Genomic DNA, 72,089 nt, shown 5'->3' on the forward strand with positions numbered 1-72,089 from the left:
ACGTTCACTGACAGATTTCCAGAATATTATTCCTTACTTAAACTAACAACAGTCAACTTTGCTTTTTCCAACCAAGATCATTGAACGTTTCTTTTTTTAGCTGTTTGGTAAATTAACTTTGTATTTCCTGAGATGAGACTGTAATTGTTGATGCTCCCTTTGAAAGACTCCTCTATAATGACATCCCTTAATACTTTTGGGAAAGCATGTCCCAAACTGGAGATATGAATGAGTAAGAATTGTACTCTCATGAATTATTGATTACATTGGATATCAAAGGAGACTTAGATATGTATATTTATGAATGGGTACTGGACTGGGAGGGCCAGAGAGAGAGCGATGGCTTACTTTCTCTCACGAGGCTTCTCTCAGTCCATAAGACTTTTACATATGAACAACCAAGAAGAAGGCTAGACATTCAGGTCTTCCTTGGCATGCAAGCAAAATAAAATTGTTTCCCAAATGCTTTTCTTCTGGATTTGATTCAGGATTTATTTATTCATTCAACAAACATTTATTTAGTACTTACTGTACAATAAACAGTGAACAAAACAATGTTCAGTGATAAAAGTAAACAATAAGTACCTAAAAAAATAAATAAGGCGACAATGTTTGAGCAGAGATCTGATTGAAGGGTATGAGCTAAGCACAGAAAGTAGTGTGTGAGCAGGCAGAGGGGAAAATATATTTAGCATTTTGAGAAACATTAAGAAGTCAGGATGCTTAAACAGAGTGAACAGAAATATTAGAGACATAGCCCAAGCCCCAGGCGCCAGGCCCCATGCATACCAGGCCATGCTAAAGACTTTTACTCAAATAAACCATTAGAATGTACAGCAGACTGAATTGTGTCCCCTGCCCCCAAATTTGCATATCAATGATCTAACACCCAATATGACTGTATTTGGAGATAGGGGTTTTAGGAAGTAATTAAAGTTAAATAAGATCATAAGGGTGGGAACTTAATCCGATAGGATTGGTGACCTTCTAAGAAAAATCTCTTTCTCTCTCTCTCTGCCATGTGAGGACACAGTGAGGAGGCCATCTGCAAGCCAGGAAAAGAGCTCTCACCAGGAACCTATTTGGACAGCACCTTGTTCTTGGACTTCCAGTCTCCAGAACTGTGAGAAATAAATATCTGTTGTGTAAGCCACCTAGTCAGTGGTATTCTCTTATGGCAGCCTGAGCTGACTAACACAGAAAGAATGCATCCCAAGAAATCTAGATATGATTACTTTCTCCAAATGTTCTGAGTGCATTTTTAGGCAACAAATAGCCATGTTTTTTAAATATATCAAAATATTGAAGTAAGATGACTTTACCACACCTCAACTGACCTCCAGATTTCCAGTATAATTTTGCTTTTATTATATTGGGGATGACTTTTTACTCTGAGTATAATAAAAACAGTGTGTCCCATTTTTTTTTTTTTTTTTTTTTTTTTTTTTTAAGGCCCAGCCGCCTCGCGGCATGTGGGATCCTCCCGGACCGGGGCACGAACCCGCGTCCCCCGCATCGGCAGGCGGACTCTCAACCACTGCGCCACCAGGGAAGCCCGTGTCCCATTTTTAAAGAGAATGGATACAGTACATTGAGTTTAATTTTAATGTTCTCTTTTTAAATGCTAATAATTATGGCTTTATTATTGCAGTAGTTTCTTCGTTGGAGTTTCTCACTTGCGTTGCTTTAAATTGTAAGTGGTCTAGAATCGCAGAGCTTGCCTGATTATCTACCCTGTCCATTGCCAAAGCTATGTTTCTTTGTAGGACCTGTCCTTTGGAATACTTCCCAGATGCAAGCACGTGGTTGTCTGACCTAAAGCCACCTGTACATCATTTGCTTTTATTCTCTTTGACAACAACGTTATCCTCATTGTGACTTCAGAATCTTGTTTCCCAGTTTTCCAGACTGCTATTGTAGGACACTGCTTGGAAATGGTCCCCGCATTAGCATGATGCTCTTGCTGGGATGTTTGGAGTTACATTTGCCAAAGCTGTACATGTAAAATTTTCAAAAGGTTGATAAGATAAATACATTGATTTTGATTTCACTTATTTGCATTTAAAACCAGCTGAATTAAAGAGTGTATAAACAGATGTCTGAAACCACTGTTTAAGCAAAAATATATGTAGTTCTCTTAACTATCTGTCATTGGAAATTTGTCATTCCCTTTAATTTTCTGAATATATGCACACATTTTACTATACTGAAAAAAATTCACTCACTTTCTTATAAGTAACCCCTCTACTCTATTATTCTCTTCTTGCTCTCATTTCTAACTTTTGGATCAACTTGTGGGAATCTGCTGCCTGTACTTCTTTGCAACCTATGTCCACCTGGACCTCTAGCAATCGGATTCCTATCTGAGTTACTCCAGTGAACTACACCCAAAATGATACTTGATGTGACAGACACATTAACTCTTCTTCCTCTTTCTCTTTCCTTTCTTTCTCTTTTGTTTTTAGAGTTACCCACCCTTCTGTGTAGTCTGGACAAATACTGTCAAATTCTTAACTACAGTCTCATTAGCATCCTTGAATGCTTCCATCGCTTAGCAGAAGCTAAGACCCTGTTTCCATTCTTTGCTCCAAGTTACTATGCAATTTATCTGCTTGTTCTCTAAGGATACAAAACATTTATGGGAAAAATGAGGAAACAAGAATATTGTGCTATGGGCTTCCCTGGTGGCGCAGTGGTTGGGAGCCCACCTGCCGGTGCAGGGGACACGGGTTCATGCCCCGGTCCGGGAGGATCCCACATGCCACGGAGCGGCTGGGCCTGTGAGCCATGGCCGCTGAGCCTGCGCGTCCGGAGCCTGTGCTCCGTGGCGGGAGAGGCCACAGCAGTGAGAGGCCTGCGTACCACAAAAAAAACGTATCTCCAACAAGACTGACAATATAAAAGGAGAAGAGACAAAAATTGCCATTATCAGAAATGAAATAGAGGATATCACTAGAGATCCTACAGCCTTTAAAGATAGCTTGAGACAACTTAGCACTCATAAATCTGACAACTTAGAAGAAATGGATCTATTCATCAAAAACCACAAACTACCAAAACTCAAATAAAATTAAATGGACAACCTGAAGGACTCTATAACCATAAAATAAATTAAATTCATAATTTAAAATCTCCCAAAACATAAATTTCCAATCACATAAGATTTCACTTGAAAATTATACCAAATATGTAAAGAAAAATTAATCAAATTTTACATAATATTTTACAGAAAAGAAGATAAAGGAATATTGTCCAATTCATTTTATAAAACTAGTATTATCCTGATACCAAATGTAAATGAAGTCAGCCCCCCAACAAATAGACTACAGACCAATAACTACCATGAATCTAGATGCAAAATATCTCAACAATATATTAGCAAGCAAAATCCAAAATATTCAAAAAAAATAAATACCATGACCAAGTGAAATTATTTCAGGTTTTCAAGGTTAGTTGAACATATGAAAAACAAACAATAAATCCACCATATCAAATAGCTAAAGAAGAAAAATCTTATAATTATGTTAATTAACAGAGGAAAACACTTTAAAACTCCAATATCGATTTATGATAAAAATTCTCAGAAAAAGGAACTGAAGAGAAAAAGTCCTAAAAATGAAAAAGAATACCTACAAAAAGCTTACAATTGCATGCTAATTAGGAACATGTAAATATATGAAAGTATAATATTCGCTGGTAAAGGTACATATATAGCCAAATTCAGAATTATCTAATGTATGTAATGGTGGTGTGTAAATCACTTTTAACTCTAGTATAAAGGCTAAAAGACAAAAGGATTAAAAATAACTATAAATATAATATTTTATTAATGGTTACACAATATAAAAATATAAGTTGTGATATCAAAAACATAAAATGTTGGGTGGGAAAGCTTTTTGCTTTTGTATGCAATTGAAGCTAAGTTGTTATCAGCTTAAAATATACTGTTATGATTATAAGATATTTCCTATAAGCCTTATAACCACAAAGCAAAAATCTATAGTAGATACACAAAAGATAAAGAGAAAGGATTCAAAGCATACCACTCCAAAAGTCATCAATCCACAAAGGAAAACAGTAAAAGAGAAAGAAGGGAGCAAAGGAATTACAAAACAGTCAAAAAACAATTAACAAAATGGCAATAGTAAGTTCTTACCTGTCAATAATTATTTCAAATGTAAGTGGATTCTGCCAGTTGCTGAGTACATCTATGTCAAGTATCCACACTGTGACTGTGAAAATAACTAGAGAATGAGTTCAGGGACCCAGTGGACCCACCATAAGGCAAACATAAGCTAAAACTCCATTGATCACCTGACCTCCATGAACCTCTGCACTGATAGTCTCTTGGTAAAGTCTCTTGGAATAAGTGTTAGTTCAAAGATAGTGTCTAGCAATCCCAAGTCTGACAATTTATTTTTGCCCATGAATAGTAATCCTAGTAAAAGGCTGTAGGTCCCTTTTTGAAAATGCCCAGAGGAAGATTATTAGTACAATCTGTATAATAAATTATCAATTTTAAGGAAATAAGATCCTTCTGTAAGCAGGTCCAGCCTTTCCTTTACTCAAGGGGTCTAGGTCTGTAAACTGGATCCAATCTAGGAAATCATTGAGAGTTCATGACCCTTTATTTTGGTGTCAAGTTGAACTTCTGTTCACTTGACCCAGAAGTCTTCTGCTTATAAAGATCAAGTAAGAATTTAGTAGACTGTACATTTAATTCTCTTCTAGGAACACCATGATCAACTGGCCAGTGTCTTAGGTCTCTGTGAGTCCCACTGTTTTAATTACTGCTTTGACCTTCTGTCTATTAAGGCAACCATGCCTGCCTTGTCTTCGGCAATTAAGTGTGGTCACTGGCTCCTGCCATCCTGGTATACATTTATTCCCCTACTGCATTTAACAATCCCAGTTCAGTGGCAACAGTTTCCACTTTAGTTTCTGGCCTACAGAAAAGAACAACCACAAAGATGTTCAAGAAAGCTGGGACACCCTTTACAAATTTATTTTTTGGAGTCATAGTGAAAGGTGTGTCTTCTGGACCCAACCAACGTTAGTGAGCAGGTCTTACATGATAAATCCATCCTACCATTTTAATCTCTCTAAGCCTTTGGACCCCTTTTCTATGGTATACCAAGACTGTTTTGGCATTTCAGCTTCTTTTAGTGTAGACCACATCTTGGTGCATGTTTCACCCATGTTAGAGCACTTTCTAACCTCTTGAGTTGCAACATTGAATCCAGATTCTCTGCTTAGTGGTCCAATATGAATTAATTTGGCCTAATCCAACTTTTTTTTTCTCCACCGCTACTATTCTGCACCCTTAACATTAATTTCTAAATATGTCCACCCTTAACATATTTCCCAGATTTCTGTTCATATACTTTGGAAAAATTGATTGTATGGCTCTTTGGATGTATAGATCATGTCTCTGTAATTCACCACTGACCTTACCCTTCTGGGTTTGTTGGGACATGAGTCCAGTTTTAGGTCTTGATAAAAAGAGGTGTCATTATGGCTTCTTCAGGCAAAGTTGGTTTAAACTCCTCAGGAAGAGGCTGAAGTCCTCAGAAAGGTGTGCCAGACTACAGCCAAAAACGACAGTGGAGTTCAGGGGGTTGATGTCCCCAGTTTCAATGGGATATGACCACATGTTCTTATTCTAATTTTCAAGATCCCATCTTTTTCCCAACTAATGCCTTCACTTTAACAGAATCTCCTTGAGAGGTTAGGAGTTCAATTTGTGTTGTGATTCAACCAATTATATAGTGAGCCTGGGTTTGATTTTCAGAAATTTCAGCCCTATAGCTGTGGGACTTAATGGATTCTTTCAGGGTAGACAGAAAATTTCAGGTCATTTATGCAAAGCTTAAGCTGGGAATGTGAAGTCCTAAGCATCTTTATATCTCCTACTTTCTCCAGAAGTTAGGAGCAACCAGCCAATATCATTATACTCATTAGTTTTACAGAAATGCCCTAAAGTATAAAATACATGGGCACCCAGAAACTTATCTTTTATAAGTGCTTGATTAGAAGTAGGAAATGGTGTCATTTTGCACATCTCCACTGCCACGTGGACTACTAGTGCTCTCTTTATCACTGGAAATAGTCATCAGCGCCTTGAAATTTAATCAGATTAGAGAATCAACTCCAAAAAAACAGAACCAATGCAGAAAACTTGTCCTTAATATTCTGTTCCTCAAAACAGACTAACAGAGAACAGATCTGTGGTTGCCAAGGGCGAGGGCAGGTAGGGGAGGGAAGGATTGGGAGTTTGGGATTAGCAGTTGTAAACTATTATATATAGAATGGAAAAACAACAAAGTCCTCCTGTATAGCACAGGGAACTATATCCAATATCTTGGAATAAACCATAATGGAAAAGAATATGAAAAAAATATATACATATATATATATATATGTATAACTGAGTCACTTTGCTGTACAGCAGAAATTAACACAACATTGTAAATCAACTGTACTTCAATTAAAAAAAATTGGGCTTCCCTGGTGGCGCAGTGGTTGAGAGTCCGCCTGCTGATGCAGGGGACACGGGTTCGTGCCCCGGTCCGGGAGGATCCCACGTGCCGCAGAGCGGCTGGGCCCGTGAGCCACGGCCGCTGAGCCTGCGCGTCCGGAGCCTGTGCTCCGCAACGGGAGAGGCCACAACAGTGAGAGGCCTGTGTACCGCCAAAAAAAAAAAAAAAAAATTTTTTGTGCCTCAAAACAGCTCTCAGTACCAAAGTGAATAAGTCAGTACTCTCCAGAGAAACACAAACATTTTGATATATGTTTGGTTTATTTACTTCAAGAAGTTGGCTTCATGATTGTGGATGCTGCCAAATCCAAAACTAATAGGCCAATCTGGCAGGCAGTAAACTCTCAGGGAGGGGCTGATGTTCCTGATTTGAAGCAGAATTTCTTCTTTTTACGGAAACCTCAATTTTTCTCCTATGGCTTGATTGAATGAGACCTACTCACATTATCATGGATAATCTCCTGTACCTGAAGTCATTTGATTATAGATACTAACCAGATCTCCAAAATACCTCCACAGTAATACCTGTATTAATATTTGATTGAATAATTGGATATTATAGTCTAATCAATTAGACATATGAAACTAACCATCATTCCACATGACCCAGCAATTTCTCTCCCACGCACACACTCAACATAAGTGGAATGTATATTCACACACAATCTTGTACATAAATGTTCATAGCAGCGTCATTCATAACAGCAAAAGAAAAAAAAAGTGGAAGCATATTCAATGTCCAACAACTGGTGAATGAATAAATAAATGTGATATAACCATATAATGACCATATAAATCAGTAAAGTACTGACACATGTAACAACATGGATGAACCTTGCAAATATTATAACCTAATGAAGTCAGACACCAAAGGTTATATATTGTATAATTTCATTTATATGTCCAGAATAGACAAATCTATAGAGACAAAAAAACTAGATTAGTGGTTGCTAGGGACTAGGTGAGGTAGAAAAGGCAAGTGACTGTGAATGAGTACAGGATTTCATTTTGGGATGTTAAAAATATTTTGGACTTAGTGGTGAATACTGACAATTGACGTCCAGTGAATTGTACACTTTAAAAAATACGTTTAGGGCTTCCCTGGTGCCGCAGTGGTTGGGGGTCCGCCTGCCGATGCAGGGGGCGTGGGTTCGTGCCCCGGCCCGGGAAGATCCCACGTGCCGCGGAGCGGCTGGGCCCATGAGCCATGGCCGCTGAGCCTGCGCGTCCGGAGCCTGTGCTCCGCGTCGGGAGAGGCCACAGCAGTGAGAGGCCCGTGTACCGCAAAATAAATAAATAAATAAATAAAATAAAAATAAAAAATACATTTAAACAATAAAAAATATAATGTACATGAGGCAAATTGTTAGTGCTCAACAAATGGTTTTCCATGAAAAAATAAAATAAAGAGATAGAATTGAAAAATAGACGTATGCTTCCTTCAAATGTTTTCTTTGCATGTGTATTTGACAATTCTGATATAGGCTCGAAACGTTTCACGATGGATTGAAATTCACAGCTTTTTTGCATAGTTATGTCAATAGTACACCATATACATTTCTCAGTTATAAAATATTTAAAATGTAGAAAGAATTTAAAGATTTTTGTTAATTACTCTTACCCATGTTATTCTGTGGAATTAACATTTTTCCTAATTTTTATATTATCTTTTCTAAGCCTATTTTAAAATATTATTATTATAAGAAGTTCATCTTTCTTAAGTTCTTGCAAAATATGTCTTCTTTTTTATAGAAATAACTATTTTAATTACTTTATTTAATCAGTCTCTACCCTAGTTAATGAAATTACATAATTGTGAGTTCAAATAGACATAAAGAGGAATGTATCAAATAGTAGGAAGAAAAACAGAGATATGTTAGTCACTCTGTTTTGCTAAGACATGAAAAGCACATTTGACTTAGTGAACTGGTTAAAACAGATCAATTAGAGAGAATTCTATCATAGACACTTTACTTATTGAATTAGCTGGAAGTTGAAGATGACTAATAAAGACAGATGAAGATTGAAGATACCCACTAGTGCTAGTTTGGGCTCCAACACCAGCCTCAATTTTTAATTTTAGCCCCTCACCACCCCCTTGTCCTTTACTAACTGTATGATTTGCATAAATTACTTAACCTTTTTGTGCTTTTGTTTTCTTATATATAAAATGGTATGAAATAAAATTATACATAACCCAGATTTTTATGAAAATTAAATGCATAGATTACAAGTAAAATGCATATTGCTAGAGATAAATAAAAGTTACTTTAAGGAAAAAAAAGACAGAGACTCTCTTTAGGAGAGTTCTAGAATGTTTGTTCAAATGGAAAATTCAAGGAGTACTGAGACTACGTCTTGTTTTGTAGATATTTGATTGTTGGTTAGAAAACTGTCCTTTATTAGGACATAGTGGGTTAGTCTAAAGCACTGGCCAAGAAAAGGAAGAGAATCTTATCTCTAATTTTCAGGGCTAAGTCATACAGACAGCCTGTGATTCTCGTTCCCTGCACTTGATTCACTGTGGTGAACATATACTGATACAGGGTAATTACAGAATACAAACTACCAATTTATGTTGTATAGAAATACTGTTCTTTGTGGTAGGCATCTACTCCACCTGGATCTACCCTGATAAATGTGAGTAATGTGCCTCCAGACTAGACTAGGATTAACCCTGCCATGTGTAGGATCCCCCATGACCATGGCCATCCTGTCATTACAGCAGATTGAGGTAGACCACTGACCCATTTGGGCTAATTAGTTTCTTTCTCCCAAGCATTTGAAACTAGGATTGAAAGATGATACGTAGTTAGTTTCTTTAGATATTCAAACTGAGAAGATACATAAACTGACAAGCTGTGAAGCAACCGCATTCTACTACTTATATGGAAAGGCAGGAAAAAAGCATTTGGCTGAGAAAAGAATTAATAAATTCTCAGATAAAGACAGAAATACATGATACAGTCTTAAAAGATGAAGAGAGAAACACCTTTGTTTCTTGTTTTCCAGGTCCCAAATCGAGTTTTTTGAGAGTCTGACTATACTTATTGCCCTTTCTTTCTTATAAAAAACTCCTCCTTTTTTGCTAGAGTTAATTTGAGTGAATTCTTGTTCTCAACCAAAAGAGCACTGACCATGAAGAAAATGGGTCAGGTAATAACTGTCAGTGGTCAGGCTTCCTCCATCAGATAAAATGGAGGAGAAGCAATTGTGTGAGAAATTCCAACGAAAAGCACTGAATTATTTTGGCCAGAAGTAAAGAGAGGAAGAAGAGAGAAACTATGTTTTTTTTCCTAAGTTTAATTAGTCAGGCTATTGCCTACATATTAAATTTAATTTTCCCAGAGGATGCCAGTTCAAAAAAACATCTGGAATCAGAAGTCCTTAGATGTATTATGAAGTAGATTTGTATTTTAAAAAGATCTCATTGGGGTTAAGCTAAAATTGCCCTGACAATAAAAGAGTCTGCAAAAAGTAAGAATTTATTAAGCCCAATGCTCAGAGTACCTAAGTAAAAATTAATTGGTGGTGATAGACACACACCTCCTACCTCAGAGCCCTCTCTGTTCCCCAGAGCCAAAGATGCATTTACTTTAACTGGGATTTCTAGCCAGATATTTCTGAGTGCCAAAACTTCCTAAACTATAAGAGCCTTCTCAGGAGGGGAGGGCCTTCTTATCAAATTCCTTGAGCACATTGAGGGGACTTTTAAGTTCATAATCTGATTTCGCCTACTCATATTTTACACTTTCCAAAGACACTGATTCATTCATTCCACAAACATTTATTGAGCAACTTCTATGTGGCCGGTTTGGTGCTAGGTTTCTTAAGAGACAGGTACGAAAGGCAGTCTTTTATCTTAAGGAATTCAAGTCAAGGAAAGGGAAAAGTAGAGAAACAATTGCAATAAAACACCAAGACATATGTGCTCATGAATACTTTGAAGTGAAGAAGGGAACTCACTTCATTTTGTATGGAGATGAGAGAGTGAAAGTTTCTTGAGAGAGATAAATCATGAATAATGAGTCTTTGGGGGCAAGAGGACCTTCCTATCAGAGAAAACAGCATATGAGCAAAGTCACAGAGAAATTGTAAGCAGCTTTTGTCAGGAAACAGCTCTTAGCAGGAAAGAGCTCTCTGCAGGAGGCCCCTTTTGTCTTGTCACTAAGCTTTGACATGCACCCCCATGCTCTACACATCTCCGGCCCTAGCACACCTTTCAAATCTTTTGATCACACAATACCTTGTCTAAGCTGTTGGTTCCTTCCATAGATCAAAGAAGTAGAAATGAAGAATAAGTAATTAATAGATGACCATATCTCTTCCCTAGCTTCCCCTTCAGTAATCTCACGAACAAACTGTGTGAACAAGATAGCATGAAAGAAACATCACAAGGAGTTGACAAGTGGGGGATGATGAAGACTCTGACCCCCATCTCAGTGATTAACTGCGATTACTTCCCTTTTTCCCTTTAAAATCTTTCATGGACGAGCAGAATCTTCAGAAGCGGTTTTTGGGGACACTAAGTTCACCATCTCCCCAGGTTGCTGGCATTCTGATTAAAAGCAACTTTCCTTTCTACCAGCACTTGCCTCTTTCCAGTACTGATTTTCAAGTTTGGTGACAAAATGGCAGAATATGGGGCAAGGGTTCTGGTGGGGGGGGAGGGAGTGATAAAAGTAATCTGCAGATGAGGAGAGATGAGGTCTAGAAGGGGTGTTAAAGACTATGCTTAGGGATTGAGATTTTGTCTTAAAGGCCTTCAAAACATATTGAAGGCTATAAACAAAGAAATGAAATGTTTAAATTTCATATTTGTCATGTATATTTTTATATTAAATAATGATGAGATATAGTAGCTACCATTTTCTGACCATCTCTAATAGGTTAATAAATCTTGTGGGGAATAACTAATATCCAGCAAAAGTTGAGCAAGAAGGTATAGAAAGTTTATCAAATTTTTCTGGGTTGACCAGGCAACAATTTTAGAACCAGAACTGAAATCTATATCTGAGTTCATGTCCGTTCCACTATACCATCTTCTTCCTGAATCAGAATCCAGGTTTAGAAGTTAAACTTCACTGCCTCTCTAATGTGTTATTCTTGATGCTTTCACTGGCACAGGTCTTTGGGCTGGGATAGAAGTCAAGGCCATTGCCTATCATCACAATGACTGACTTGAGAGGGAGAATGATTCGTTAGAATTCATACTAATTTGAACCAGCTAGTATGTCATCTACTACCACATATGTACATCACACCCCCCAAAACGTTTTTGTGCCTCTATTATATAACTTATTTTGTTTCACGTTAAACTATATTTTCTTTGAGGGTAAGAAATATGGCTTATTTTCTTTCATAATAATAATGATCTCCAAATTATTTACACTGTACCAGGCTGTGTTCCAGCCAGCTCATTTTCTTTTTCTTTTAACAAATACTCAATTCAACCCTGTGAAGTTAATATTCTTCCTATCTTAAAGATAAGGAAACTAAGGTACCAAATGGTTCAGAATTGTCTGAGGTCATTCATCAAGTAAGTGCTGGATTCAGGATTTGATTGCAGCATCTCTACTATGCTATCATGTGTGTTTTACCAGGCTTGGCACACAGTGTTCAGAAATCTTTGTTGAAGAATGAATGAACACATTTATTAATCATCATATTTTGAAAATGAATAGCTCTTAAGCAGTCATTCTCCAAAACAAGGTTGTTCACAAGATTCTTGTAATATCTAGACACAGAAAGATTTAAATTAAACGCTGATAAAAATGAGCATAATGTATGCAAACAATAGCGTACCACACACGGAGACTGAGCGTATATTTTGTCAAATTATCAGACCAAGTGACTATCCTCTATAATTGCCAACTTGAGACTTTCTTATGCACATCCTGGTTATGAGGTAACCTAATCATCAATCCTGAAACACCAGCCTGGTCTATACTCTCACTGAGGATTTTTCTTGTACCATCTGGTTGCAGGCATGTGTTGGGGGCAGGTAAAACTCTACTGTGAACTTAGGAGTACTATTTCATGAGCCTTCTCATCCATCATTCACTTACTCTGAAACTTCTTTCTCTTGGTTTTTGCTTTGCTTCATTTCTAACCTACCTTACCCACCTCCCTATCTCCACTTTTTTTCTGGACTGCTAAGCTCTCTGGTTTGGATTCAGCATCTCCATTTTAAGTTAGCACGGCCTCTGTATCACACCATTGAATGCTGTCTTCCAGTTGCATCCATGTTCTCCACAAGTACTGGGAATTCCACTACCAAACTGACCTTAGATCTCAGGGGCCCCTGGGCGGGGCCTGTTTTTCATCTTACTTCCATTGTTATAGCAGAGGGACCATATTTGTAAAACTTCATTTTTAATTATATCTTCCTATTTAGCTCACTCACTTCATCAATATACTATGAGGATTCATTTCAAAAAAGTTTAATGCACAGAATCAAGGCATCTGGGTCTACAAGTGATTTGCCCTTTGACACAAATAAGCATGGATTTCTTTGTCTTTCATCCCTACCCGTCCACTGGTACTGTTTGGTACAAGTGATGTAACATATGGAAGGTCACATTGAAAGCATCTTTTAGGAGTAAGATAAAATAAAATCAGAATTTTTAAGTATAACATTCAGGGATCAGAATTGAAGCAGGCTCCTTTTCTTTTATATGCAGAAAATGTTTCTTTTGTTAATAATGTAATAAATGTTGAAGTCTATGTAGGTCAAATACAGAATTAAATAAGATAATAAAATAAGTATAGGTTAAAAAAAGAGAGGAATTTCTCCCATATTAAATTTCAATTATTAAGTGTTTTGTTTTTCTTATACAGCCTCTGAAACCAAATATATTTTTGGATTGGAACTAGGCTTAACCTCATAGTAACATTGAGAATTGAAAGCACTTATCAATTTTTCTCTTTTAATTGATAGAAATAATGAATGTAATTTTATATTACTATATGCATACTTACAGATTTCTCTTTTGTCTAATGCAATTTACCTTTTCTATTTTTATGAAATATAGAGCATTATTTAGAGGGGAGTTATTACCAAGACTGAGAATTGTAATAGCTGCAGTTCAATTTTTACGGCTTAGAGCTTAGTGGCTCAAAGCTTGGTAAATAAGCACCTCTCTGAGCCTTTTAAATAGTATTGGAGCAGAGTTAAGTTTATGAGTGAGCTGTAAAATTATAATTAGGTTATGAAAAGGAAACCTCATTTAGTGGCAGTCAACAAACTAATATAGTGGCCCTAAATCCCAACATGACTGTTTAGTTATTACAACATACCACTATGAAGCCTATTACAGGCCTAATTAAGGCATCAATCACCTATCAGAACTTCAATAACCCTACAATAACTCTTTTTATGGCATTTTTAGCAATTTGCTCTAATGCACTGGGGGGCCATATACAAATGAATTAGGTATTAGGGGTCCTGATAAGACGAGGCTTTTTGGCAAGCATTCTCAGTCCCTGTACTTTCACAAGCTTGCTGGGAAACAGACCAAGTATTTTCTAAGAAGGACAGAGTGAAGCCTGAGCTGTTATCCATTTAACAACCCAATTGCCAGGTTTTTAGACCCATGTAGGCATTCAGACAGAGTAATACAGGCCATTGGGCATTTCTAGGGTTATAGATTCTGTCTTGTTCAGACTGCGCTATCCAGACAGCCGTCTAAGTGGAACAAATCACCTACATGATAGTCACTCTGTATGCAGCTGTGTGGGCAGACTTTCAGAAAAGCACATGAATGCTTTTGACCTACTGTGTTAATGGACCTGACTTTCTCAACTGAATATCTCTCTAATAAATCAAGTACACTTTAGTAAGACAAGTTTAAGGGCAGGGCGTTATTTGGTAAATCTCCATGAAGTCACAGACTTTAGTTTATTCTAATGTAGGCTTTAGTATTTTCTAACTGATTCGTAAGTTGGGAAATTGACAGAAGAACCATTCATATCCCTCAATGAAATCACCCCAGCTTCCTGCTTCATGGGTCATCAGGGTATCTGAGGAAGGAGGAAACAAGTTGGTAGTTCATGGTTGTACTGGAAGAAGAGCAATTTCAAAATCTCTAGAAAATATAGATTTCATGACTGGTCAGGGGGTGTGGTGAGTTAATGGGAGGATGGCAGTGGTGAGGATATGATTGATCTGGTGAGGATATAATCCCTAACCTGGTGCCACAAACTGATTGCCAGGCTGAGGGCTCACCTTGCACATTACTATATAGGAAACACATTATAAGATGTGGATTGGAAGGACCAAAAATCTTCCTAAACTAGGATGGCTTCCAAACGTTGGTCCCTTGATTTATGTTTCTAATATTAGTCATTAATTTGAATTAGTGGGTTGAAGCTTTAAAAACGTAAAGGTGTTAGCACTTGAGGGACAATGTTTTCGATCACATTTAGGTATTTACACACTTGAGTGGGTTAGTTATTTTTCCAAAAAAAAAAAAAAAAAGTCCATGAAGACATGAGGTAGGAATAGGTCGGTTTTGAGAGAGGAAATAGTTTGGGGTTATTGGAAGAGGTGTGTAAATCTTGACCATAGGCAGACAAGGGTGGGGGCAGATTTCATATAAATAACTAAGAAAGGAAGAGACAGGTTCCCTAAAGAGACCTTCAAAATGAAGAGGATATCACTGAGATAACAGAATACTAATGATTCTTTTTCTGCTTACTTAGTTAAAGTAATTTTGGCTGGTGTAACAATCAAATCTCCCAAAATATCAAGGCTTAAACATACAATTCATTTCTTGGACACATTAATTGGCAGGCAGGTTTCCTCCAGTTGATAATTTAGAGACTCAGTTTTCTTCTGTCTCAGGTCTTCATCATCTTTTTTTTTTTTTGTGGTACGCGGGCCTCTCACTGTTGGGGCCTCTCCCGTTGCGGAGCACAGGCTCACGGATGCGCAGGCTCAGCGACCATGGCTCACGGGCCCAGCCGCTCCGCGGCATGTGGGATCTTCCCGGACCGGGGCACGAACCCGCGTCCCCTGCAGCGGCAGGCGGACTTTCAACCACTGCGCCACCAGGGAAGCCCTTCATCATCTCTTAAAACATGACCTCCAAGGTTACCAAACCCACCTGCATCAAGTTGGTGGAAAGGGAAGGGTGTGTATGACATGTCTAACTGTAAAGGAGTCTGGGAAATGGGCTTAGTGAAAGCCACCTATCTCTGACACACTGGCATTTTCCTGATCCCTGGTGCTGGCCCTGCACTGCACAGTCTCCAGCTGAAGTCAGTCATAATAAGACGAAAAGAGATGTATGTAAAGCGAGTGGCAAAAGGAGAGAAGAGTTTTCGTTGTACTCAGCTTTGGTAAAAATAAAAATTAAAATGTACCTGTTGATGGAGGAGAATTGATATTTGAGTAAATAGGGCTGGCAGAACAAGATTGGAGTTTTCTGCTTTGTTGATACTCGTAATCGTTATGATGTGTGAAACTAAGGCCACATCACCCTATCAAATGAGTAGAGTATGGAAAAACAGTCTCGGCACTCCTAATCATCCTCTTGTCCCCAGCCATGCTGAGTTTATGAGTAATAAAATTTACCCAGTGGTTTTCCCAGTTAAAACACCAGAAATATTAAGTCTACTTCTATCTTAATCCAAAATATCATGGAGGCGGTTGTGAAATTCTCTAATTTACTTCTCAGAAGACTTAGTGGGGATATGGACTCAGTAGTATATTCTAATTGCTATCGTCTTTAAAGGCAATAATAATCTGGAAAATGTGATCCCTTAAGTATATAGAGAGTTGCAAACTGACTTTTCACTAAATTAAAAAATAATTTGGTTTTGGCTGCCGCCCCAAGTTTACACAACTGCTTCTAGCAAAAGCATTTTTGAAAATTGTCGAGTCTGATGTTGGGATCTCACAGCTGGACTACAAACCCACTATATGCACCCGCTATTTTGATTTAAGAACTCTAAACCCAGGTATTCTTAGGACTGAGAGCTATACCAGAACATCAGAGACATTATAAAATATAATTCTTTATTAAAAGAAGCAATGGGGAAAACAACACTTTTTTTATATTTGAATTTTGTTTTATTTTATTTTTTTATACAGCAGGTGTTTATTAGTTATCCATTTTATACATATTGGTGTATCCATGTCAATCCCAATCTCCCAGTTCATCCCATCACCGCCTCCCGCCCCCCTAACACTTCTTATTAATTTCTTTTCCTCGTTAATAAAAATTGCTTTCTGTTGATGTTTTCCTTGAACATTCGGTCCCTATGGTGGGATATTGTTACCATTGAGTAATGCCAGCTCAGTGCCCAATGTTGCATCCCTAAATCATTGTGCAAAACATTATGGTAAAGTTGATCGTTAGAGCTTGAGGATCGTCATGCACTTTAAACCAGAACCGTAGAAAGCCTGAGATGTCCGCAATGATGAACAGCTCCTTAAAAACTTGTGAGGGTAATTGTGCAGATTTCTTACAATTGCTGAATTTTAAAAGAGAAATATTGTTGGTATTTTTCTCATTCTTTCTCATAAGGGATGCGTCTATGCTCATAGAATAAGGTGACTCATCACGACTTTGTCACAGTGAGTGGACAGAGGGCAAAAGCCAGAACTCCAACATTATCCAGCAGCTGTCACTTCCATTTAAGGGACTGACACATCTTCTCATGAACACTGCCTGAGGCAACCTTTTGCCAACTGTTCACATAATAATTGAGAAAACCTGGAAGAAGTTTTCTCCAAAATAATTTTAGGAGTTGACTTAACATGAAAAGGTAAGCTAGTCTTATCAGCATTATTTAAGAATGACATTTTTCTCTTGTTTCGAGAATTAATTCAGATTTTTGAGGATCTTGTAATGTCATTTCTTCCTTTAGGTTATAAAGAGTGCTTTTTCCAGGGACTTCCCTGAAGGTCTGGTGGTTAAGACTCCACGCTCCCACTGCAGGGGGCACGGGTTCTATCCCTGGTTGGGGAACAAAGGTCATGCATGCTGCAGGGCAAGGCCATAAAAATAAAGAGTGTTTTTTCCAGCTATTGTTTGGTCTGGAGTTTGGTGTAGCACACAAATTTATAAGGCAATAAATTTTACATGCTATCCTTAAGTAGAAAGAAAAGCATTTGTACCTTCATACCAAACCTTTCAATCTTGCCTTATAGATGGAGAAGGGGACTTACTTTTGTCATTTCTTCTCCTGTGGAAAAGAGTATCAGTTAGGAATTATAATTCTCCTACAAGTAACAGAGACACCACCACTCCTTCCCCCAAAAGAGTGGCTTAAACAAATTAGGGAATTTATATTTCCCTCTGGTAAGGGTAAGTCTCAAGATAAACTGTCCAGTACTGGCATCATACTTCATGTTACACTAACCTTCATATTTGTTCTTATATGATGGTTCTGTGCCTGCGGCCATCCCATCTGAGTTCCAGGTTTGTGGAAGCAACAAGGCCAACCATAAAAGTTAGTACATCTTAGAGTATGCCACTCTTGTAGGGAAAATGTCCACAAGCTCTACCCAGCCACCTCCAGTAACACCACACAAGACAGAAGTCTGTCCCATAGATATCAATGCCTCAAGTAGGACTGGTAAGTGTTCCTTTTAAACTGGACACATTGTCAGTCTGAACAAAATATGGGTTGGTTATGCTACTAAGGAAGAAAGAGAGAATGAATATTAATAAGCAGCTCATGGTCTTTGTCACAGGAGGACTGAGAGAGAAATCTCTGCACTGCCCCCTCTCCTGGGCCCTGTGACCCACTTTCAATCCATTTCCCAAAGAGGGAGGATTAGCCATCATGTTTGACCAGAGATTAAAATTAATTAGGTCCTCTTCTACTAGGAAGCAGAGATGCTGGTCCTAAAAGGCACTGACTTGCTTCTTGAATCCTTTTATGTGTCCTGTGCAAAACTAATAGAGCTCTATGCATATATTCCATTAGTCAGAACTCCAAAGGAGAGGAGGAAACAGAGGCATCACGAAGCCCCCAGAGACAGCAGTTTATGTCTTGATTGAATATTGAAATTTGTATGAGTTAAAGTGTTTTCTACTTCCTAGCTTATTGGCCTCTTTTCCTACTTCTCTAACACACTACTTTTCTGTCTCTAGCCACCCAGAGTTTCCCCCTGATGTGTCCCATCAAGGAAGCTTTTCCACCTGGACTCCTCGGGCAGTGTTGGTGACCTTCTCCTTACCTGTACCCATCCTCCATGCTCCTCCCAGGTTTTGTAGAGCACTTACACACTATGTCATAAATATTTACTTGTTTTTCCTGCACTAGGTGATGGATCATTAAGGATGAGGACCAAGGCTTGACTCTTCTGGTATCTTCAGGGACTAGAAATATCTTGCCACATAACTCTTAATTAATGGTAATTAGTGTTATTATCTAATATAGAGCTAGAAACAAATAGCACTGAATCATCAGAACTAAGCAGGTGAAAGTATTATCTTTCAGAAGAATCTTGGAAACTCAATAGAAGTCAAAATCTTTATTTGTGGCAGTGGTTTAAAAAGTATGTTTTAAAACAGAAATAGACTCACAGATATAGGAAACAAACTTATGGTTACCAAAGGAGAAGGGGTGAGGGATAAATTAGGAGTTCGGGATTAACAGATACACAGTACTGTATATAAAATAAACAACAAGGGCTTCTCTGGTGGCGCAGTGGTTGAGAGTCCGCCTGCCGATGCAGGGGACACGGGTTCGTGCCCCGGTCCGGGAAGATCCCACATGCCGCGGAGCGGCTGGGCCCGTGAGCCATGGCCGCTGAGCCTGCGCGACCGGAGCCTGTACTCCGTAACGTGAGAGTCCGCAACGTGAGAGGCCACAACAGTGAGAGGCCCGCCTACTGCAAATAAATAAATAAAAGAAACAACAAGAATCTACTGTATAGCACAGGGAACTATATTCAGTATCTGGCAATAACCTGTAATGGAAAAGAATCTGAAAAAAAACATATATATCTATAGATATATATCTGAATCACTTTGCTGTATACCTGAAACAAACACAACATTGTAAGTCAACTACACTTCAATTTAAAAAAAACAAAAAACAAGTGCAGGGCTCAAAGTTTTCACAGGCAACGATTTCCAGTATAATTCAATAATATTGTTTTATTTACATTATTTTTTATCATGTATGACAAGTGATTTTGATTTCCATTTAAGAATGTGATGTAAAGTGTCCTTTTAAATAGATGTTTTCTAAATTTAAAAAGTAAGTATGGTTTAAGGGGAGGTATGGCAGAAGATTTTCAACAGGATTTGTGTATCAGAATCATTCATGCTCTGCCCTACCTTCAACACTCAGATTCATAATCAATAGATTTGATGTGGGACCAGGCTTCTGTATTTTTAAACATCCCCCAGGGACTCTGCTTCACAAGCTAGATTGGATTTGGGAGGAGATAAGCAGTGGCCACAGAGTTCTACTCTCCTCCCCTGTGAGCAGCACAGCTGTGGTCAGTTTTACATATGCAGGAGCTCTCCACTGAAGCTAGTGGAATCTGCTGAGGAGTTTCCAAAACTCCAGATGCCCAGACTACACCCAGGAGAGTTAAACTGGAATCTTAGGGAAGGGGCCCAGTCATCAGTACATTTTAAGGCTCTTCAGGGCATTCAAATAAGTAGCCAAAGTTTAGTATCAATGGAATACAGAGATTCTGTAAGAATTTTTAACAGCTGCTACAAAACAATAAGAAAATAAAACCTGAGCAAATAAATTAAACCCTACAGTGACATTTCAGTTATTACTTTATGCATGTAAAATTCATACCAGCCAGACATTGCCTGGGCATTAAGTTACTGCCTCATTTCAGGTGCCTCTTGCTGGTTTGCTCTGCCCTTTGGTACATACCTCTTTCCCTGGTCTTTGAACACCTCACCTTTCCTCTGTACTCCAGAATCTGTGAACCTCAGAATTTTGTTCTCAGATGAATTCTGGACCACTTCTTTCTCTGATCCTTGCACATCTTCCTCTCTAACTATGGCTTACCTCCTTGAATCTGTTCCATGACTTGCTTTATCTCTGATACTTACCTGATCCCTTGAGTATTTCATCTTTACCATGTTCAGCTCTTTCTCTGTGTTCTCAATCTTGATCTCAATGCTATGTGACAGAACATCACATTTTGATGAATATTCACCAAAAATCTGCAGGATCCCAGGACTAGATGCAAGTAAAGTATAAGGAAATTAGTGTGAACTTTAAAAGAATTGAAACCCGTTCTGATTTTTAATACATTCCATTTCTTTGCCCCATTTTGCTTTTATGCACATAACCAGCCAGAGCACACGTGGGATTTGTGCCACTGGATGTCCCGTATTTTTTTATTTATCATACTTCTTCTGGACAGCCCTCTTAATCTTCAAGAATTGCTTCAACATCAGTGAATATTTACCTACAAAATATTATGCTTAAATAAATAAAGACTTGCCTCTGGAATGACCCAGATAACTCTGGTGCTCTAATCATCATTTTTCTGGTCCATGGAACAGCTGCACACCTGCACTCAGTCTATACTTTAACATTAGATTGTCTTTCCTCACATAGTAGCTCTTCCCTCAGCCTCTCATTCCCCTTTTAATGATTTCACCAGCCTCTCAGAGTGGGCATTTGATTTTTCCTGCTCTTTCATGGCAAACACTTTGTTGATTGCTTTTCATAATACATTTTGCATCCTTCACAGGGTTTGCCTTACCCTAGAAGGCTCTGCCACCCATCTTTTCCCCATAATCAGACAGTATGTGCCCCTCCAAGAACACTGTTTTGTAAGGTGATTTCTCTGCTCAAATTTTGTGAATGGTCTACCTCAACCAAGGACTAACTCTTGGGCCCTTCACAAAATTGTTTACTACCCTACTGCAGGGACCCTCTGCCTTCCTCACTGTGGGCATTATTCTCCACGTGCAATGTGGGCTTTTCCAAATCTGAACTCTTGTTCTTATTCATATTAGCTGTGACTCTCTGTTTAAATCTTATTCCTCTTTTATCTCTTTTAATATGTCACTTACTGCAGGAAATCTTCTCCAATCATGACAGTTGAGTATGTTCTCTCTCATCTGAGTACAAAATACTTCCGTCCATTCTCATGGTATTCATTAGTTTCTTTCTTGTACTATAGTTATTTATGTATAGCTTGTCTTTATGAATAGCTTAAACTTTCCTTGATATCACAAACACACTCATTTTTATATCCCCCCTACCCACACATCAAATCATTAGCTCATTATCCTGGCCATAGTAGCTTCAGGATAATTAAGCTATTTTCAGTAATTGAATATTGAATTAACTAATTAATTAATTCAATTAATGAACAGAAATATACCCTCTGAACAGAGTTGCTTATTAGTATTTTTTTAAGTATTTCTGTTTCATAAGGCATTTACATCTCTTTCTCTAGTCCCACTAATATGGAACTGTTTGAAAACTGAATCAAATACTAGCCTCTTAGTGGGGAATTATTGGGTAGCAATGGCATAACAGTGAGGCTGTTTAAACATCCAAGTCCTACAGAGCCAAACAGAACTTCTAGGAAACAGGAATTAGCTGTGAGACATTTAAATATAAATGTATTTGGAATATTTGTGCAAAAATAATGGAGACTGAATGTTGATTTTTAGGTATGATTAATATGAGGGTATGAAATGCACCATATTAGGGAAAGAAAATATGCCTTGGCAGGAACTTTGGAACTCTCTTGTGAATATAATGTCTTGGGGCCAGATTTTTTTCTAAAAAAATGTATTGTCTATAGTATAAAGATGACAACTGGAAAATATGGTACAAAATATGCATAAGTAATCACTGCAAAGCCAAGTTGTTGAAGCAAATAAAACTGTCCAGGGTAGGAAAAATCATTTTGAAAAACATAAGATCTTGTAGGAAAATACATCTTAAGAAACAGATTTCATGTTAACCTATTGAAACACACACACACACACACACTTGCACCAAAAAGTATTATATATGTGTATATATCCATATATATATAACATCCATCACTCAAGATGGCCGACCAGAACCTGGAGAAGCTGAAGACAGAATCTGGGCTGCTGAAGCAGCACACACACAAGTCAGTCAACTGGCTGCTCGGGGCCATGCTTTTATTATCATCTGCTTCATCTTCATTGGCATAATCCCCTTCATCTGTATCATGATATATATATATATATATATATATATATATGGATTATATAAATATTATGAATATTGCACTTTACTTAAAATGTATGACTCTGGTCAGTTCCTCTTTTCCACTCATATGTTCTCATCACTGCTGGTTTCAAGTGGATATTTTTTCTTTACATAATATGTACTTTCAGTGGTTATGTTTCCAGGAGTGGGTCTTCATCCAATATGAAATTCCTTTTTTATTTTTAGGAAAATATTTTCCTTATACCTATTGTAATTTAGACCGTTTCCAAAAGTACACATTTTCCCAAACTCTTTCTACTAACTAAAGTTCAATATTAGGTTTGGTTAAACTATTCTCTGGCTTTAAAAAATGATTTAAAGGAATTTTGAAATAATGTCTCCTGCTCATCAACTTTTAACATTCCTTCCCATTTCTTTTCTACCACATCATATTCCTAAAAATTCCTAGATCATGTGACTTCATATATTCTGAATTTGAAATTCTTCCAATAACGACACACATTCCAGAAGTTTGTAGAGGGAGATCCCATGGCTGGGGAAGGATTTCTGAATCTGCTTTATACCTAACTTAATATCTCATGTCTATTGGTAAAATTAGGAAAAAATCCAGAATTAGCTTCATTTTAAATGTATTATGATCCAGTTATAAATAGAACTTGCTATTTTCCTAGAGCTCTTATAAAGATTTTTTTCCTTTTTATACTTTTTATTTTTCATGAGTTATTACAAGTCCTTTTGGCATTTGACTTCATGCTTAGCAAGGAATATTATATACAATTTGTGAAAAATCGATATATCTTAATATAGAATATTTGTCACCATAACCTGGTTTTCTGTAGTTGAGATTTTATCGATTGGCTCTTACAGGTCCTGTTGAGCTAAGAAGTAAATATTCACAAATTGAAAGCCCCAATTATAGTTTCCATTGAAACAAAGGTGGTGGGAACTTTCCTGGAGAGGAAAATATACTTTGTTTTGTTGAGCAAAACCCTTAAGGAATATGAAGAAGGAAGTCAAGGGGTTAGAAAGAAACACTAGATTACTCCAATAAGAAAATGGAAAAAAATCATAATAACTTATATTAGCTTCACATCTTTGCTGCAAATAGTCAGAAATATATAAATGGTATTAATATCCTGACAAAATGTTTTATATCTCTGTAAGCATTATGGGAACTAGCATTCTAGTTTCAAATGTTTTGTTGGTGCTTCATGGCTATACCAGATTAACTAGGAATGCTCTCTTTCTAGGATACAAAGCAGGACAGTTTCATGCCCAAGGCATCCAAATTGAAGACAATGCACTTCTTCTTCATTCATGGTGGGCAGTGAGTAGAAAAACAACACCAACAAAAATGCCATTAAAATGACTTCTATTTTCTTTTTCCACTGATTATAAAAGCAATTTATTAGGGGAGAAGATGCCCTATTAAATAGTTTTGTAACATTCTTTGTAGTCATGATGCTATCGTAACAAACTGATTCTGGCATGGAGGGGAAAAAAAGAACTTACTCTGTTCTTATTCAAAAAACTCCCAAATGTACAATGAAAAACATCCCTTGATATTTTTACCTTCTATATTTTTTGTCATTGTTTACTTTTCAAATGCCAAACAGATCATGTCCTAGAAGCAATAAAAGTCACTGTATCCTTCTGCAGATGCCAAGGAATAAGTTGAGATGATTCCAAGATATACAGTGCTGAGCAGTAGACCTAATTCTTAAATGTGAGCTATTTATTTTGGAAAAAGGCATTATCTACTGTGAGTTTTCATCACTGTATTATATAAGTTTCCTTCTTTCCCAAAAATGCCATCAGAGCAATTGAGTGTCTTACTGGGCTTGAAAATAGCAGCATTTTTCATTCTTGGATTTTGTATCTAGATACCAGGTAGACCTGCTGTCCAACATGATAGCCGCTAGTCCCATGTGAGCCCTTGAAATGTGGCCAGTCCAAGCTGGGATGTGCTGTAATTGTAAGTTACACACCAGATTTCAAAGGTTGAATACAGAGAATAATGTAAAATAACTCAATAATTTTTATATTGATTAAATCTTGAAAAACAATTGTGGATGTATTGGGGTAAATCTGTCATTAAAATTAACTTTACTTTTTTAAAAAATTTAAAGTGGCAACTAGAACATCTGAAATCACATATGTGCCTTGCATTATATTTCTACTGAATATTGCTGAGAGAAATTGAGCTATCCTTTCATGAGTTTCTTTATCTCAAAATGATGCACACAGACATTTATAAACAACTCCTGATGGAAGTTATTAGAAGGAGCTATAGTAAAGTACTGGCAAACACAAAGTTGGCATAATTTACTGAAAGCTCTATAATTACCTAATGGTTAGAGTTCCTTAACCTTATTATTAATTGTCACACAATTTTTCACTTCTCCCTTGGTCTGAATTTAGCAAATTGCTCTTAATTTTTCAATATGAAGGGGAGGAAACATTGCCATGTAATGACTTCTTGCAGACTAACATAGGATCCTGAAGAAAACCGTGAAAACCTCACTCCTCCCTGTATTTGGTTTTCTAACATGTGTGAACTGCAGCTATGTTCTAGCCAAATGTGGCCTTATTGTAAACCAGGCTTGTGAGTCAAATGAAAATCAGGATACCTGGGAGCAAAGAATAACTAGCTATAGGAGATCGAAAAAACTCAAGTTTAGTGTTTCTGTAAATCCCAAATCCTGCAGTGCACGTATCAGAATGATTGTGCAAGAGTTCTGTTGTCTCTACTAGTATAGGGGCAGTGAGCTAGCCTTTGGGAAGAGTCTCTAGCAGAGAAACTGAAGTAGGGGGACGATCTCTCCAGCCCAAAGTTATTTTAGGGATGTGGTCTCCGTCCTCTCTCCTAAATTTCAGATTGTTCTGGTTTATAGGCGGCTGGGACCCTCAGTAACAGCTTCTGAGACACCATGAAACAATGCATTTATTAGAAATGTTTATATTAGGCAAAACTTACATATTTTCAAGAGTCATCTAGCTTTTTTGTGTAGTAATTTCTGATCCTTGAGTCTATAAACAGAAAATACACAAGAAAAAAAATCTGGGATAATTTGAACCACAGAGTACTATTGGCTGGATTATTTTAATTTTTCATAGGTAAAAATACTGCTTAAGTATACTCTGAATTTTAAGGACACTGGTGATCAACTTACAGAGCAATTAAATTTTCCAGTAGGTCTTCCTTACATTTTTGCTTGAAGGATCCCAATATCAAGCCATGTAACTGGCAGTGGCCCACTGGAACCAAATGAAAATCTCTGGTCCTTTGAGAATTGAGCTTATTTTTCTCCTGTAAGCCTTTTAAGGATTGTGGATGTCTCAGTAATGCTAGTGGGTATGAGACCAATATAAATTGGCAGATACAACTCTCTTTTTACCTAGAATAATATCCTATCAACTTCCCTCTGCAGATCCTGCCATTTTTTTCAGTCCTGGCGCCCACCACCTGCTGGATGCCCATAACTGAGCCCAGTGTTTATTGAAAAAGAAATCATCCCATTTAGCATAGAAGGTCCCAGAAGGAAACAGTGAAGAGCAGGTGTGTTTTATCTCAAGCCCAGCAGGCTGTCCTGCTACAGAAGGCTCCTCCAGCAGCCTGGCCAGCTGTGCAGTGCATATGGAGAGGAGGCCAGAGTGATGGCTCAGTACATGTGCCAATATCACAACTTCAACCATGAGTTGCTGCTCACAGCATCCCTTGCTTCTTGAAAATAGCTGCACCAGAATGAGTATTATTTCTCATATCCACTAAAATACCCAAGGGCTCAGGCTCGCTCTCTCTTGATCCAGAGATTTCAGAGATCCAATTAATCATCCAACAGGTTATTTTTGTCCTAACATTCTTGTAGTGTGAAAAGTTAACTGAGATATAGTTATTTACATTATATAAAATGACTTGCTTTGTTGATTTTTGCCTTAGTTTGAGTTCCCCAGGTATATCTTGAGGCCAGGGTCTCTAACAACTAGTTTATGTGAAACGTGAAGGAAACTGTTTGTAGGGAGTGGGTAATGAGAAAACAGAGGGAAGGCACATTATCAAGCCAGCTACCACTGTGAATCACTGAAGTTTAATTCTGCTGCGGAAACCCTAGGAGCCAGTGCAAAGGTCATGCCTCCAAGGACCAAGGAGATGGGTGTATTTTTTCACACCTCCCTTTAGATATTGGTTAAGCACTGCTCCCAATTCCTCAGCACAGATGGTCTCGTGCTTAGTGTGTGAATCTCGCTCACTAGCCAGACAAAGATCTCAGTAAAAGAATACAGATTCTAGCAGTTGGAAGTCAGGTGGTTTTACATCAAATTGGTAATGATAAGGGGATATAGATGGGGTGCATACATCTGTGACAGTTTTGTTATTCAAATGAACACCTGAATGTTTGGTATTAAAAGAAATGACTAAAACTAAACACAAAACAAACCCAGAGCCTTTGTAAAGAATACACTAGGTCAGTGTAGTTGCTATGCATTTATTTGTAGAGGCAAAGTGAATAAACGGAAAATTTGGAACAGATTTAGCTACAATCCCACTTGTCTCATCTCCGCTTCCCCTTTCTTGTCTACACAGGAAACATATGGCTAAAGTTTATTTATGTTTTAAAACTGGACTTTGCTCTCAAAGTTGTCAACTTTCTAGTAATCTAATCAATTAAACTTGGTTTCTTTTAGAATCTGATTCAAAACTAATAGCAAAATTCTCTTAATATTTACAGCCAGAGCTATATTTTATGAAACTTATCTGGTGTCTCTCATTTACCCATTCTGCTGCTTTTCCCCTTCTTGTATCTCATCCTAAAGATGCCCTTATTTGGGTATTTGGACCTTGACTATTCATTACAATGTTTTTATAAAATTTTCTTCCTCTAAAAATTTCTCATTTTATAGATCCCTACTGATCTAAAATAAACAAGCAAAAACACTTCATATGCAAAGATTAATGATTCACAGTTGCTCACTTGGTTATTTTTCCCATTTATAATTGAGGATTCAAATATATACATGGAACACTTTAACATTTAATCAGGCATAGTCCCATATCTTGGGGAGACTGGGAGCTTCTCTAGCCATGGTGTAAGTGGTCTCTTTCACACTGGGACACCAGGATATACTTCTTTAATCCACTTCTCTCATACTTGCCTTCACATGACCTTGTGTTGTCCACTAGCTCTTTCATGTCACACATTTTACATCTCACATTTCTAAATGACATTCTTTCAAAATTAAATTTTAGAATACTGCCTCCTATATAAAAATCTTTGTTTCCTTTTTTTGGATTCCGTTTTTCAAAATGACTTATGGCTCGATTTTGAAAGCCTCACATCATGTTAAGATTGTTATGTGTATACAGCTCTGATATAGGTTAAGCAGTGAGCCAGCAACAGTGGAATTGGCACCCCCTAAATTATTTCACTTTTAGGTGACGAAAGAGATGTCCTCACAAACAAGGCAATCACTCTGCTTTATTGTTTTGTTTTGTTTTTTAACATCTTTATTGGAGTATAATTGCTTAACATTGTTGTGTTAGTTTTTGCTTTATAACAAAGTGAAACAGCTATATGTAAACATATATCCCCATATCCCCTCCTTCTTTCATCTCCCTCCCACCATCCCTATCCTACCCTGTGCTATGCAGCTGCTTCCCACCTGCTATCTATTTTACATTTGGTAGTGTATATATGTCCATGCCATTCTCTCATTTGGTTCCAGCTTACTCTTCCCCCTCCCCATGTCCTCAAGCACATTCTCTACATCTGTGTCTTTATTCCTCCCCTGCCCCTACATTCTTCAGAACCATTATTTTTCAGATTCCATGTATATGTGTTAGCATATGGTATTTGTTTTTCTCTTTCTAACTTACTTCACTCTGTATGACATAGAGCTTCAATGAACATTGTGATGCATGACTCTTTTTGAATTATGGTTTTCTCATATTCCTAGATATTTTATTCTTTTTGTTGAAATGGTAAATGGGAGTGTTTCCTTAATTTCTCTTTCAGATTTTTCATCATTAGTACTAAGTCTGTTGATTTAAGTCTTTTCCCTTTTGTTCTTGAAGAGTCTGGCTAATGGTTTATCAATTTTGTCTATCTCCTCAAAGAACCAGCTTTTATTTTTATTGATCTTGGCTATTGTTTCATTCATTTTTTTTTAATTTCCTCTTTGATTTCTTGGTTATTTAGTAGTGTATTGTTTAGACTTCTTGTGTTTGCACTTTTTACAGATATTTTCCTGTAATTGATATCTAGTCTCATAGCATTGTGGTCAGAAGAGATACTTGATACTATTTCATTTTCTTAAATTTACCAAGGCTTGATTTGTGACCAAAATGTGATCTATCCTGGAGAATGTTCCATGAACACTTGAGAAGAAAGTGTATTCTGTTGTTTTTGGATGGAATGTCCTATAAATATCAATTAAGTCCATCTTGTTTAATGTATCATTTAAAGCTTGTGTTTCCTTATTTATTTTCATTTTGGATGATCTGTCTATTGGTGAAAGTGGAGTGTGAAAGTCCTCTATTATTATTGTATTACTGTCAATTTCCCCTTTTATGGCTGTGAACATTTGCCTTAAGTATTGAGGTGCTCCTATGTTGGCTGCATAAATATTTACAATTGTTATATCTTCTTGGATTGATCCCTTGATCATTATATCGTGTCCTTCTTTGTCTCTTGTAATAGTCTTTATTTTAAAGTCTATTTTGTCTGATATGAGAATTGCTACTCCAGCTTTCTTTTGATTTCCATTTGCATGGAATATCTTTTTCCATCACCTCACTTTCAGGCTGTATGTGTCCCTATGTCAGAAGTGGGTGTCTTGTAGACAACATGTATACGGGTCTTGTTTTTGTATCCATTCAGCCATTCTATGTCTTTTGGTTGGAGCCTTTAATCCATTTACACTTAAGGTAATTAATTGTATGTATGGTCCTATTACCATTTTTTAATTGTTTTGGCTTTGTTATTATAGGTCTCTTCCTTCTCTTGTGTTTCCCTCCTAGAGAAGTTCCTTTAGCATTTGTTGTAAAGCTGTTTTGGTGGTGCTGAATTCTCTTAGCTTTTGCTTGTCTGTAAAGGTTTTAATTTCTCCATCGAATCTGAATGAGATCCTTGCTGGGTAGAGTAACGTTGGTTGTAGATTTTTCCCTTTCATCACTTTAAATATGTCCTACCACTCCTTTCTGCCTTGCAGAGTTTCTGCTGAAAGATCAGCTGTTAACCTTATGGGGATTCCCTTGCATGTTATTTGTTGTTTTTCCCTTGCTGCTTTTAATATATTTTTTTGTTTTCAATTTTTGATAGTTTGAATAATATGTGTCTAGGCATGTTTCTCCTTGGATTTATCCTGTATGGGACTCTCTGTGCTTCCTGGACTTGATTGACTACTTCCTTTCCCATGTTAGGGAAATTTTCAACTATAATCTCTTCAAATATTTTCTCAGTCCCTTGCTTTTAATCTTCTTCTTCTGTGACCCCTATAATTCACGTGTTGGTGTATTTAATGTTGTGCCAGTGGTCTCTGAAACTGTCCTCAATTCTTTTCATTCTTTTTTCTTTATTTTGCTCTGCAGTAGTTATTTCCACTATTTCATCTTCCAGGTCACATATCTGTTCTTCTTGCCTCAGTTATTCTGCTATTGATTCCTTCTAGAGAATTTTTAATTTCATGTATTGTGTTGTTCATCACTGTTTGTTTGCTCTTTAGTTCTTCTAGGTCCTTGTTAAATGTTTCTTTTATTTTCTCCATTCTATTTCCACAATTTTGGATCATCTGTTTGGTGGGTTTTTGCCTTGCTTCTTCAACTGCTATGTATTTCTCTGTCTTCTTATTTTGCTTAACTCATTGTGTTTGGGGTCTTCTTTGTGCAGGCTTCCCATTGGTAGTTCCTGTTGTTTTTGGTGTCTGTCCCCAGTGGGTAAGGTTGTTTCAGTGGGTTGTGTAGGCTTCCTGGTCTAGGGGACTGGTGCCTATGTTCTGGCGGATGGGGCTGGATCTTGTCTTTCTGGTGGGCAGGACCCTGTCCAGTGATGTGTTTTGTGGTGTCTATGAACTTGTTATGATTTTAGGCAGCCTCTCTGCCAATGGGTGGTGTTATCCTCCTCTCTTGCTAGTTGTTTGACATGGGGTGTCCAGCACTGGAGCTTGCGGTCGTTTCGTGGAGCTAGGTCTTAGCATTGAGACAGAGATCTCTGGGAGAGCTCTCACCAATTGATATTATGTGGGACCGGGAGGTCTCTGGTGTTCTAATGTCCAGAACTCGGCTCGCCCACCTCAGAGGGTCAGGCCTGCCACCCGACCGGAACACCAAGACCCTGTCAGCCCATTGTTTTTTGTAGTCTGAGGTCTTCTGCCAGCATTCAGTAGGTGTTCTGTAGGAGTTGTTCCACATGTAGATGTATTTTTGATGTATTTGTAGGGAGGATGATCTCCACATTTTACTCCTCTTCCATGTTGAAGGTCCTCCTCAAGATATTCTAGACATGCCCATCTTTTGGGGCTGCCAACTTAAGTGAAAGTAATGGTGGAGTCTGAGTATCTGAAATCGGGCAGGGCGCAGTCCCAGTGGGATCAGGTGTGCTCAAGGCCCAGGGTGATCACTCTGTTTTGAGCAATGCTTTCAGATCTCCTGAGGCTCTTCTGGTGAGTCATTATGGCTACATAGAGTTAAATTTCAGGAAGTTGATGGGAGTGATAATAAAGAATTCTATGAATGAAACTTTTCTGCATTTCTTTTTAGCTCTGCATCATAATGCAATCTTGGTAGATCCTAAAGTATAATGTCTGTTATATCTGTTTCAAGCACTGTTCCCTGAAGTTTCACAAGACTGTGTCATGGTGATCATCTAAACTCAGGGTTGAATAAAAACATGTCAGTGCCCTTCACACTAAGAGGAAGAGGCTCAAAGCCTGAGGAAGCACATCTACGGCCAACGTGGGCTAAGATACCTATTAATTTCGGTAATATGGAAGGAGTCTTTTTATTCATGAAGGCCTGAGACACATTCTCAATCTTAGCATGCCACATATCTCATTAGGTAAGTAAAATTTTCTAAATTTCTTCAAATACCTCATTAATGTGTCATTGGGAGGAACAATGAACAGCCCTAGGCGTACTCCTGACTATTTAATCTCTTTTTCAAGAAAACAGATACACAAACGAGAGACTCAAAATGAAATATTTTGCCTTGTGAAATGGAGAAATTAAACATATATATACAATAGAGATGTTCAGATAACTTCCTTGAGGTGTCTGTGTCCATCGTTATACATATCTATCCACATATGCATGGATATGGCTGTATACATAATGGTCAGAGGTGAGAATGTCGGATTTTACCTGAGCCTTGGGATGCTGGAAAACAATAAATATTAAGAACCGCACACACACACACACACACACACACACCGTTTCATGTTCCTGGAAATGGCTTCCTGCAAATACCCACCACACTTCTCCCAAATGACTTAAATAAGATTCCCTTAAGATTCCCTGATATCTCCATTGTTTACCTATGACAAGCCCAAACAGAGGTCCTTCAAATTCCCATTCTTAATCTAATAAATGATTCGCTGAATTGTTTTGTCCTTACTGATTCATAAGAACAAAATGCCTTGAGAGGAGGAATATACAAATGAACAGTGACCAGACCATATATAAATGTAGAACTTTGACCCACAACCTGCGGCAAACTGCTCAGGAAACAAACCCTCTGTCTATGACAAACAACCCAGGAAGCCAGCCTACTCTAAGTCTGATTGCTGTCTCTAGTGACAGTCTGTGAAACTAAACAATAACTTCTGTAAAAATCAGCCCCCAAATGGCCAGGACTTGGTTAATAGATGACAACATACCTAATTTTTATTCCTGTTTTCGACTTAGGACCAAGCAGAGAAAAGCCAGATATGCACCCTTAACCAATCACATAGGAAACCCCACTTCTAGTTAGCCTGCCTTGTGGCTTCTGCATGCCAACAGCCTCCAATCAGGGCACACCTGAAGCCTTTTTCCACTATAAAACTTTCCCACGTCTCTACCTGCCTTTGATTCTCTGCCAGACCCAAGTGATGGTGGCTGACTCCCTTGCCATAGCAAGCTCTGAATAAATAAACTTTGCTTATCTGATTTAATTGGTCTTTGTTTACTTCCACAGCTTGTTAACCAAACTTCTTTTCCCCAGGACTCTAGACTTTGGTCCACCCTCAGCCTGAGACAGCATCCAACCCCTCTTATTAAAGGGCCCTCCTGAGAATAGACCAGCCTCAGAGTAAAACAGTATTGGATCTACTGTCCAATCACATCATACCTTTTCATTCTACTTTCCCACACCCAGTTCTTTGTAGCTTTGTTCACTCCTCTCTATAAGGGAAAAACTGTTTTTGCAGAATCTTTGAGACATTTGCATTTTCTGATAGTCAGAACCCTTACCCTAAACCTAACCCTACTGCATTGATCCCTCCCTCCCTTAGTATAAAGTCTCACTTAACCAAGACTGGATTTTTTTTTTAACAGAGCATGTGTGAAAAAGTTGCTGATCTACGTGTATTTATTACTTATGCTTAAGCTTTTATTTTTATGTGAGAATAAGAAAGTTTCTGTACAGCATGCGGCAGGGTGCGGCAGGGTGCTACAGGGTGACTGACCCCCAAAATATCAATGATTGTAGAAGAAAAAAGTTTGGCTTACAATTCTGCTGAAGCATATACTTGGAAGAATAAGGAAAAGACAGGGATTACAAAGGCAATGTAAACCTGAATGTGACTGAGCCTGTCTTTGCTTGGTTTTACGTGCTAGGAACCATGATAATGCACCATCAACATACATGAAAAATTGGATTATTTTTCCAAATTAGTATTAAAATTGATGTGAGAAGGGCTTTCACATGCTAATTCTTACCAGTAATTTCATCTACTTATCTAGCAAAAACAAACTGTCAAGATTCAGGGAGAAAAACTTTCCTTGGATGTAGTTAGCCAAATTCTTAACATCTTTCTTCAGTTGTATTAACAAATGAATTATGTACTTTTATTGACTCTCCATTAGAAAGACAGGAAAAAAAGTTTGACCTATCAGCCAGAGGTGATCAGTTTCTATCTTCTTCATATTCTAATAAGAAAGGCTTTTTATGGGTAGGAAAGAGCTGCAAATGAAGTATGTTTAAAGAACCGTCAGAAATGCAATAGAGTTCTACTGAGCTTCATGCAATCACCCTATCATGTCAATGATATTCTTAAAAAGACAACCGGGCTTTCCTGGTGGCGCAGTGGTTGAGAGTCCGCCTGCCGGCGGAGCGGCTGGGCCCGTGAGCCATGGCCGCTGAGCCTGCACGTCCGGAGCCTGTGCTCCGCAACGGGAGAGACCACAACAGTGAGAGGTCCGCGTACCGCAAAAAAAAAAAAAAAAAAAAGACAACCTGCTTTAGCCACATTAATGCTTCTTTCAATCTTGCTAATTACAATAATATCACCTAACCTTTATTTATGGCTTACTATTTGCCAGGGGTTATCCAAAAGGCTTTTGTGTAGTATATTTCAATTCTCATAAATCCTCTATGAGGTAGGTATTACTATCATCAACTGCATTTTACTGATGAGAAAATTGAGTCACAGAAACAATAAAAATCATGCCCAAGGTCACACAGCTAGTAAATATTAGAGCTGAGAACTGAGCTCATACCGACTGACTTCATAAGTATCCCACCCAATCACTATGCCAAACTGCTTAGTTTATAGAAAGCCCCTGGATAGAATGGTCACCACCATCTCTTCATCTGATACATCATTCTCTTTAACATGTAGTATTCAGCCTAGAGCCTGCCTTCTCCATGATGTTCTATTTCACATCCACTGCCCTATCCTAGAAAGTCTTAGTAACTATACATTCACTTGGCACATAGCAAATATTTCATTAATCACTAAGTAACTCTTCATAGGTAGAGTAAATTTCTTTTCTAGCTTCTTTTTTCAAGTAACATTGCTCATTGTAAAAGTTTCAAAGAATCGGAAAGTCATAAAAAAACAATAGTAGTCATTCTCCCCCAAACCAAAGCTTGTTAACTTTTCCTTTTGTTTCCTTCTAGTGGGATGAAAGCATGGATGTGTGTGTTTGTGTGACATTGTAACCGAGTCCAAGCTCATGCTGCTCGTGGCACAACAGGCCAATAAATCGAGAGACGAGTTGTTGGGGCAAGGGACAGTGACTTTATTTGGAAAGCCAATAGACCGAGCAGATGGTGGACTAGTGTCCCTAAGAACCATCTTGCCTGGGTTTGGATGCTAGTTTCTTTTATAGAACAAAGAAGGGGAGGTGAGGAGATAAAGTAAAAAAGGTGATAAGCTGCTGCAAATATTTCCTGGTTCCTGTCAGACTGGGGGTGGGGAGGTGGGGATGTGTTAATTTCTCCTTTCCTGCAGCCATTCCCAGGTAGGCCTTGTCTGGATATTTCCTGTGAGATAAACAAAGGTAAAGCTGAACTCTCAGGCAGGGGAGGCAGTGTTCCCGGAGATGGCCCGTTATGTACACTTTAAGCTATAGGCAACAGCCCTTTAGTGATTAACTTGTAGCAAAAGCAGTAGACTACAAATGCTAAAGTAACAGGAACAGATCCATTATGGAGTCAGATTTGTTCTTCCCTATTACAGCATGTGTATCAGTCAACAAATCAGTGCTTGAACATTTTTTCTAATATATAAAAAATTACCCACTATATATTGTCCTTCATTTTTTCTTTTCTACTTAAGAATGTAACTCAGACTTGTTCTCATGTCTGTAAACACTGATCTTTTTAATTCCTTTCAATAATTGCTGAAGTTTCTGTTGTATGTAACATACTATATTTAAGCAATAATATATTAATGGAAATTTAAATTATTTAATATTTTTGTCATTGTAAATATGCTGCAATAAACACTTCAGATAAATAACTTGACATTTTTTGTCAGTGTATCCAACAGATAAATTCCCATGAAGTATTCAAAGAATGCATACCTTTTACTATGGATACTGACAAATTGCTCTCTTAAAGATTTGACAATTTACACTCTCGTCATTTTACAACTGTGTGAGTGGCAGTTTCCCTGCAAATTCTCCAACACCAAATATAAACTATTTTTGACAAATGGACAGGTGAGAGTGCTATCACATTTCTTATGTCTTTGTTTGTTTGCATTTTCCTGGTGATTTATGAGAAAGTAAATATTTTCACAGGCTTATTGCAATGCATACAAGCACACACAATTTCTTTTGTAGCTAGTGTTCTACACTAGCTTCTATCAAGGAAAGCTCTTTTGCAAGGTTGGTTGTAGAAGTGAGCAACTTGAGGTAATGAATATACAGTAGAAGACCACGTTATGTAACAAACACGGTCTCATAGGGCAGAGCAAAGAGTTGTTGGGAACAATGGAGTGGGACCTATTCACAGGAAGCAAAATAGAGGTTTAATCAAGAAATATTAGTGGAGGTAATATAAACAAAGCTTTTAAATATTTTATTTAAAATCTGGTTTAGCATGGTCTCCTGGGTTTTAGCATCTTTCATAATAGGATCATGCCTGGGTAGCTGCAGGTCCCCGAATGAAAGACATGAAACTGACTTGAACCTGAACCTGAACAATCCCAGAAGACCTTCAGAGATTTGACCAATAAGTAAATGCTTGTTGAGACTATGGAACTCTTTGTTACACAGCATTATCTTGGCAGAACCCTGAGTAATATAATTACAAAATTAAACAGCACATAGATCATATTACTATCATTATCTAAAGAAAGACTCAGAGCATTTAAGTAACCTGATCAAGATATGTTAAAGAAGAGTCAGTCATGATGATATAAACCTATATCAGAACACAAAGATAGAAGAGTGTTTTTTTTCCATTATATATTATGGTCCTCTGAAAAATTTTACAGTCATTGAATACAGTGGGGTGAGGGCAATAACAAGGACATTAATTCAAAAGGTAGGTAATGTGTGATTTAAAGTAGAGTAAAATGAAAGAATGGGTTAGAATTAAAGAAGGTCAAAGGAATGGAGTAATATGTAACAGATAATAAGAGCAAATTCAGGATATTTGAATTTTGAAGTATTGCTATCACTGAGATACCCCTTTTACAGTGCTAAATCAAGTAGGATAAACCATTTAGCAGGCACGTACTCGATACCCTTCACTGTGGTAAATAAAGCAGAATTATTGGGAAAATTCTCTTCTTTCAGAAAAATTATACCCATACACTACAATCCTTCTAACAAATAATCAGTGGTTTTACCTTGGAAAATATATACGTAGAACAAGAGGCAGCAAAAGTACTGAGAATTCTACAATCTATCCTGTCCACCAGACAGGACATGCATTTCTTTTCCAAAATTGCTCAACTTCTATATGTGAAGTACATTGCAATGCTCATTCCGGTAAAAAATGAAACTATTAAGTGGACAATTATAAAACAACGTATGTATGTAGTAGTGGCCGGCTAATCTCCTTTTATACATGTTACTAATAAGGGAAGTAGAATTATGCAAGTAAGTACAGAAGAATATATTATTTTTCCAAGAAATTAGAAGTTAGTGGGAATTACACAAATAAATCTAACAACACACGTAACACTACAAAAAATAAAATAAAATCTTAAAAAAAGGTAGTGAATTTGTTTTCAGAGATCCTATATTACAAATAGGCATACACACACACACACACCCTTCATTAACAGTTGGAATAAATCTCCTAAGAGATACTAATTTTGTATTAGTTTTCTTTGATGGCTTGAATACGCCACTTAAATAGTTTCGTTGTCACAAAGCAACATTATGGGAGAATAAGCTTTTTGCCCTCGCCTCCACTCATACAAATAATTTGGTTCATACCACTATGTTTGGACTTCCTATCGCTAAGCATTTAGGTAGTGTCAACTGAAACAAAATGCACAGCCTAAAAGTTGAGAAATATGTTTTATTTGGCAGATAAAACTGAGAACTTAAAGTCTGGGATGTAGCCTCTCTGAGAAATTGTTCCAAAGAGGTAAGGGAGGAGCCAGGATATAGAGGAGTTTTTGCAACAAAGACCAGGTAGTCAGAACATCAAAAGATTACTGTTAATTAAAGAAAACCTGACATCTCATGTTAATGAACTTAGCACTTTTTTATGTATGGGAGCCAGTATCCTGTGCTTCTCATCCTGAGTCTCCTCAGGGTGCACCTTTGGAGTGGGGTAATGGCTGCAGGGGCTGATGCCTCGATGGCAGGTATCCTATTTCTATCCTAGGTTCTGCTCATCATTGAGGCAGCTGTAATGTGATGACGATGGCTGCAACATCCTTTGTTTACTGATATGGCAGGCAACATTTTTTTGCTGACAATAGCTATATTTAATATGTGTGTATCAATCAGAGTCTAGTTAGAAGACATAAAACCTATCAGGAATTTGAAGAAGAAAATTTTACATACAGAATTATTTAGTCGGTGGTTAAAGGTTAAAAGAAAACTATAAGGTATACAGAAGTTGCAAATGCGTAACTCAGCTACTGCTATCCTGAGAACCCCAGGAAATGTGAACAAGAAGTGGACAGACTTAATATCTCTTTGGAGAGGGTGTGGCTGCCACTAGGACACCAGTCTTCCAGGGCTGAAGAAACTTGTCAGAGGGAGTAGACCAAGGCTCATATGCGAGAGTGGCCTGCCAGGGGCTGAAAACTTTCCGGATGCTGAGAGCCATGGCTAGCCTACGAAGGTCCCTAAAGCCAGTACTGTTAGACCTCCTGTAAGCTGAATTGCTGGCTCTCACGCCCTCAAAAGCAGCACATCAGAAGCAGGAAAGCTCTTCCTGTAGGGCCCCTTCAGCTCTTTCTAGTGACAAAGCTAACACTGAGACAGCTGCAAAAGCAAAATGTCTACAGGCCACAGCTTCAGTACAGTCAGGCTCCATATCTGTGTGTTCTGCATCCCTGGACTCAACCAACCTCCTATCAAAAATATTTGAGGGCTTACCTGGTGGCGCAGTGGTTGAGAGTCTGCCTGCCAATGCAGGGGACAGGGGTTCATGCCCCACAGACTCAACCAACCTCCTATCAAAAATATTTGAGGGCTTCCCTGGTGGCGCAGTGGTTGAGAGTCTGCCTGCCGATGCAGGGGACACAGGTTCGTGCCCCGGGCTGGGAAGATCCCACATGCCGCGGAGCGGCTGGGCCCGTGAGCCATGGCCGCTGACCCTGCACATCCGGAGCCTGTGCTCTGCAACGGGAGAGGTCACAACAGTGCGGGCCCGCGTACAGCAAAAAAAAAAGAAAAAAATTCCAGAAAGTTCCAAAAAGCAAAACTTGAGCTTGCTACTCACTGGAAACATCTGTATTGTATTTACAGCTATTTACATAGTATTTACATTGTATTAGGTGTTATAAGTAATCTAGAGGTAAAGTATATGGGAAGATGGGCATAGGTTATAGGCAAACACTCTGCCATTTTCTATAAGGGACTTGAGCATCTGAAGATTATTTGCAGGAGTCCTGGGACGAATCCCCTGCTAATATTGAGGGATGACTGTATTGCTAAGTAGGACAAAGAAGGGGAGGTCTGGCAATGAATTCTACCTGGCACAGCATGTATCAGGTAGATCAAACATGCACTGTGGTCTATTTTCCCACTTCCACATGTTTTCCTTTTATGGAACAGAATTAGCTACAGCCTTTTCTGTTTCATTTTCACATTTTGAACAAGCCAAAATTCCATGGGGGAAAAAAAAAGAGAAGTCAGAAATCCTGTCAAAACTTGGCTCAGAGGCAACACCAGCAGCCTGATTTAGTCACTCTGCTTTATAGCAACTTACACAGAGACATCTCCCATTGTAGCGGGGTGTTAGCCTATTTAATTGAATAACTTTCCAGGAAGTTATCAGAAAAACAAAGTGACATGAACGTCTTAGTTAGCTACATATTTCTGGAAATACTGACAACTTGAATTAAATTATGCATATCTCTCTCTAAAGAAGCAAGATGAATGAAGAGAGATGGAGTGTATGTCAGCGTTCCTCAGCCTGCTTTCATGGAACGGGGAACATTTCAAATAATTTAATGTTAGATTAACTTTCTGTTTGCCTCATTTCCCTGTGATTAATTGTATGATTCTTCACTGGAACATTTTATCCTACATATCATGCCATGAGAATCAATAAAGAGATCCAACTAATCAAGGTAGCAAATACTCTTTTGTAACCTAGACTTTTTAATATATTTTTTCAAATTCAATTCAGCTTAACAAAACGACTCCTTTTTTTTTTTCAAATTAATCAACTTTCTTTTTTAGAGCAGTTTTAGATTCACAGCAAAATTGAGCAGAAAGTATAGAGAGTTGCCACGTACCCTTGCTTCTACAAATCCTCACTTGCTGTGAACTTCCTGCCCCATGACGGTACACACCGGGTACAGTCATAAGCCTACACTGACCCATCATTATCTCTCAAAGTCTTTGGTTTATATTATGGTTCATGCTTGGTGTTTTACATTCAATGGGTTTATACAAATGTATAAAGATGTTTATCTACCATTGGAGTCTCATACAGCATGTTTTACCATCAAAATCCTCTGCGCTCTGTTCATCCATCCCTTCCTTCACCCTCACTCCCAGCTCCAACTTCTGGAGACCACTGGTCCTTTTACCATCTCTGAAGTTTTGCCCTTTTCAGGATTCCATGTACTTGAAATATGTAGTATCTTTAGAGTGGCTACAGTATGTAGCCAAAATTTTTAGAGTGGCTTCTTTCACCTAGTAGTATGCATTTAAGGTTCCTCCATGTTTTTTTTATGGCTAAATAGCTCATCGATTTTTACTCCTGAATGATATTCCATTGTCTGGATGCACCACGGTTTGCTCATCATTTACCAACTGAAGGGCATCTTGGCTGCTTCCAAGGTTTTCTAGTTATGAATAAAGTTGCTATAAACATCTGTGAGAAGGTGTCCATGTGGACAGACATTTTCAACCCGTTTGGGTAAATACCAGGAAGTGCGATTGCTGCGTGTATGGCAAGAATTGTTTAGTTTTGTAAGAAATTGCCGAACTGTCTTCCAAAGTGGCTGCACCATTTAGCATTCCCACCAGCAATGCATGAGAGTTTCTGCTGCTGCCCACCCTGGCCAGTGTTTGGTGCTGTCGGTGTACTACATTACGGCTATTCTAAATAAGAATATAGTGGTATCTTCATTGTTTTCATACCAGGTGCTTCTTAATCATTAACTCATAAATCCCTAGTAATTGAATATTAGCATCACTAGTTTTTACAGAGAAAATACTTAGATATTGTTAAATTGTTTTCTAAGTTCACATATATGGTAAAGAGTAGAACTGATATTCCAGTACAGGTTTATCAAGCCCCAAATAAATTCATTTTTCTCTGTGCGATGCTGTCAAGTGTCCAGTTCTGTTGTGTAGATTAAACATGCCACATGAGTAAAGGGAAGAGTATGTAGCAGCCACACTTGTCCCCTGCCCCTAATGGTTTAGGGAACCATATGAAAGAGGCACGGAATGCCTTATCTCAAGTCAATGCCTAAGTTCCCTATTATCCTCAACCCCTGACACCTCAGCTTATCTCTCTCCATTCCCAAACTTCTGTATTATTATTCCTTTTCTGCTTAAGTATTCACTCAGGCCTCAACAGTCCCTTCAGTATCTGTGGCAGAAGCAGCAGGATTCAGCTAATCATTCAGTCTGATAGGTGGCAGAACACACCCACCGGATATGTGCATGTCATCAGGCCCCATGTGCATTCTGAAAGGGATAGGTCACTGGACTTACCGGATCTAACCTCCCTTCTCTATCCCTCCTTCATTATTAAGTGACTACCCATGTAACCATTTACCAGATGAAGACACAGAACTCCCTGGAACTTTGGAAGCAGCCCCTACCATATACTGTTCCTACATCATATGCTTTTTCTTCCCCACCCACTGGAAACATTTCAACTTTTATCATAATTATTTTCTACCAGTTAGTTCTCATTTTCCACTTATAAGTGAATCCTTAAAATTAATATTTTATTTTTGCTTGCTTTTAAACTACATATAAGTGGAACATACCACATGTACAGGTGTACCTCAGAGATATTAAGGGTTTGGTTCCAGACAACTGCAATAAAATGATTTGGGCAGTAAAGTGAGTCACAGAATTTTTGTTTTCCTAGTGCATATAAAAGTTATGATTACAGTAATAGACTACATGGTAGTCTGTTAAGTGAGGAATCACATTATGTCTTAAAGAACAATGTACCTACCGTAATTTTAAAAAGTATTTTATTTCTAAAAAATGCTAACCATCATTTAAGCCTTCAGTGAGCTGTAATGCTTTTGCTGGTGGAGGGTCTTATCTTGATACTGATGGCTGCTGACTGATCAGGGCTGTGGTTTCTGAAGGTTAAGGTGGCAATTTCTTAAAATAAGACAATAATAAATGTTGCTGCATTAATCAACTCTTTCACAAACAATTTCTCTATGGCATGAAAGGCTATTTAAGAGCCTTTTCCCCACAGTAGAACTTCTTCTAAAATTGGAGTCAGTCCTCTCAAAACCTGTCACTGCTTTATCAACTAAATTTATATAATATTCTAAATTCTTTGATGTCATTTCAACAATCTTCACAGTATCTTCACCAGGAGTAGATTCCATCTTAAGGAAACACTTTCTTCACTCATCTAAAAGAAGCAACTCTTCATTTATTAAAGTCTTACTATGAGATTGCAGCAATTCAGTCACAGCTTCAGGCTCCATTTCTGATCCTATTTCTCTTGCTATTTCCATCATATATGCAGTTACTCCCTCCACTGAAGTCCTGAGCCCCTCAAGGTCATCCATGAGGGTTGGAATCAACTTCTTCCAAACTCCTGTCAATGTTGATCTATTTACCTCTCCCACGAATCCTAAATGTTCTTAATGGCATCTAGAATGGTAAATCCTTTCCAGAAGGTTTTCAGTTGACTTTCCACAGATCCATCAGAGGAATCACTCTCTATGACAGCTGTAGCCTTACAAAATGCATTTTTTAAATAATAAGACTCGAAAGTTGAGATTACTCCTTGAACCATGTCTTCAGAATAGGTGCTGTGTTAGCAGGCATGAAAACAACATTAATCTCACTTTATATCTCCATCAGAGCACCTGGGTGACCAGGTGCATTGTCAATGAGCAGTAATCTTTTGAAAAGAATCTTTTTCTTCTTTTTTAAGCAGTAGATCTCCACAGTGGGCTTAAAATATTTAGTCAACCTTGTTGTAAACAGATGTGTTCTCATTCAGGTTCTGTGGTTCCATCTATAGAGTCCAGGCAGAGTAGATTTAGCATAATTCTAAAGGGTCCTAGGATTTTCAGAATGGTAATTGAGCATTGGCTTCAATTTAAACTCACCGATTGCATTAGCCCCTAACAAGGTAGTCAGCCTGTCCTTTGAAGCTTTGAAGCCAGGGTTTGATTTCTCCTCTCTAGCTATGAAAATCCTAGATGACATCTCCTTCCAACACTAGGCTACTTCGTCTGCATTAAAAATTTGTTGTTTAGTGTAGCTCTTCATTAATTATCTTAACTAGATATTCTGGATAAGTTGCTTCAGCTTCTACATCAGTGCTTACTGTTTCATCTTGTACTTTTATGTTACGGAGACAGCTTCTTTCCTTAAACCTCATGAACCAACCTCTGCTAGTTTCAAACTTTTTTTCTGCAGCTTCCTCACCTCTCTCAGCCTTCATAGAATTGAAGAGAGTTAAGGCCTTGTGTTGGATTAGGTTGTGTCTTAAGGGGATGTTGTAGCTGCTTTGATCTATCCAGACCACTAAAACTTTCTCCATATCAACAATAAGCCTGTTTCACTTTCTTATCATTCATGTTTTCACTGCAGTAGCACTTTTAATTTCCTTCAAGAACTTATCCTTTGCATTCGCTAACTTTTTGGGGAAAGGGGCCTAGTTTCAGCCTATCTCAGCTTTGAAATACTTTCCTCACTAAGCTTTGTCATTTCTAGCTTTCGATTTAAAGGAGAGATGTGTGACTCTTCCTTTCACTTGAATACTTAGAGGCCATTGTAGGGTTATCAATTGCCCTCATTTCAGTACTGTTGTGTCTCAGGGAATATGAAGGCCTGTGGAGTGGGAGAGAGATCGGGGGAGCAGCCAGTCAGCGGAGCAGTCAGAACACACACAACATTTATCAATTAAGATTTTCGTCTTGGGCTTTCCTGGTGGCGCAGTGGTTGAGAGTCCACCTGCCCATGCAGGGGACACGGGTTCGTGCCCCGGTCTGGGAATGATCCCACATGCCACGGAGCGGCTGGGCCCGTGAGCCATGGCCGCTGAGCCTGCGCGTCCGGAACCTGTGCTCCGCAACGCGAGATGCCACAGCAGTGAGAGGCCCGCGTACCGCAAAAAAAAAAAAAAAAATTTTCGTCTTATATGGGTGTGGTTTGTGGTGTAGAACTATAATAGTAACATCAAAGATCACTGATCACAGACGGCCATAACAAATATAATAATTATGAAAAAGATTGAAACATTGCAAAAATTACCACAACATAACACAGACACACAAAGTGAGCAAATGTTCTTGGAAAATGGTGCTGATACATTTGCTTGATGCAAAGTTGCCGCAAACCTTCAATTTGTGAAAAACAATATATTGAAACAGAATAAAATGAAGCACAATAAAGTGAGGTGTGCCTGTAGGTGAGTTTCTCTAGGGCAGGATTTCTCATCCTCAGCACTACTATTTGGGGTTGGATCATTTTTTGTCAGGGGTGGGAATTGCTCTGGGCACTGTAGGATGTTTGGCAATATCCCTGGCCTCCACCCATTAGATGCCAGAGGCATAGCCCTCTTTCACTGTGCAAACCAAAAATATCTTTACATATCACTAAATGTCCCCTGAGAGGCAAAATTGCTCTGAGTTAGAGCCACGGCAGCAGGGTAGGGTAGTTATTATGAATTTTGCTGACCAGATATTTCAGAATATTTACCATCTAAACACATGCATCGATTATACCTGCTGACCTTTTGTGGTTGAATGAAGTATATAACTAGTCAAGACTATGAGTTGTGAGAAAAATAATTGCGTCTCCCCCAGGTTAGAACATTTAATTGCTGCTGCAAGACCCTCTCCCCCTACTACTTTTTTCTTCCTCTGGGTCAGTGTCCAGAAACATTCAGAATGGAGGCTGATTTGTCTGCTTAGGTTGCTAAGAGACTATTAGAAGAAGCGAATCCCTACCTACACTCAAAAGACATATGTGATGTGTAGGAAAGGAATCTTTCTTTAAACAGCTAGACTTTGAGGATTGCTTGTTATAGAAACTGTTACAGAATGTGTTATAGAAACTTGTACCTAGAACTAGGGTACTATCATGATAATAATTTTTTTAAAAAGCCTAAAATATATGACTGGCTGCAAGCAGAAAGAAAACTATTATTGAGAGTTGGAAACATGGCAATCCATGAAATGAAGAGGCAAAATACTAGGTCATATTATCGTCTGTGATTTGAAAGGCAGACAATATACCTCACACATATTATGGTTTTAGAAATAGAGGTTGAAAACAGAATGTTAACAGTGTTTGTCTATTGGCTTCCATTTGATTGCATTTGATATGGTTACTCTAAGAAAAAAGCAAATCTCCTATTTGGAAGAAGGTTTTAAAGGGAATAGAAAGAGTTCAGGAATTTAGGGACTTCGAGATTTACAGTAAAAGACAAAATTGAGAAATTTCTATGAGCAACCTAGGCCAATGAGAGCTCAGCATAATGGCAACTAGTAAATCTAGGGTAAATCCAGACACCAATGGTTAAAATGCCTGAAGGGGTTGGGATAACCAGGTAACCTTAACGGTAATTTTTTTTGGGGGGGTAAGTGTATTGTTCTCTCATCAAACTGATAGACTCAGGGGCTTTTCTGGTGGCTCAGTGGTTGAGAGTCCGCCTGCCGATGCAGGGGACACGGGCTCGTACCCCGGACCGGGAAGATCCCACACGCCGCAGAGCGGCTGGGCCCGTGATCCATGGCCGCTGAGCCTGCGCATCCGGAGCCTGTGCTCCGCAGCGGGAGAGGCCACAACAGTGAGAGGCCCGTGTACCGCAAAAAAAAAAAAAAAAAAAACTGATAGAATATCCACAATAAAAACCAGATAAAGAGAAATGTCTAGTCTGTGTATATGGCTAATGACACATGGAGCTGTATACAATCAAATAGGTAACAAGCAACATTTTTGAAACTAAGATTTGAAGATTTTTTCTGCCAAAGACACAATAATCCTACGCTAAAAATATTTCTGGCTGTGTGAGATTTACAAAAATCCTTTGGAACCAAAATCGTTTACAAACAAGAAACAAGCTAAAAAGTCTTCCTTACCCACTGTCCTACCTTCCCTGGAGGACTTATTCTCCAAGGCCTACTTCAGAAGTGGCCAAGGAGAAGGATAAAAATGCAAGTGTTGAGAATATATAGTTTTGGACTCTATTTGCAATGATGTTTGCATGGTGAACAGCTTTGGAAAATAGAAATAATGTCTCTTCAGGCAAAAATCTGGAATGTTTACTGTCCAGTATAATAAAGATAATGTCTCCCTCTGAATCAGGTATTCTTACTGCCCCTTATAAAAGATATTTGTTCCTTTAAATTCTTTTTTTTTCTTTTATAATGCAACCCACTGTATATTCAAGGATCATCCGGCCCTCTGAGTGTCACACTCTGGGAATGTGGGGCTCTGGGGACAGGCACAAGAAAATGCTGATTTTCTTGCTAGTGTAGTTGCTGTGAATAAGAAAATTCTTTGCCTCTATTCCAGGAGTCACAATTTTCTATTAACATCTATGAAACTATACCAGGCTACCTTGTTTAGTCGTAAGTATGGTAGCATCTCAGACCCTTCACAGTTTTTGACAGAGAAGACCATAGAGGATATGTCAAGGCAACACACAGAAATACACATCATATAATGAGGAATAAATAGAATGAGATTCAGACCTAAAAGCTTATTCCTACCCACTAATCTCAGAATAAGTGTCCTTTGGAATGTCTGCTCGACGCGATTTTAGAATTGCTACAGACTAATGAATTGTGTATGGTCCTTATTTTTCTCTTTCCTAAATAGCATTGTTTGTTGTGACTAGACTTTTTCTAAACCACAATTATATATTAGGTGTATGGAGTGTACATAACTTGTGCTTTTAGTTCAATAGCACTCATATCTGTAATTCATGTTATAGCTCACTCAAGGAAAATGGTGCTTGAGCTTGTTAATATGACTGAACGTTTGAGGTGAGTATATTTTATCACTGGGAGAGACAGTATGTCAAATATTTGATGACTAGAACGAAGACTGTGATAAACTTACCAGGTGCCATTTTTGTGTCGGTCAGCTTCTAGATCCAGTTCAGTTACATTTTTCAATTTATATTTCTTCATAATTCCATTTTATCTTAATTGTTTCAGTTTTAGTATGTTTTTCAGCTAGTTAATTCTCCCTTTTTTTTCTTCTTCAAATATATGTCGATAGTAGTGATCCTTTCCACTTCTACAAGAAATGTTGGAATTCAGATGGTAAGTTTAAATACATAAACACACACAAACACACACACACACATGCTCACACACACCAATTTTTGGAGTTTTTGCTTTATATCTAGATACCAATATGAGGAAAACTATCTTTATACTACTGAGTCTTCCAGCCCAGAAACATTGTAAACTCCTTCATTTATTTCAATCTTCTTTAATGATCCTCAATATTTTAATATTTTGTTTTGGTAAAATTCTTTATATCTTTGTTTAGATTTAGTCCGAGGTATTTTTATTTTGATGCTACTGGAAATCAGATATTTTAGTTTCTTTTTTTTCCTTTTATACAGAAGCACAGTAGATTCTTTTTAATATATTGATTTAATACTCTTTACAAACTTACTAAAATAATATTTAACTATAGAATCCTTTAGATATTCTTTCATATATATCCTATTATATGTGAATAATGACTAGTTATTTTCTCTTTCTAATCCCATTAACTTTATTTGTTTTTCTTACCTTATTCTATCTGTTAGTGAGTCAAAATTGTTAACTAGAAAATGTTCTCATTCATAATTGTAGGCCACTTTATATTGTTCCTTTTCTCAAAGGGAATACTTTGAACATTTTATCTTCAAGGAAGATAGTTGTAGATTTTTATACTGCTAAATTATTACATCCTGATCACAGAAGGGATAGATGCTTTGGAATTTGTATAAATAAGGCATAATTTACCTGACTAGCTTGGTTAAAATTAGTTAAAATAAGGTAGAAATATTTCTCAGCTATAGCCATATCTTAAAAACCACCTTTAGCACAGTTCTCTGATAAAACTTCCTATGATGATGGTAATGTTCTATTCTGTACTGTCTGCTGTGTCTATGAAGCTCTTGAAACGTGGTGAGTGCAACCCAGGAAGCAAAGTTTTAATTTTATTTGTTTAATTAATTTAATTTAAGGAGCCACGTGTGACTATTGGCCTTTGTCTTTGGGACATCACAGCTTTAGAGAAATTTTCTTTGCCAAATAGAGGCCATAAGTAGCACCAACTTATAGCTGGTGACAAGATTGAAGAGAACAAAGAAAAAATTCAGTACATTGTTATAAAATTTTTTCACTCTTTCACATAAATTTCTGATCATTGCAAAATCAGGAGGGAGAAGTCTGTTATTATCATTAATATACTGAGACAATGTTCACTTCCATAGTGTGCTGAGGACCCACAATGCTTTAATTAAGTGATATTTATGTGGCCATGCCTCCACTCAGTATAAAATCTTTCTCTCCCTCCCACATTCCATCATGAAAAACCAGATTTTCATGTGCCAACTAAGGAATCTGATAAGCTAAATTTACTAATAATTTTTGTGGTATAAGAGACTGCGATGTCAGATTTATTTACATTGCTTATAACACCCAGAAATATTATCTTTTATACAAAAATAATGAATTTCAAATGGCCTTCAGCTAAGGAAAATTTATTTATGAAAAGCTAATTATTTAGAATGCTCTAAGCCCATTCAAGTGCATGGGGCCCTTGGGAACCCTGACCCTGAGGATCAGAAAAGTCATATTAGGCATCGTCTTAGTTCATGCTGCTATAATGACATACCATAGACTGATATCTCTCATGGTCTGGAGACTAAAATCCAAGGTCAGAGTGCCAGCATGATAGGGTTCTTGGTGAGAGCTCTCTTTTTGATTTTGTCCTCACAGGGCCAAAATTTTTCTTTTCTTGGATCGAGCATGCAGATAGATCTTATATGTCTTTCTTCTTTTATAAGAGCACTACCCCCATCATGAGGGCTCAGCCCTCATGACCTCATCTAAACTTATTTACCTCCCCACAACCTTACCTCCAAACATCATCACATTGATAATGAGGGCTTCAACATAGACATGTGGGGAGGACAATCATTTAACCCACAGCAGGTATAAACCACAGATTAAGATAGGCTTCAGGGGTCAAAAAAGACAAAGAAAACTGGGGGCAAAATCACATGCATTTGCCAATATCCAAAATTTCATGCGGCTTGCTATACACTGAATTCTGTGAAAAGGGGAATGTGGTGGAATAACACCAAGATGAAGCCTAGTGTGGGTGTGATAACTGAACCTTCACTACCTCTACTCTCAAGTATGGGTTCTAATGTGTCTTTGGATTTTCCATGATATTTGCACCCCATTAATTTCTCATTTTAGCCTTCTATTTTTAACAAGATCAAATTAATGGCTCATATCTTATTCTTGTTACAATCATTTTTATAAAAATTTGATTTAGGGCTTCCCTGGTGGCGCAGTGGTTGAGAATCTGCCTGCCAATGCAGGGGACACGGGTTCGAGCCCTGGTCTGGGAAGATCCCACATGCCGCAGAGCGACTGGGCCCGTGAGCCACAACTGCTGAGCCTGTGTGTCTGGAGCCTGTGCTCCGCAACAAGAGAGGCCACGACGGTGAGAGGCCCGTGCACGGCGATGAAGAGTGGCCCCCGCTCGCCGCAACTAGAGAAAGCCCTCGCACAGAAACGAAGACCCTACACAGCCAAAAATATAAATAAATAAATGAATTAATTAAAAAAAAAAATTTGATTTAATCTCTTGCTTTTTCAGCCATTTCTATGGTAGATATGGAGCTTTATACTGTCCATCAAATTAAATATGAAATTAATGCTCTAAAGAAATTTTGTGGGTTCTTGGCACTTGGTGACTTTGGCAAGAACGTGTACAAACCACTCAAGGCAATCAAGTTTTCTTTGAAAGGCTGTGTAATATAAGGACTCTAATGACTTGATTGCTCGAAGTCCTTTTGTTTGCCTCATCACAGCCATTTGCTTATAAGATATTAAACTTTTATATGAGATGAGAAGAGATATAGGGTAATGCCAAGAATAGCCTGACTTCAGGAAAAAAAAATCTATTAAGGCAGTTATTCATTTTTATAAGCTAAATGAAAGATAACAATGAAAACTCATAACACTGTGCAGATTGGAACCCATTTTCACCACAGTGTTTCTATTTCTACACTTAAAGTTTTACTGTCCGAAAGACTGAAGGAGGCATGTAGTACCCTGTAATTGTCCTTGAAATATTCTGACTACATCTTGAATTCCAGATCTCTTTCATGACTTCAGTGGGTCATTCTTGAAAAGAATGCTTTTATTCCCTTCATAAGTTAGGTAAAAATCATACTGAGTAGAGATTGGGGATGGGAGGATGGTGGAGTGGGAGGTGGGGAAGGAGAAAGGAAGTGGTTTGCCTTTTTAAAAGAAGTTTGGAAAGTAAAATGGGTGTTTGCTGACAACAAAGCAACAGTCACGCTTCCATTCGTGATTATATTGCCTCTGCATGAGTCAGACAAGTCCAGACGATCTAATGGAAGAGAGAGGGTACTGCTGATTTGTACACAGACGTGGGATATCACAGTGACACAGACAGCATCTTGAATCTCCTTATACTTTGGTGCTATTTTATTTCAAAAATACTTTTTTTCTTATTTTTTTAATTGAAATACAGTTGATTTACAACATTGTGTTAATGTCTGCTGTACAGCAAAGTGATTCTGTTATACATATATATACATTCTTTTCTAAAATATTCTTTTGCATTATGGTTTATCATAGGATACTGAGTATAGTTCCCTGTGCTATACAATAGGACCTTGTTGGAATACTACTCAGCCATAAAAAAGAACGAAATAATGTCATTTACAGCAACATGGATGCAACTAGACCTTATCATACTGAGCAATACTTCAGAAAGAGAAAGACAAATACCATATGATATCACTGATTTGTAGAATCTAAAATATGACACAAATGAGCTTATTTACAAAACATACTTTTAATAATAAAAACAAATTAAATTGGATGACAAAAGAAAAAAAAATCAGATGAACATATGTTCTTGAATAGGGATTAAAACCTTGGCAACAATATCAGGAATTTCAGTATAATATTAGAAATTAATGACCAGGAGAGGTCAAGGTCAAGTCTCTTCTTAGCTCTACTTTGCTTTTTTTTTTTTTCCAGAGGGGTGGGTTGTGGGGGATGCTTAGTTTTTCAGTGCTTTTGAATTAGGAAAGAATAAGGAAAACTATGTTATGTAAATGAATAAGACTAAATGGAAAATCACCTTGATTGTTATTGAAGGAAAAACTATCTAAACCTAAGCTCCCATTACAAGTATATGCCGTGGAGCTGTTAACTACAGTCAGGCCCTCTGTACCCATGGGACCTGCATCTGTGGATTCAACCAAACTTGTATTGAAATTTTATATTTAAAAAAAGTTCTGGGGCTTCCCCAGTGGCACAGTGGTTAAGAATCCGCCTGCCAATGCAGGAGACACGGGTTCGAGCCCTGGTCCAGGAAGATCCCACATGCCACGGAGCAACTGGGCCCGTGCGCCACAGCTACTGAGCCTGCACTCTGGAGCCCGTGAGTCACAACTATAGAGCCACACCTTCAGTGCCACAACTACTGAAGCCCGCACACCTGAAGCCCGTGCTCCGCACAAGAGAAGCCGCTGCAATGAGAAGCCCACGCACTGCAACGAAGAGTAGCCCCACTCGCCGCAACTAGAGAAAGCCCACGTGCAGCAACGAAGACCCAAGGCAGCCCCCCCAAAATAAATAAATAAATTTATTTTAAAAGTTCCAGAAAGTCCTAAAAAGCAATATTTGAAATTGCTGCATGCCAGCAACTATTTACATAGTATTTGCACTGCATTAGGTATTATAAGTATTCCAGATATGACTTGAAGTATAAGGGAGGATGTGCATAGGTTACATGCAAACACTATGCCATTTTATAAAAGGGACTTGAGCATCTGAGGATTTTGCCGTCAGCAGGGATCCTGAAACCAATCCCCTGCTGATACCAAGGGACTGTATTTATACCTGCCAGCAGGTAACCCTGCTACACGTGTGAAGGATACAGTGGTTGAGACAGGTAGTGTGAATCTGGCTGCAAATATCACAACAACTAATAAAAGAAATTTAACTATGACAACAGTAATATAACAACAACTGGCTTTTTTGAGCATTTTGTATATAATAAGCATTTTTCTAAGCATTTTCCCTGTTTTATTTTACTCACCTTCACAATACCTCTTGAAGGTAGATACGTTTATTATCCATATTTCAGATGAGAAAACTGAGGTCAAGAAGCCTATGTTGGGCTTCCCTGGTGGCGCAGTGGTTGAGAGTCCGCCTGCCGATGCAGGTGACATGGGTTCATGCCCCGATCCGGGAAGATCCCACATGCCCGCGGAGCAGCTGTGCCCGTGAGCCATGGCCGCTGAGCCTGCGCGTCCGGAGCCTGTGCTCCACAACGGGAGAGGCCACAACACAACAGTGAGAGGCCTGCGCACCACAAAAAAAAAAAAAAAAAAAAAAGAAGTCTATGTTATAAGACCACGGACCAAAATCTCCAAACAATAAAAAGTCCATAGGTAGATAGTCAAGAGTTGGTTAACTTAGCAATAAAATGATTTCTTGGCCGTTGTTCAACTTTTCTGCAATTTTCTTGGATTTTCCTCATATGGCAACAATACAGCTCTAAGAATTAGGTTATTACTCAATAAGAAAAAGGCCATGACGTTAGTTGAGGGTGTTCCAGGAAGGGGCTTATCAAAGGTCTATTTAATTGAATCAAGGAGAAAAAACTTTCCTGGAATTTAACAAGCAGATTTCCCTTTTCATCTCATTTGGAAAACTGGGTCACATAACAGTCCCTAAAGCTCACTGGCAAAGGAGAATGAGATTACCACAACTGAGTAGATCAATTATAATGCATCCCCTGGAATGGATACCAACTTCCTGATTCCTGACAATATCTAGATTATTTAGCAAGGAAGAAAGATGGGATATTTGTTGGTTTGCTATCTACCAGGTTTGTCTACAGAAACATTTTTAACTGAATAAATTAAAAAGCTAATAATGAGATTAACTTGTCATTAGTACAGACATATCTTGTTTTATTGCTCTTCACTTTATTACCCTTCACAAATATTGGGTTTTGGGGGTTTTTTGTTGTTGTTTTTTGGATTTTTTTTTTCTTTTTACAAATTAAAGATTGTGGCGACCCTGTGTCGAGCAAGTCTATTGGTACCATTTTTCTGACAGCATTTGCTCACTTTGTGTCTCTGTTTCACATTTTGGTAATTCTCACAATATTTCAAACCCTCCACCAGCAAAAATATTACGAGTCTTTGAAGGCTCAAAGGATGGTTAGCATATTTCGTCTTCTTGGAGAATTCTCTTCTTGGAGAATTATAATGATAATTATGTATTTCCTCTCTTTATCTCTGATAATTTCCCTGCTCTATAGCTTGCTTTGAAATAAATGCAATTATTCCATCTTTCTTTTGATTTGTCTTAGTACAGTATATCTTTCTCCATATCTTTACTTTTCACTTAGCTGAGTTCTTATATTTAAAGCACTTTTTTTGGTAATTATCTATTTTTTATCTAATTATGTAATTTTTAATCTAATTATCTATAGGTAGATCTTGTTTTTTATCCTCTCTTGACAATCTCTATCTTTTAAATGGTGTGTTTTATTCATTGTAATGTTTCTTTTTTTTCCTTGTTTTCCCTTCTTTACCTGCTTTCTAAAGTTTTAACTGAATATTTAATATTATTCCATTTTCTATTCTCTTACCATTTCAATTATACTTTTTTTATTTTACTCATGGTCCTGGAGTTTGCAATCTTAGTTTCTAGTGATGACATCAATGTGACTGTTACCTCTGCATTTTTGGCTTAAAGACTACAGGCGTCAGCAGGATTAGCATACAGAAAAGAGAGCTAGGTATGAAGTGGAGGAGAGGTGAAAAAATTGAATCCATAAAGATAAACTGAAAACCATGAAGACAAGTTGAAACCTGCATCCATCTCCACCTGATGACCGTTCATTATCGAACTACACTTGTGCCTGCCCAGAAGTAGGAAAAGTGGGACGATAAAGAAAGGTAGCTCTAGGAAATGTAGTTTCTGTCCAGCAATGTCAGATGTATACAAAACTACAAGACCTTAGCTTTCCAAAATACATATGGAGAAATAAGAACGATGTAAACTAACAAATGAATGAAATGAACAGCACAGATTATAATTCTTACAAGTGTTGAGGAATGGAAGGTTTCTCTCAGTTGGGTCAATATAAGAAGGACAAATATAAAAGTGATTTTAAATTGAAAATTAATGTTTGACCCAGTTTTGATAAGGAGATGGGAGTAAGGTGGGAAAGAATTGTTAGTTTCACTTGTAATGGGTAGGAAGCTAATGTGGACAAAGTTGTGAACATGATAAATAGGACGGTGGGTAGAGGGACATAAACAGACTTTTCAACTAGAATTTAAGGTCCATATATGGGAGCAATAAAAAATAAACTTGGAAAGGAAATGATGGCAGTTTGATAACTGATGGGATTTGCCACATAGAATTTTTTTTTTTTTTTTTCAGTACGCGGGCCTCTCACTGTTGTAGCCTCTCCCGTTGTGGAGCACAGGCTCCGGACGCGCAGGCTCAGCGGCCATGGCTCACAGGCCCAGCCGCTCCGCGGCATGTGGGATCTTCCCAGACCGGGGCACGAACCTGCGTCCCCTGCATCGGCAGGCAGACTCTCAACCACTGCGCCACCAGGGAAGCCCGCCACATAGAAATTTGAAATTTTTTCAGTAGACATTAGTGAGTTTTGAGTTGTAATAAAAGCAGTGTCTTTGGAAAATTACTCTAAATAGTAATTTTCAGTAAGTTTTAAAAGGAGGTAAGTGTAGAAATAAAAAGCTTTTGCAATATTCCAGAAATGAAGGTAGACTGCTCCAACAATGATCCCAGAGTGAGTAAAAAGAGATTGATAAAGGGAAAACAGAGAATTTATTCAAAGGAGGAAAAATTGTACTTATAGACTAAGGGTTATCAGAATGGGAGGGAAGGGGAAGTCAGAAATAAACTCCAGGGTGTGGCTGACGGTGGTAGCTTTGGAAGAAAGAATAGAAGTGTCTGCCTGCAATGTCAAGTGTAAGGTGAAGGCGTAAGGTGAGTGCCCCTGTTCTCCAGTTCCCAGCTGCTTCTTCTAGACTGCAGAGATAGAATAAATCTGAGTCTCTATAATTGTAGGTGCACTCAACCATTGAGAGAGTACCCAAATTGGGCAGGGTTCCATCTCTTAAGCTGTGCTCTGCAAAAGACGTCATAAAACCATTTTTGCTTAAAAGCTCAATATTCTAAAATACACCCAAGTTAGAAATGAATCCCCAATAAATTATCCTTTATTTTCTTCTGGCTGATCAGTTTATCATGAAATGTACTGCTTGATTTTCAAAGATGTCAGTCTTCCTGGACAAGGCACATAAATCATTTCTACTTTCTCTACCCCCAGAAGATCTTGGATGGAGTATTTCCTCGGAGATTTTCCTGAGCATTGTATTTAGCCCTATGACTAAGTCCAAAGGAAATAATTTGAAGTTTCTTGCTTAAGTAATTTTCTTTTATATTGTTATTGTAAATGTCACTACCTTCACATGAAAGAAGTACGGAAATTATATGACTTCTCTTTTGAGAGAAAGAAACAAAGAAGAGAAAGGAAGAGGAAAAGATATATAAAGAATAGAGAGAGAAAAAATAGAAAGAGTAAAAAGAATTTTTATACTTCATATGACATAGGGTTACCTCAATACTACTTTTATTAGTGTGGTTCTTGTAAGAAAAATACATAATTTTTGTAAGAACAGAATTCTGAAAATGTTGAACCTAAGTACAGACCAAGATCAGTTTTCATTGAAATGCAAGTGACCTTGTCCAGTTTAAATTTGGTAAGAGTTTGAATTTAAGTAAACAATTTATTTGGTAGCAAGAGAAAAGAATATTTAACTAAGGCAGAAAGAGTCTGAGGAAGAAATAAAGAATTACTAAAGAAAAGATGCATTCAGTCAGAACAACTGGGGAAAAAGGTCAGATGTCCCCGGAACATATGAAAGCAAACCTATTAATTTGTAATTTTTAGTATTTCTTATGTAGTCCGAGCTAATATTTCTCTCTAGTCTATTATGAAAAAAGAAGTGCATGTGTGTATGTGTATAAAATATAATTTTTGAAAGGTGGAACTTAATCTTATTTAATTTCCTTTTTTTTTTTCTGTTTCTTTTGAAGACATATCAAGAATAGAACAAAGAATTGCTGATTGTCATGTTCTTTAGAGCAAAAGAATCTCATGCCACATCTGGATCTCCTTCTCTACTTCCTTCTAATCTCCTTTACTCTGGAACAGTTTCTCTGTCTTTTTCTTGATTTCCATGAAATAATTCTTCACATTCTCAAAAATCAAAGACCAGTAATTTCATAGAATGTCCCTCAAAGTAAGCTTGTCCAACACCTTCAATTCCAATCTAGCACCATAGCCTTCATTCTGGTTCCCACCTCCATCTTTGCACCTTACTTCTTCAGCAAAGGAGAAGCCTGGTTCCCGTTGTCCATCTGTGTCTAATTGTTTGATCAACCCCCTTCACTGTGGTCAATCTCTAGAATGCCTTCTTGCTCTGCCCTGAAGTCCTCTTGGTGCTGATACCAGCTGCCACAGCCTTCTTTTTCTGACATTCTCCCTGCTTGAGTACCCAGTTCCAGCTGTCTAATGGCTTTTTTAAAACTTTTCTGACATTCTCCCTGCTTGAGTACCCAGTTCCAGCTGTCTAATGGCTTTTTTAAAACTTTTACAATAAACTTGTTTTCAGTTTAGAACAGATTTAGATTTATTTAAATTTTTTTTTTTTTTTTGCGGTACACGGGCCTCTCACTGTTGTCGCCTCTCCCGTTGCAGAGCACAGGCTCCAGACGCGCAGGCTCAGCAGCCATGGCTCACGGGCCCAGCCGCTCTGCGGCATGTGGGATCCTCCCGGACCGGGGCACGAACCAGTGTCCCCTGAATCGGCAGGCAGACCCCCAACCACTGCGCCACAAGGGAAGCCCTAAAATAATTTTTTGAAGCTAGTAAATAGTTCCCATATACCTCACACTCAGTTTCTTATTACTAATAGCTTACATTAGTATGGTACCTTTGTAACAATTAATGAACAAATATTGATGTACTATCATTAACTAAAGTTCAAACTTTCTTGAGTTCTCCTTAGTTTTTACTTAGTGTCCTTTTGTTGCCCTTGTTGTTGTTATTGCTGTGCTAGAATCTCATCTAGGATATCAGTTTACATTTAGTCAATCAATCACGTCTCCTTAAATTTTTCTTGGCTGTTAATAGTTTCTCAGATTTCCCTTGTTTTTGATGAAATTGGTAGTTGTCAGGAGCGTGGGTCAGGTATTTTGTTGAATGATCCTCAACTGGAGGATATCTGATGTTTTCCTCATGCTTATACCGGAGTCATGGTGTTTAAGAGGAAGATCACAGAAATAAAGTACCATTATTATCACATCATATCAAAGGGAAGATACCATCAACACGACTTATTGCCATAGATGTTAACCTTAGTCACCCAGAGGAAATAATGTTTTCCAGGTTTCTCTGCTGTAAAAAACTATTCCCTCCACCCCACTTCCACACACACCTTTCCATACTGTACTCTTTGGAAAGAATTTACTCTGTGCAGGGTTTCCCTGGTGGCGCAGTGGTTGAGAGTCCGCCTGCCGATGCAGGGGACACGGGTTCGTGCCCCAGTCCGGAAGGATCCCACATGCAGCGGAGCGGCTGGGCCAGTGAGCCATGGCCGCTGAGCCTGCGCGTCCGGAGCCTGTGCTCCGCAACGGGAGACGCCGCAACAGTGAGAGGCCCGCGTACCGCAAAAAAAAAAAAAAAAAAGGAATTTACTCTGTGCAGGCGACACTTAAGGAGTGGGGTGTGATGAGCCACCTCCTTGAAAGCAGACTATCTATATAAATTACCTAATGACTTTCTGCCTGAAAATAAAGGGAAGAAGAAAGGAAGGAAGGAGATTTTCTTAAAGCTATTAATAAATGTCATAACTGGAAATAACTTATTTCCATGATCTATTAAAGTAGTGTATACTGATCCTCATATCATGAAAAGCACGCTGTTACTTAAAATACAGAATCTGCTTTAAATAATTTATCAATTATTAAAGGAAAGGAGGTACCATGCTCAGATGTCTAAAACACAAGGTAACACATGAACAATTGTGAAAATGATTCAGATAAAAGTTCTGGGGGTTAAAGATTTAAAGTTTATTTCACAGGCAAATTTGAAACATTGCAGGCTTTGGAATAGTGCTGCATTACTAAGAAAAATTTCCATTAAATATGAAGCTGAGAATGCCCCTGGCCTGGAATCCTTAGGCGACTGGACCAAAATTTAGAGAAAGGCAGTCACTATACTGACCAGGATATTAATCTTGATTACCAAGAGGACAGTTTGTTCTGACACTCAAGTATAGTTTTCTTGAGCCCAGGAGATTCACAGAGGATTCCCATATACATCTCTAACCAGTATTTCCGGTGAAGAAAACAGTGGCTTCCCAGTAAAAAGAAAACCTACCAAGGACTTGGATTATTTGTATGAAGTATGTTGCTAAAATGTTGGATTTTTGGCAATATGGCAGGAAGAAACATTAAACTTTTAGAATCTGTTCTAGAGTAGTCATGGAATGGGTGTGAGATTTCAAGAGGTTACAGGGCAAGTAGATTATAAAAAATTTAGAAAATGAGAATAAAGTACTTTCTAAATATTTGATGGGGAAAAAAACAGTTGCAGGACTGAAATGCTGGCTCACGCATGAGGCTGGATAATAAGGAATTATCAGGCTTGGAACCTCAGGGCTACTTGCTTTCCTTCTGTCTCTTAATTCAGTTATTTACTTCTCCTGCACCAGTGAGATGATGAATAGTACTGCCATCGGTGTGTTAAAAAAAAAAACAAAAACACACACACAACTTGGGCTCTTTTGGGGTCCCCAAAGAGAATAATGGCAGGGCTTTCTCCCTCATAAAATGAACAAATGGCTCAAAACAGCCCCTGTGCCCAAAAGTGCAAAGTGAGCCCTCAAAACAGTGTGTTGGCTTCCCCTGACAAACAAAAGACAAATTAAAAAAGAAAAAAAAGGCAGGCAGTTTTCCCTTGCTTTTGAAGTGGGACAAGATGATAAAACAAAATAAATAGTTTGAGCAGCAAAATAAATAAATATCCACTAGCCCATATGAACATAAATAAACAACTGAAAAGATACAGACAGATAAATAGATATATTGATTGATTGATTGATTGATAGATAATAATAGATAGATGATAGGTGGGTAGATGGAGACAAGTCTGTCTAGAGAAATTCCTAATAATTTAAGTAGACTTTAGGTAGAAATTCCTAATAATTTAGAAAGTACTCTTTATTCTCATTTTCCAAACTTTGCCTTTAAGTAGGTGGATCACAGCTCCCCACTCATTAAGCGTGGGCTATGCATGGTAACTTTATACACAGAGCACAGTATATAAAGGGGAGGGGAAGAGTAACTTTACAGTAGAGAAACCTGACAAACACTAGCTCAGCCAGGTTATCAAGGTCGACATCAGCAATGGTAAGTCACCTCAACAGTATGTACCCTTGATATAATGAGAATGGCATTTTACCTCCGTGGTCTTCCTCTGAAAATCTCTACCCAATCTAATCATGAGAAAAATATCAGACAGACTCAAATTGAGGAACATCATACAGAAAGTCTGACCAGTACGTCTCAAAATTGTCAATGTCATTAAAACAAGGGAAGTTTGAGAAATTCTCACAGCAGAGAGAATCCTAAGGAGACATAACAAGTAAAAGTAATGTGATATACTGGGTGGGATTCTGGAAGAGAATAAGAATATGTATTAGGTAAAAATTAAGGGAATGTAAATAAAGTGTGGACTTCAGTTAACAACAGTGTATAAATATAAGTTCATTAATTTTTGCCAATGTACCACACTAATGCAATATGTTAATTATAGGGGAAGTTGGTTGTGGGGTATATAAGTACTCTCTCTACTACCTTCACAACTTTTTGTCAATCTAAAAGTATTCTAAAATTAAAAGGTTGTTTGAAAATAGGTCGTGACATAGAAACAGATGAAGACATTGAGGAAAAGACAAGTTAGTGAGTTACATTCTGCAGGAAACTGAAAGTATACAAGAAAGAGAATTGAAAATGCAAAAACTGCATGTGGTTCAAAGTGTACAGGAGGTACAAAGGGGATAAAATGAATGCAAAGGACATCAGTGTCCTATCAGTGAGGAGACTGAACACTGGAAAGATGTCACAAAGATCATATAAGTCCTTGTATAATAAGGACAAGCAGCAGAAATGCACAGATAAAAACAAGAGTAGGATTGAGACAATGACCCAGCTCTTCCTAATGAGATTGAGACTTGTTCTTAATGAAGAAAAACTGCTGCTCCAAGCTCAACGTACAGCTCCTGGTACTGCTAGTAATATTAAACCTTGATAAGAATGCTCATTAGACCAAGACACAATAAGATCTTCAATAATTGGGACTATATTATTTGAATTATGTCATCTAGCAGTTATTACGTAAATGTTTCCTAAATGAATCAAGGAACACTTATAAATTTATGGCAACAGTTCCCTTTTTCTGTAATAATCTGTCATGTTATGTGTGTGTGTGTACACTAGATCTTTTTCATCATTAGCTATTGTACAAATATCTTCTTAGAGAGGACTTTCCTGATCTCTATCACCCACTGCTGTCACTCTTTCTAACCCTTTTGTATTTTCTTTCTAAAACACAACATATCTAAAATTATTTATTCATATATTTCTTTGTTTATTGCTAATTAAGATGCAAGCTTCTTAAGGACAGGGACTTTGCATGTCTTATTCACTGCTAAGTCCTTAGCATCTAAACTATTGTTGAGCACACAGAAGACATTCAATAAAAAAATTTGATGGATAAATTAATTAATGAATCCATGGCATTTTAGTAATATTTCCAATTATTTGTTAAGATAATGTGTGTAACATTAAGTTTGATGCTGGCTAGACTTTGTTACCAAATAAACACTGGACTAAAGCCTGAACAGAAGGATCGTCCACATTTTCTCCCTACACGTCTACAGACATAATTAAGAAAATATAGGGCCCTGTATGTATTCTCCTGAATAGAAGCACTTGTAATGTTACCCTATTGCAAGTTCTTTCTCATAATTATAATAGAAAGGGTTTTTCTTTAAACACCAACTAAAATTAGGTCTTGACTAATTCAGTCTCTTCTTTTCCAATTAATTCTAATTAGCTAAGAACAACCTCTTACCAGCTCTGTCCATTTCTTTATTTATGGGGTCTCTCTTCCTTTCTGTCTTTCTTTACTCTTTTAATAAGGATATTTCTGTGCCTATTCTGTGCCTATATTTCTGCTGGCTTTGTAATTATACAAAGATACACAGTGTATATACAAAGATAGACACTCTTGCTTCGAAGACTTAGAATGTGGACCCCCTTCTCTTATGTTTTGTTTGGAAAACTGCTGTCATCATGGATTATCACACGATGATATTCAGAAATAACAAAATAGACTTAATAATCTGGAATAATAAGGCTGAAAAAGTACAAAACAAGTATACTTCAGTAAGTTCATAAAATCAATAAAGTATTGGAATAAAGAATTGATAAGAAAATGATAACTGATAAGAGTTTCATAAAAGTTGTTGCATCTTATCAGAATCTCCAGTTTTTCCTTTTATTTATTTTATTTTCCTTTGGTTTTATTTTACATGACTCACCCTCCCTTTGTGATACCATCTTGTGTGGTAGATTTAACTATCATCTCTTTGCTGACCACTCTCAAATGTTTATGTCCCATCCTCTCATTCCTGGAATTAGATATCTACCTAGCTACCTAACATCTAAACATAGATACCTACTAGATATCTGAAACTTTACATTGTCAGAAGGGAGCTGCTAATTATCCTAATTGCCTCCAAGGTATGTGTTGTCTCATACCTAGTTCCTCTCAGTAAATACCATTTCTCTTTACTTTTGTTCTCAAACAAACAAAACCCTTGGAGTTATCCTTAACTCTTCTCTTCCTGTCATCCATTATATCCAGAATGTCAACACATCCTAATAACTCAATATTTAGAATATATTCAGAATCAAACAACTTCTCAATACCTCCATCCCCATGCTTCTGATCCAAGCTGCCATCATTCCTCTCCTGGGTTACTGTGGTAGCCTCCTCACTGATCTCATGTCTATTCCTTTGCCTTCTTTCCATCTTTCTATTTTCATAGAATAGCATCCAGAGTGAATTTGTTCAAATATGAGTCAGGCCATGTCACTGCTTTGCTCGACTCTTCAGCTGTTTGCATCTCTCTGAAGGCAAAAGGCAACTCCTGTAATAGACAAGGACCCACATGACTGCCTTTCTGATCTCATCTTCTATTGCTTCCCCCTCATCACACTCCTCCAGCTACCGTGACCTCCTTGCTACTTGACTGGCATGCTCTCAGTTCAGATCTTTGCAATTGCTGTTCCCCTGCCTGAAATGACCTTCCCCTCAGATGCCTGCGTGACTATCTTATATCTCCTTCAGGTTTTGTACTCAAACGTCATGCTTGGTTAAATTGGAATTCCTCCCACTTAAATCCCCTTTCCAACATGCTAGTGCACATCACCATGTAGTATAATAGATATTTAGCATATTTATAATATTTATTGCCTGGCTCCTCATGCCAAGCTCCACGAGACACATGATAAGTGCTCAAACTTTGTTGTACAGATTTAGTAACTATTATTAAAATAGGAAAACGTTTTATTATTTAAAAAAACATAGTTTTTTTTAGACAAAAGCTAAAAGAAATTACATATATTGTAAATATCAGGGGCCATTGGTCCATATAATTACTTCAATTTTCCATACCAACAACCGTGAGGATTATTAAAATACTAATAATATTCACATTTGCTTGGTGCTTTAATTTGTAAAGCCCATGTATTGTCTTCTAACCATTATACTACCATAAGCTGTGAAATCAAAGTAAAAAGAAATAAAGCAGCGAGACTTTCGTGAAACAAAAAAATTGGGGGAAAGAGGTTCTTAACACAAAGGGAAAGAAAATAGTAGGCATAGTGTGCTGATACCAAGAGACATCAGTTATTATAAATATGCACTATTACTAGTCTGCTCAGGCTGTCATTTAAAAGATACCACAGACTGGATGGTTTAAACCAGAGAAACTTACTTACTCAGTCTGGACATGCAGTCAGGGTTGGTTTTGTCTGAGGCCTCTCTTCCTGGCTTGTAGATAGCCAACTTCTTGACTTCTCACTGTGTCCTCATGTGGTTTTTCTTTTGTGTGCGTGTGTGTGTGTGTGTGTGTGTGTGTGTGTGTGTGCGTGCGCGCAGAAAAAGAGAGACCTGACGTCTCCCCCTCCTCTTATAAAGACACCTATCTTATTGGATTAGGGCCCCAACCTTATTAATTTATTTAATTACCTCCTTATTGGCTCTATTTCCAAATACAGTCACATTTGGGATTAAGACTTCAACATATGAATTTTGGAGGGACACCATTTAGTTTATAATATGCACATATTCACTCTTTGCATGTGTCAGTATCTTTCAAGTCACAAGGAATAGAGACACTTTACCTCAGTAAATGGAGATTTATTATAAGATACACCTCAGGATACAAGGGCCTAGGGACCTTGTTTTTTAAAGTACTGAACATGAAAATATTTGTCCCTTGCTCTAGGGTTTTGACAGTTGGTTCATCGAGTCACCTTTTTTATCTATCTATCGTCTATCTATCTATCATCTATCTATCTATCTATCATCTATTTATCCTTCTACTTCTCCTGGTGATAGGCTCTCTCTTTTCAATTCATACTCAAAACTCCTGAGAGAGAATAAGTTTGGGCTAACTTGTCACAATAGAATACTGAGGGTCTTTTGGGGCAAAGCTATTTTAGAAGGCTTCCTTTTAGCTGAATGATCCCCTGTAAATGTCTTTCTTTTCACCTTGAACTGTTCTCTGTCCAAAGTGCTAATGATCTTTTTGTGGTGGTCATGTACTAAAATATTCCAAGTGGGAGGATTTACTTTCTCAATTATCTTTTATAGCAAGCCAATTCTAACTGATGAGCTATGGGTATAGTTTATCTACTATAACATGTCTAGTTACTAAAAGGGATTCAAAGTATCCTAGCCACATGATTGGGACCACAGCCTTCAGGCTCTTCACAGGTACTATGTGAGTCCACTGAGGGAGAGAATGTAATGCTTACTAAATATTCCATCTGCACCCCTAAATTTTCAACCTCTCTGCAGAGTAATGAGGCCTGGCCATTGGGCTGTGAACAAAAGCAAAGTGTGGGGCTGAGTCAGTAAAAATAAACTTGAACACAAACGTGTATGGTTCTGCAGTCTCGTTTTCCCTTTTATGACAACCAAGGAGGTCAAATGTTTTTCGTTTGTGTGTGTGTATTTGTGTTTTAATGGTGGAGGCAAAAAATGATGGAGCATAGCATAAGCAAGAAAAAGTTTCCCTTACCAACCATAAATGTCATGTATCAGTTTGTTTGTAAAGCTTCTGATATACTCTGATATATTTTGGGGCTATTTGTTATCACAGCATAACCTTTCCTAACCTGGTTAATTTTTTTAAAAAGGGAAAAAATTTGCAGAAACAAGCAAAAGCTTAGAATGTAAGGTTTTAGTTCAACAGTTAAGCTTCACAGATGACAGCAAAAATGAGAAAAATAATATAGAAGTCTGAAAAGGTAGTGATCCAGGTAGTAAAATGGCAAAATATTAGGTAATATTTGTGGGAACTTGTAAGGCAAGCCTTGTATTAATGAACTTTTAGCTCTGGAAAAAAAAACTTGCCAAAGAATGTTAGTGGTGGGCTTTGCTTATTTTCAGTTGCATAAGGAAGGCACTGCAGGAAAGAGTCGAGCTTAGGGAAGGGCTACAGTTGTCCATTGGTATTCAGTGGGGGATTGGTTCCAGAACCCCCCATAGATACGAATATCCATGGATGCTCAAGCCCCTTATCTAAAATGCCACAGAACAGTTGGTCCTCCGTATCCATGGATATGAAGCCCCCAGATAAGGAGAGCCCATTGTACTGGCTTTGAAAGAAAAGGGAACAGAGGAATGTCAGACATTTGGGAAGTTGAAATGTTAGAAAAAGCCAACTTTCAATCACAACAGTAAAAATAAACTTACAGAAAAATATGCCTGGATCTGTAGTCCTTTTTCCCTTTTATAACAGTCAAGAAGGTCAAGTGTGTGTGTGTGTGTGTGTGTGTGTGTGTGTGTGTGTGTTTAGTGGTGGAGGCAAGGAATGATGGTGCATAGTATAAACAAGGAAATGCTCACCATGCTTCTTCGCCAACAAGCAAGCAGTTTATCATCTCAGTGTGACATTTACCTATTTGATGAGTTTTTTCATCAGAAGGATTTAAAATGCATATTTACTGAATTTTTTCCTGGCTATAACATGTACTACAAAATTCCTTGCAATCCATTTCTTCCTTTGAAAGTCTGATTCTTGGCCTTGTTCCCAAATCCACAGGGCATTCTGACTGCATTTGCTCTACTTGTAGGGATAAATGAAGAGCTGATTGGTATAGTTTGGGCGTGTTGGGATTCTCCAACTCCTCAGGCACTTTCAATTCTCCCCAAGTGATCCTATCCAAATTCCTGGATGCCTAACCTTTGACCATCAGGGTGTGATCTTGACCATGAAATCCCATCATCTTTAGACTTCAGTTTTTCTTTAAAGTGTACTGTATATATCTCCAGATCTGGTTTTAAGTTATCTCAGAGCATCAGTTAAACTGATTGTCAGTGCTATGGAAGAAAATCCTGATAGAGAGAACCTCCTGAAAGTCTGGAAGGATTATACCATTGAAGATGCTATCACTGTTAGAGAAAAAGCCAAGAAAGCCATCAAGCTCAAAACAAATTTCTGCTAGAGAAAACTGTGTCTAGATGTTATGCATGACTTCACAGGATTTACAACAGAGCCAATCAAAGAAATCATAAAAGAGATTGTGGATATGGCAAAAAGGGTGAGAGATAAATTGAGATATGGGTCTTGGAGAAGTTCAGGAGCTAATAAATGCCACACCAAAAAATTTCAAGAAGTGGGTTTGATGGAGATGCATGCTTCTGAAACTGTGCCAGACGATGAGGAAGAAGATGTAGAAGAGCAGTGCCAGAAAACAAATTGACATTAGACAATCTGGAAGAAGGGTTTTGATTATTCAAGACTTCTTTTGACTTCTTTTATATGGACCTTACTATGATACAGGCTCTGAAACTAAGGCAAACAGTAGAAGAAGGATTTGTACCACATAGAAACATTTTTAGAGAGATAAGAAAACGTCAGCTAGAAATTATGATGAATTTCCACAGAGTTACAGAGTGTGCCTGCCTCTCCTGCCTCCCTTCCCACCTTCTCCACACCTTCGGCCTCTGTGGTCCCTGAGGCAACAAGACCAACCCCTCCTCTTCCACCTCCACCTCAGCCTACTCAGTGTGAACACAACGAGGATGAAGACCTTTATGATGATCCATTTCTATGTAATGAGTAGGAAATAATCATCCTGCCGTACAGTTCATAAACTTATCTGCTGTGTGTGAGTGTATTCCTGTAAAAATCTTATAACTGTACAGCAAGAACTGTATGAGACGTTTTTGTGTCATCATTATCATCACCGCCTACATATTCCTTGTGTAGAACAATGTGTGTATTGAAGTGGATAGCCTATCTTCGCATAGGCATAGGTGAGTGATATTTAATATAAAATTAATAATGTGTTCATTTTCTTACGTTTTATAAGTTTGCTTTCGAAGAATTACATTACTGTAGAGTGTGCCTCTTTCTCTCATAATTGGAGAAACCCCATATCAGCTTATCATCATGGGTCAAGTGTTTTTTTTTTAAATTGTAACAATGTTCCCAATACTGTATTATAAATATTACTGTATGCCATAAAATTTTATAATGATTGATTCATTTGTGTATAGGCTGGGCTACTATGAAGTAATTGTATCAATTACACTAGGCTATCATAAAGAAATTATACTGCTCCTGCTTCATTATCCATGCATGTATCGTTATACCTGTAAATAAATGTGAATTTTTTTCACGTTATGTTTCCATTTTTGATGTCTAGTGTTAGTACTGTGTATAATATCTATAGTGTTTCGTATCATATCAGATAATGTTGCTGTAGGTACTGATAGACCTCATCTTGTAGGTAGACCACACAAACTTACAGTATGGATAAATATAGTACAGCACTGTAAATATAGTTAATCTTCCTTATGATTTTCTTAACATTTTCTCTCTTCTAGTTTATTGTAAAACTACAGTATGTAATATATGTAACATGCAAAATATGTGTTAATCTGCTATTTACATTATTGGTAAGGATTCCAGTTAAGAGTAGGCTAAAATTTTGAAGTTTATTGGTATTAATTAAGAGGTACAAACTATTACGTATAAAATAAGCTATAAGCATATACTGTACAACACAGGGAATATACTCAATATTTTATAATAACGATAAATGGAGTATAACCTTTAAAAATGGTGAATCACTATTATTGTACCCTTGTAACTTACGTAATATCATACAGCTACTATACTTCAATTAAAAAAAAAAGATGATGGGGGAGGGGCGAGGGCTGCCTGAGAACCATCAGTCTGTGGGAACGACATCGGGGAAAGTTTTAAAGTGCCTTTTTGTCCTTGTAAAAGAGGAAAATTTGGAAAGACTGAAAGAATACATTTTATATGTGGACTTTTACAAATAAAAATGTCTATTATAATGGAAAAAAAATTTTTTTAAAAACCTCAACGTGACATTGAAGCAATGAGATAGAGCAAAATGCTTAGAGGAAAATTCTCAGCATTAAAACCAAATAAAAATGAATGACAAATGCTCAATTCAAGAGTCAGAGAAAAATAATAAAGTTCACAGAAATAAAATATGAGAAATAATAAAATAAATGGATACATTACTGAGGTAGAAAACAGAAAAACAATAGAAGAAATAAATAACACAAATATCCTTTCTTGAGGAGGGGAGAAAAAACATATAGATAATATAATTTAAAATTACAAAAAAAAATCAGAAAGGATAAAATTATTGTTCAAAATTATGGAAAGTAAAAGCAAAACAACAAAAATATAAAAGCTACTGTGATCAAATCTATTCAATGAAATTTTAAGTCCTAGATGAAATAGAAAAAATTTAAAAACACAGGTTATAAAAATTTGACTTCAATTAGAGACAGAAAATCTAGAGAACAGTGACAATAAATAGAATAAAGAAACCCCTCTCCTTCCCCACCAATAAAAAGCCAAAATAAAGTGTATGTCTCAGATGTTTGCTCAAGGAATTCCTAAAAAACTTTTAAAGATCAGTGTTGTCAGAGTAAACTATTCCAGAACATAGAAACATAAAGAAAAATATCTACAATGTCTTTATGAAACAAGCATATCCTTGATTTAAAAACCAGAAAAATCACACCCAGGAAAGAAAACTATATACTAATCTCACTTTTAAATATCAATACAAAAATATTAGTAAGAAGAATTTGATATTACATCTGAAAATGGCACAGTGTTATTCCAGTGTTTCAAGAGTGTTCAACATTAGAAAATCTAGTCACGTAGTTCATCATACTAAAATATCTACAAAAGAAAGAAAAACTCGATCCTCTCCATAGATGCCATGGGGTTATTTGACAAAATTCAACCCTCACACATGCTAAACAGCACTTGATAAAATAAACATCTTAACCCAATATTTAGCCTCTTTCTTATGAGGAAACACTTGTTCTTTACCATTAAAATTAAAAACAAGTCAGGGAAAAATCCTATCTTCAGCCAATGAAAACAGACTAGGAAAAGCAATTAAAGGCATAAGACTTAGAGGGAAAGAGCTAAAAGTAGAAGGAATCAAGGAAAGCCTATTCTGAAAACTCATTGAATTTAAAAAAGTAGCTGGCTCAGAAAACAACATACAAAAATCATTAGCCTTCATGTATACAAAGGAAAAAACAGAATAACCTAATTACTACAACAAAAAAGAACAAAAATGAAAATATCTAGGTTAAAATGAGAAGTGTAAATCTATATGAGATAAATTTTGAAACACTTCTGAATAAAACATAAATCCAAACATGCTGTGTTCTTACTTAGGAAGGATTGGCATGATAATATATTATTAATCCTGAAGTTAATTTGTAAATTCAATACAATGCCTCAAATAGTGGGCATTAGTACTATTAGATCATTATAATATTCAGCATTAATGAAGCATGATGATTATATCCTGATAATCCTATGGAGTTAGGGATTTATTTTATTCTGTTTTATTTTTTTGCGGTATGCGGGCCTCTCACTGTTGTGGCCTCTCCCTTTGCGGAGCACAGGCTCCAGACGCGCAGGCTCAGCGGCCATGGCTCACGGGCCCAGCCGCTCCACGGCATGTGGGACCTTCCCGGACCGGGGCACGAACCCGTGTCCCCTGCATCGGCAGGTGGACTCTCAACCACTGCGCCAACAGGGAAGCCCTAGGGATTTATTTTTAAGTGAAAAATTTAGGTGGAGAAATGTGTCTCAATATGGCACTGTTTATTTGAGAAGTTAGAGGTAAGTACAAATATACGCATCTTTTGTCAAATCACAGTTTCAAATGAACACATAAACCATATTTTTAAGTGCTATATGTATGGGGAGAAAATGAGTAGAGAGAAGAGAAATCGAATCTAGTTTATATTCCTTTTTATAGATTTAATTTTGGAATCATGTAAGTATCAATATTTTAGATTACTATACAACAGAGTGTAATAAACAGATCTTATACATTTAAGGAAAAATAAAACCAATAATTTCAACCTTATATTGAGTACAAAGTATTATCATACTGAAAATATTTTTTTTTTCTCCAAGGGATTTCTAAATACAGTAATTTGTCTCCATAGTCCAAGGACTGGAAAAAAAAAATCTTCATCTAATAATATGATATAATAATCACTTATTTGGCAGTAAGGTTGGCACATTTTCCCTGAGACTGTAAAATTTAATTATGGGTTAAAATAAATAAATATTTAGTTTCATTAAGAGGTAAAGTGAGAACGGAACTCATAACATATGTTATTTTTAAAATGTATTTTCTAGCTCTGTCCACTGAAAAATCCTAGAAGCTCCCACAGATTACACAGATCATGCCAAAAGGACTCAAGAACCAACTTAAAGATGCGGAAACTGTATAACAAAGGCATGCATTGAGCGCCAGTTGGGATAGTAACTAATATCTATAAAATTTGTTTAAATTCATAAGTTCATAACAATTTTGAAAATAAAAATCTTCCTCAGTAAATATGGAGAATAATAGGGAATCAATTCATCATTTTTTGAGAATTCTTAAAGGGTCCAAGGTGAACAGAGACTCAGCTGAAATCCAAAGCAGGTAGTGTGCTCGGGGCAGTAGGTTATTTTATTTACTATTTTTTATACTCCAGAAATATTTACCTTTCTGTAGGATGTGAATTATTTCCTTCAGTTAAAAAAAACGCTAATATACCACAAATTAAAGCAAAACTAATTTTTTTTTCTTCTTAAAATCTATGTCCTTCTGCCATGGGTGTTTTGGATTGAGAAATAATTGTCAGAAAATAGCAGGGCTTTACTACAAATTTCCCTAAAATTGGGAGTGGGACAGGAAGCTGTACACAGAACAACTGTTCTTTAGTATGACAGTGGGCTATGGAGCTCTTTTGACTTGGAGAAAACAAGTAGATTCATTATGGGACATTTATTCAAAGGGGATGGGTCCAAGGGAATACCATATGCAATATGGGGAACATTACAAAAGACTCAGAGAAAATCAAATAGTGACTGAATATGCTGATGTTTTTAGTAAATGATGACTCAGTTAGCTATAAAACATTTGAACTAAGATATCCATTTACACATTAGACATGTTCATTAGATTAAATGGCAAAATAGGATCCTAATGCTGTATCAAACAGCACAGTATCTGAAACATAGTAGGCACAAAGTCTTTGAGATATTTTGTGATTTGAAGCCAACTTTGAAGTTGGAATTTTCCATGTATCTGGGCAAAATAATTTTGCTCTTCTCAAATTACACCATACAGATTTTTAAAAGTCACACTTGCTGTGCTAAAGGAGTAGAGAGGTGGAGAGTATTAAGAATGACAACCATTAAAAGTGCACATGTCAGACAGAGAAAAACAAGTACTATATGATATCGCTTATATAGGGAATATGAAAAATATAACAAACTAGTGAATATAACAAAAAAGAAGCAGACTCATAAATATAGAAAAGAAACTAGTCATTACCGAGGAAGGGGGAGGGGCAATATAGGGGTGGGAGAGTGGGGGCCACAATCTATTGGGTGTAACACAGGATCAAGGACATATTGTACAATACAGGGACTGTAGCCAATATTTTGTAATAACTGTAAATAAAAAGTAACTTTAAAATGGTACAAAAAATTTTCTAAAAATTCTTTTTTAGTCTAAAAGAAAGAAAAGTGTCTATGAATGGGGAGACCCTGTTCGTTACCTGTGTTTCCTCATCAGGACTTTTATTTTCCCATTGGAATATGCCTTATGTAATCCATCAATCAGGAGAATCAATGGTGTGACGAGCAATTCTGGCCATACGGAGATAATCAAGCCCTCATAAATCCTGTTAGAATAAATAAAGCCTGAAAAATGGGTTTGTTAGCACAGCAATCAAATTTCAAAACTGCCTGCCTGCGGGAGACAATGTGTCGCTGATGAGCAGAAGGGAAAAGAGAAAATGTTGGCTAGGGAAGGTGTACTAACTCTTAGAAGGGGAGCAGATGTTCAGGGTCTTTCTGAG

Source organism: Neophocaena asiaeorientalis, unplaced genomic scaffold (genome assembly GCF_003031525.2).
Source record: "Neophocaena asiaeorientalis asiaeorientalis breed wild unplaced genomic scaffold, Neophocaena_asiaeorientalis_V1.1 scaffold32, whole genome shotgun sequence".
Classification (NCBI taxonomy): Eukaryota; Metazoa; Chordata; class Mammalia; order Artiodactyla; family Phocoenidae; genus Neophocaena; species Neophocaena asiaeorientalis.